We start from the raw sequence: 72,089 nt of genomic DNA, 5'->3' as shown, positions 1-72,089 counted from the left end.
TGGATATACCAATATGGTTTAAGTTTATGTCTTCCCCAAGGCAATGAGCCTCTGCAGATGTGGGAACCAACTTCCTACAGTGTTTAAAACACAAATCATTAACTTGTTACCAGTCTACATTGGAAGTCAGAATACAAAACAGTTTAAATATGTTAACTCAGATGCAGTCAAGCTTTTTTTTATGTTCATTCGAACTACTGAGAAGTCAGTACAAAATCCACAAACTTCTTATGCCTTGGAGGGTTGCTTTGTTCTCTTAAGAATACACCACTATGTCTGAATATATTCTACAGATATTTCTAGGACTCAACAATTTGATAGACACACTCATAGTGAGAAAAAATACACACAAATTCAATCTAAAAAGCAAGGAATGAGGAATATTATTGATAGAACCTGATGTATGATTTCATCGTTCAACTAATTACTCTTTGATTTTAAACATTGTGCTAAACATTTCTAATGCTCTACCGAGGTTGAAGTGATTCAGCTCATTCAATCTAAATTCATTCATGTAACAATTATTTGTTAAATGTCTGCTGTTTTTATCAGTGTAAAAATCAAAACCCTACTGTATTCTATTTGGTGAAAAAAAATAGAAAAAAAAAATTTAAAACTATAAAGACTTTTATGGTGATAAACAGAAGAAGAATCAATAAAACTCAAGGAAAGAGAACAGAGAGAAGTGCTGCCACTCTAAGTTGGGTAATGAAGCAGGCCTCAATGTGATGGTGGGATTTGGGAACAGATCTTAACAAGAAATAACCCAAAGGGAAAAGTGAAGAACATCATACCAGGTGGAAGAGACAGCAAGGGGAACATTCCTGAGATTCAACATCAGCATGTCACTTACTTGCTATGTAGCTTCTTTAATTACTGAAGACCAGAATTCTCATGACTAGGATAGCATTGGGCAGTTGTGGTAATTAAGTGAGCAACTTAACTTTGCTCTGAACCTCAAAAATAATAACAAAAAATAATAACAACCCATTGTATTTCAGTATTTCTCATAATCCAGTGATGCCTCATAATTATTAATCCTCTCCATCTTCTCCTGAGATATTATGATTAAGCAGCCTCAACCCACCTAGCTGTAGCCTAAGGAAATGGAAGCAGGAGACATATGCCCTAAATTCCAGGATTTCTACCCATGGAGATAATAATAAATGCACACAGCCTCAATGCACATATAATCAGGAGGAGAAACCAGAATATCAAGAAGTTGTTTGAAGTAGTATTTACAGGTAAGTCTTCCAACTATGCCTGAGGACAACTGCAATGTTTAATGCTCTTTCATTTGGTAGAGTTGGGTTTATATTTGACAACAAATTTCATTCACACTTTTGTACTTGACCTTCATGTTATAGTACGTGTACAGATTTTTGTGTAGTCACTATAATTTTGAAGAGCTGCCAGAGAATTTTTCCTCTCTTCACAGAAATTTCTTGTTGTCTGTTTTCTTATCATACAATAAGTGAAGGCATTGATTTCTCATTCTCAGACTAATGAGGAGGTCTCACAAAATCAATGTCCATATTATCAATTGGAGCTTGGTGGTCAGATATAGATCCATAGTCTTTGCAGACATTGTTCATTTATGAAGAAAAAAATGAAAGTATTCAAGTTAATAGTACAAATACCAACCCACCTTTCAAGGGTATTGACTTACTATTGATTTGGGAGGGAAGGATTATTACTGAAAGAACATCAGACACTTTCTTCTTTACTTGAAATCTAGCACCTAAAATTCCATGTTTGAACTACAGCTTACTACCAGTATGTACTTCCTTTGTACGGAAGGTGAAACACACTCATCTTCAAAGAGAGAACAGACATTTGAGGTCCTCAGAGCACTTAAGGACAAGGGGAAGAACATGAAAGTCTTGAAAAGACTGGGAAATAACAGAAAAATAAGCTAGGATTAGGTTACTACTTGCTTTCTGACAATAAACTAACATAAGTAAAAACTGAAAAGTATTTCAGATTTATAGAGGACATACATAAACTGTGAAATGCCCTAAAATCAATTCTCTTCATAAGAATTGAAAGACATATATTTCTATATGGACTTTTATGAGACCTAGAGCCTTGCTATACTTATGACTTAATGCTCAATATTTTATCTAAAATGTGAATAACACTTTTGTTGACATCCCAAAATGAAGGTATATCTTTCTGGGAATGTTGAAGCTGGACAAGAATTTTATGACAAGAAGTGGAGCGTTGGTCAGTGGTAGAGAACTTGCCGAGCATGTGTGAGGCCTTTAGTTTAATCCCCTGCATCACCAATAACAATAACAACAACAACAACAATAAAATGTGAGTATTCTAACGGAAGATTAGGCAGTTTTCTGCCATAGCTTAGATCTTGGTCAATGAGTACATTTTTTTTCTACTCATTTTTTTTGGTACTGGGATTGAACCCAGGGATAAGCAACCACTGAGCCACATCCACAGCCCTTTTTAAAAACATTTTATTTACAGACAAGTTCTCATTAAGTTGCTTAGCACCTCGCCATTGCTGAGGCTGGCTTTGAACTTGCAATCCTCCTCTTGACAGACATTTCTTCTTTCCATGTGTAGTCATCTTGACAAACAGAATAATGTTAATTATCCTCTGCCCCATTACTGTACTATAGGGGAAGTATAAAATTGTCCTATGAGAAGATTTGGGAAGAATAAACTCTATGCTGCTCCTGAGCTCCTTACTTTTTAGGAGAAGCAATTCTTCTGCAGGGAGAAGAATTCAGTATTTCACTGGGGCAGACTCTTCCTTTTAGTCATGAGTGTGTTTTGGCCCCCATCTGTCACACATTTTTAAATTCCTCACACTGTTTGGAAGCCTTAGGGGAAGATAGTCGCTATTTATAGGGACTTTCCAGAGGCTTCAACCATCCTAGTGTTGTATCTATGAATAACTAAGTGTTATCATTAACCAGAAAAGAAGGTGTTTTGAGAAGGGAGACATTTACAAATATGGAAGAAATACTGTCTTAATGCTACACTCCCAGGCATGACCCACTGACTTACATAGTGATAATAATAATGATCTGACATTAACTTAAGGCTTACTGCATGCTAAGAATTATTTAAAACACTCATTTAGTTCCTACAATAACCTCCTTATAGATAATGAAACTGAAACACAGAGAAGGTGAGTGACCTATAGAGCATAAAAGAGTCAAAAGGATACATGAAAAAATGCTCAGCATCTCTAGCAGTCAGAGAAATGCAAATCAAAACCACCCTAAGATATCATCTCACTCCAGTAAGATTGGCAGCCATTATGAAGTCAAACAACAAGTGCTGGCGAGGATGTGGAGAAAAGGGTACTCTTGCACATTGCTGGTGGGACTGCAAATTGGTGCGGCCAATTTGGAAAGCAGTATGGAGATTCCTGGGAAATCTGGGAATGGAACCACCATTTGACCCAGCTATTGCCCTTCTAGGACTATTCCCTGAAGACCTTAAAAGAGCGTACTATAGGGATACTGCTACATCGATGTTCATAGCAGCACAATTCACAATAGCTAGACTGTGGAACCAACTTAGATGCCCTTCAATAGATGAATGGATAAAAAAAATGTGGCATTTATACACAATGGAGTATTATTCAGCACTAAAAAATGACAAAATCATGGAATTTGCAGGGAAATGGATGGCATTAGAGCAGATTATGCTAAGTGAAGCTAGCCAATCCCTAAAAAACAAATGCCAAATGTCTCCTTTGATATAAGGAGAGCAACTAAAAACAGAGCAAGGAGGAAGAGCATGAGAAAAAGATTAACATTAAACAGGGACGAGAGGTGGGAGGGAAAGGGAGAGAGAAGGGAAATTGCATGGAAATGGAAGGAGACCCTCATTGTTATACAAAATTACATATAAGAGGATGTGAGGGGAAAGGGAAAAAAAATCAAGGGAGAGAAATGTATTATAGTAGATGGGGTAGAGAGAGAAGATGGGAGGGGAGGGGAGGGGGGATAGTAGAGGATAGGAAAGATAGCAGAATACAACAGTCACGAGTATGGCAATATGTAAAAACGTGGATGTGTAACTGATGTGATTCTGCAATCTGTATACAGGGTAAAAATGGGAGTTCATAACCCACTTGAATCAAATGTATGAAATATGATATGTCAAGAGCTTTGTAATGTTTTGAACAACCAATAAAGTAAATAAATAAATGAATAAATAAAAAGAGTCAAAAGGAGATCATGATGCCCTGTTACGATTTGAATGGGACCCCTCCAAAGTTGCCAACGTGATCATAGTAAGAGGTAGGGCCTCTCAGAGGTGATGAGGTCATGAGGGCTCCTCCTTCATGAATGGGGTTAGGTGCCCTTATAAAAGTGCTTGACTAAGGAAATTTTCCCATTGTCTCTGCCTTCCACCAAGTGAGAACACAGCAAGAGGGTCCTCAACAGATGCTCTCGCAACTTGATCTTGAACTCTTTATCCTTTCTTGCTGTGAGAAATGCATTTCTGTCCTTTATAAACTACTGAGTCTGCGGTATTTTGTCATAGCAGCCCAGACTAAGATAGAAATCAGTGTCGGAGAAGCATAGCATTGCTACAACACACACATAAAACTGTGTCTTTGGAACTGGGTAATAGGTAGAGGCTGCAACACCTTGAAGTGAATGCTGGAATAAGCCTGTCCTCTCGGAACAGACCATGAAGGGTGATTCTCATGAGGGTTCAGAAGAGAAAAGCTGTAGACAAAGCCTCATTCTTATTAGAGATTTCTTAAATGCCCGTGAACAGAATGTTAGTAGAAATATGAACCATAAAGGCCATTCTGATGCGTTCTCAAATAGAAATGGGGAACAAGGAACTGGAAGCCAAAGGAAAGGTCACTCTTGTTATAAAATGGCTAAGAACTTGGTGAATCATGTCCTATTTGTAAGACTTTATGGGTAAATTTTAGGTGCAAGGAACTGGGATATTTGGCAGTAAGAAAGCTTAACCATCAAAGTGTTCAGAGTGTTGCGTGTCTTCTCTTGCCTTCCTATAGCAATATAAAAAAAGAAAGAAGCAATGGTTTTAAGATGGAATTTATAACCAAAGAGAAGCAGAATGTAAACATTTGAAACAGTCTCATCCTGGTCATATAATAATACCAAACAAACAATAAAACCCAACTTGAACTCAGGAGAGAAAATCAAGGTGTGGCTAAGCAACCATTTGAGATTAGTATGGACAGAAGGGAAATCAGATATTATTTATCAAGACAGTAGGTGAATGACCCTGAAGGCATTTTGAAGGTCTTTGGGGACTGCCTCTCCCATCACAGGTCTAGAGTACTAGAGCTTTGAGGGAAGAACAGTATAAAGGAAGAGTCTCAGAGCACCTCTAGGACTTCGGGGCTCACCCAGAGGGTGCTAGCAGTAAGTTTGGGTAGTGTTCATAGTGCTGCTTCGATGTCACAAAAAAGTCTCAAGGCCCAGGCAGAGACATGCTGTAGAGTCAGAACCTCATGGAATCATTAGAGCAGGGCCACACACAAGACCTCGAACTCTAGTAGACTTGTCAACACGCACTGCCAGTCTAGGAAATCTGCAGCCTGTGATTCAATGCATGGAAGTGAAGCCTGAGCTCCTTCCAAGGACTTCACAGAAAGAGACTGCCTGAAGTCTAAAGGGCCCAATCCATGCACTAGTGTGTTTGGAAGACAGGATCCAAAGAAAATCATGTTGTTGTTTTTTTTTGAGTGGGGGTGGTACTGGGGATTGATCTCAGGGGCATTTGACCACTGGGCCACATGCCCAGCCTTATTTTGTATTTTATTAAAGACAGCGCTTCACTTTTGCTGGGGCTGGCTTTGAGTTCTCCATCCTCCTGCCTCAGCCTTTTAAGCCACTGAGATTACAGGTGTGAGCCACCACGCCTGGCAAGAAGAGCGTTCTTAAGCCTTAAGATTCAATGTTGTTATCCCTACTGACTTACAGGAAACCTGTTATTTCTTCCCTTTGTTCCTGTTACTATTTTTTGAAATGGGAATGTCTATCCAATATCTACACACACACACACACACACACACACACACACACACGCACACACACACACACATACACTTTAACATTAATTAAGTTTTTACAAGCATGAATGTAGAAGAGTCCAGGTATAATAAATATGTCTTGTCCAGATAATGTTAAATTTGAGGTCACCACCTACCAGAGAATTTATTAATTCTAGTATGCCAATATGCATGTCCAAACCATTCATCATTAATAACATGGGGAGATCAGAATGATGCAACTTCATTTGTAGGAAAAAAAAAAAGAAGAAAGCCAAAAACAGGAAAATAAGACTTGGAGTGGTGATGCATAGCTGTAATCCCAGTGGTTCCGGAAGCTGAGGCAGTATTAGAGTTCAAAGCCCTTCAGCAAAAGTGAGGCACTAAGCAACTCAGTGAGACACTGTCTCTAAATAAAATACAAAATAGGGCTGGGGATGTGGCTCAGTGGTGGAGTTCCCCTGAGTTCAATCCCCAGTACCTGCCCAGCCAAAAAAAGAAGGAAAATAATTAAGATAATTTGTCTAATTGGACACACATGACCAAATTAGGACAATTACCCTTAAATTTATCTCTAAAGGAGATTAAAATGGCGTAATGCTGTAATGTTAAGAGGTAATATATATGGGACGTCTTAGGAAGAAAGCAAAAGTACTCAGGCATCCCTATTCTCCATGTTTTCCCCTCTCTCCTATCTCATCTTTTCCACCAAAATGAGAACACAAAATAGTTCTTTTGGGATAACTACTTAAGCATCCCACAAATGCTTTAAGTTTTGGATACAAGGTGAAGGTTATATAAATAGGCCATGCTGTTTCCTAAATCTTCAGTTGCATGGGCATATTTGATGTCTGAGGAGAAATTTGCTGAATGCTGATTTCTTTGTTTGGTCAGTTTGTATATTTCTGTGAATAAAACTCAGAGAAATCATTCTCAGTCACCAAAAACAAAGTATGTCAAATCATTGGATTGAGATGCACTAAAAAAAATAATTTATGACAAATTTCTGTCATGAAGATGCATCATGAGATGAAGACTCAAGACAGAATAACATAAAGTAAAAGTGACATATTCTATCCTTTTGATAGAATTATTTACAAAATGGTATTTTATTTATTTTCTTTCTTATTTTACCTGTCTTCCTTTCTTTATTTATTTTTTCTCTTCTTTTCCTCCTGATATATAGAATTCTGAAGATAACTTAGGCCAATTAGGCATGTTAACAGTATTTTTTCACTAAAGACATTTTTTCCCCTACCTGCCTACATTTGAAATAATATGATTTACTAAAAGTACCTATTGTTGAATAAGAATAAATAACTTTGTCCCATTTTAGTCTATTTCACACCAGCTTAAGTGATGCCAATCATTTCATCAAAGAGAGTCCTTCATCCTGAGAGTTCTAAAAGCAGTGAATTAGTTCTAGTCAAACCTTAAGTATATTTCAGAACTTTTTCATAGTGGATCACTCAAGAAATATCAGAACGTGGAAAAAAATATTTTAAAATTATATAATATACAAATATTAAAAAATTAGCTTAAAACAGAATTAATGACACATTTATAGTAGATTTACATCAGCAAACACTGGTTTGGGAATTTTATTAGCTGAAAGATTTCAATTCTACTCATTTCTCTATTTTCAGTGATATTATCAAAAAATATAACAAAGTAAATGTGATTATTAATATTTACTGTTTACAATTCCAATACCAATTTTGCATCTTTTTGTTGTTGTGCTAAAGGAGACCTTAATTATCATTTAGATCAGAGTACTTAAAATTGATGTCTTTTAATATTATCAAGAAATATAGATCCTTACATAAAATAAGATAATCTTTGATACAATCTAACTTAATTATACAGTTTTTAATTTACTGTCAATTATTCTAATAATAATATTTAGGCATTACTTCCTATTTTTATCATTTTTAGTCTATGTTCTATATATACATCTTTCATATTCCTCTTATTAAATATGCCTGAAAATATGTGTTGCATGCTAAAAAAATCTTCTAATAAAAATGATTAATTTTCATAACTGTTTTTAGTGGTTATGTTCTCCTAAACTAAAATCTTCTATTTAATAAAATTCAGTCTATTTTAATGTATTCAAACTAATGTCACACACTGGAGGAAAAAATAGCTCTCACATGCCAAGGATTACAAAAATTAACTTTTTCAAAATATCCTCTTATTGGAAAACTTCTTTCATTAAAAAGTCAGTTCCAATTTCCAATTAAATCAAAAGGTATTACAAATGCCACAGAAATGACAGAGTGAACAGCCAAAATAAAACCCTCAAAGTGAAGCAGCTGAGTTAGTGAATAGTAAGAAATCCTGTATCCCCCAAATTTTTGGAACATACACACATACACACACCCCACATTCAAACAATATACCCAAGGTATTTTGGGGGAAATATTTACTAGCTACCATTTAATCAAATAAAACTATGTTGTTTGAAAGCAGTTTCACACCCAAGTTTTTCAATAGAGATTTAGATTCCAAGACTTTGAGAAACTATTTCCATTTCTAATGATGTTGTCCATAACATATCTACCATAAAGATAAACATTTTAAACAGAGACATGAGGTGGGAGGGAAAGGGAGAGAAAAGGGAAATTGCATGGAAATAGAAGGAGACCCTCATTGTTATACAAAATTACATATAAGAGGTTGTGAGGGGAATGGGAGAAAAAAAAAACAAGGAGAGAAATGAATTTCAGTAGATTGGGTAGAGAGAGAAGATGGGAGGGGAGGAGAGGGGGGATAGTAGAGGATAGGAAAGGTAGCAGAATATAACAGACACTAGTATAGCAGTATGTAAAAATGTGGATGTGTAACCAATGTGATTCTGCAATCTGTATTTGGGGTAAAAATGGGAGTTCATAACCCACTTGAATCTAATGTATGAAATATGATATGTCAAGAGCTTTGTAATGTTTTGAACAACCAATAAAAGGAAAAAAATGAAATTCCATACTTTTCCTGTTTTATATAACTACAACCAAAATTTGTAACTGAAGATTTCTTCTTTGATAAAAGATGAACTTTGTTAAGATATTTCTTTTATAATGACATTTTGTTCTGGTTTGGATATGAGATGTTCCCCAAAAGATCGTGAGACAATGCAGGAATATTCAGAAGTGAAATGATTAGATTAAGAGAGCTGTAACCTAATGAATGGGTTGAGCCATTTAATGGATAATCATTTCATGATTGAATAATTTGAAATGAGATACTGGGTGGTAAGGTGGCTGGAGGAAGTAGGTCATTAAGGGCATGCCCTTGGGGGACTACATTTTGTCCTTTGCTCCCTTTTTTGCTCTTTATGCTTTCCAGATATGCTTCCTTTGCCATGCCCTTCTACCATGATGTTTAGCCTCTTCTCTGCCCCTGAGCAATGGAATTGGCTTACTATGGACTGAGCCTCTGAAACCAAGAGCCCCAAACTAAACTTTTCTTCCTCTAAATTGTTTTCATTAGGTATTTTACAATGAAAAATGAACACACATTCCTTTGCAGGAAATTGTTTAATCACTATGTATTCGTAATGTTTTTTAATGCTTTCAGGTTGTTTGCTCTGGCTAGGCTCTGATCATAGCAGTTTTGCATCTGTTAATTCATTTAATTTTGATAACAGTTTTTCAATAGAATTTCTAATAAACTAACATCCTTTGAGATTTTAAAACAGGGTTGGCCAATCAGCAACATTCTTGATATCAGCTTCCAGGAAGTAGTTTAGCTTGGTGAAGTCCAACTGTCTAACTCCAGAGCAGATATTGTCAGATACTGCCGAATCCAGTACTGAAGGATTTATGCACAGATTACTTAATCTACCACTCAAGGCCAACCGCATTCTGTCCCCAAACTATCTTTCCAATCTTATCTCCAATTACTCTCTTTAATCAATACTTTTTATACTAGAATAAAGAGATGTGAATAAGTGCTATTCAAAAAAAGTTTGTTTATAGGCTCACATGAGCATAAAAAAGTTCCTTATAGATTGAATGTTCTGGAAAGTCCCACAGTAATAAATTGTGCCCTTCTTTATTTTAAAGAAGAAAACATTCCTCTAATTTATGCAATATCAAAAAATTTTCTCACATTTTTTCATGGAGTACCTTATGGAAATAAAGTTCTTCATGCAATACAATTTGGAAAGGGATATTCTCTTCTGTGATAGATTCTTTGCGCTAAAAGGCCTAGAAATGTTTTTCTGTCACATTTATTTGGTAAATAAATGATGGCATCCATTGTATTACTAGTAAGCACTTGAATTGCTCACTTTCTTATTTGTACATGGCTTCTCTCATAACCATATGGCAAACTCCTTGAAGTGATGAAGCATTAAATGATTTTGGAATCCTAGGGATCATTCACTCCCTTGATTTTTCAGCCAGCATCAGAGAAAGTATATATTACAGTGTTTGAAATATTATTATAATAACCACTCTCAAAGTAAACCATTTTTTAAACTAGAACCATAGAATTTTAGAATTAAAAGGTATCTGAGTTTATACTCATTACAGTGTTTATTGAAACTAACTCCCTAGGAATTTATTCTTATTTGTTCTTAATATTTAAATATTTCGATATTTCCAAGAAGAGGCAGAAAACAGTGAATTATTGTGAAGAATAAAATAAAACCTAAATTATGAAATGTGATAGGGTAGATGACTGTAACGTTAATTATAATCCATAAAATGTAAGAGACATAAACACAAATTTCTCTTTCTGACAGGGTGAAAAGAAAAATGTGATGGGTTACATAGTTCTCCTTTCCTAATAAATGAGGCACCAAATTTTGCAAATGAAGGTGAGAGTTATAAAGTTAACCAGGTGTCTCTTACGGGCCTGACCATGCAAGTCAATTTCAGTATTATTATTTCAATTCCACAAGATCCTTATGAGGTACAAATTATTGTCTTTTGTGTTTGGATTAAGGAACTTTGGTCTCAGTGAGGTTAAAAAGTTAGTATAAATTGTTTTTGTTAATAAGTCAAAACCAGCTCTTAAATGCAAGTCCATGTAATTCCAAAGCCATTTAAACTTTTAATGGAGGAAAAATATTCAGAGGAAGGAATTATAAGGTGACCCACAGACAGGGATAAATTTGTGTTTATCAAAATATGTTTAGATTTACTCCATGCTTGAATGTCAAATCCTAGTTTTATAGAAAGAAGGAAGGAAGAAAGAGTACAGGGAGGAAGTAGAGGACATGGGAAGGATGGGAGGGGAAGCGAAGAAAAAGGTGTCATTTCCTAGAAGAATCTGGGGTTGAGTTGTCAGTCATCTGCTCCTAGCATGAGAAGACTTTAATATGACTCTTGTGGAATATAAAATCATGAGCAGACTGCTTCCCAGTGGGTTTGCCAGAATAAATCATCTGCAAAATGTACCCCTAGACAAATAAATTAGTTAACCTGTTGAATAGAGTTGCTTACTGTTATCCATCTGGATAATAAATAGTGCCAAAATATGATTGTAGTTTGGGCATAATTCATATTTAGCCCTTTCTTTCCTGAGAGAAACCAGCCAGGAATTTCAGTTGATTCTCAACGTCAGTACTAAAATATATTAAAGGCCTTTATTATCAGCATAAGGATGGTGGAATGTCTATTTACAATGGTAGAAGGATAACAGTTCAGGTAATCTACAAATCCTATAAATTATTACTGCTTGTTTTAATTAGGATGTCATTTCCATTGAATTTTATTCTAAAAAAAAGGTCCATTTCCAATTTCTCTAATTCTCAAAGACATACTTTTGATAACTGTGTCCTTATATGATGCTTGTCAACTTTGAAATTTAGCAGTACCAACTGAATTTCTCTGTGACTTGATGAGATGAGGTTTCATGCTATGAAATAAGAGTTTTCTGAGGAGTTTTTCCACAATCCACAGATAAGATGCTTTGTATTTTATGCCAATATAATATAATGTAAATATATCTTTCTGATCCTGAGAACCTATCATGTTATCCTCTTAGTACCAGTATATGAAATTTTCACCACCCCACTAGCTCATAAATCCCTTTAGGTGGGAAGCCCATGTTATTCCTCTTTGTATCCCCATATGAGGTTCAATGGATATTCAAACACATTAAACACAGAGAACTTGTTGAATACACATACAAATAAATGCTACAAACTATTTTTAACAAATTCCTGATGAAGGGAATGGTGCCTATTACCTACCTGTAGCTCATAATTATAGGAGATCAAAAAGACCTCTGTCTATGGTGCAAAAGTAAAGCTTTCTCAAAAATTTTGTAGAGGTATCCTGTCAATTAATAGGCAATAATTCAGAGAAGGCATGTGAATATCTGATGTCCACACTGAGAAAGCAGAAATGGGAGAGTGGGGTGAGAAGACATAATACATATCAATATATTTAAGATTTTTCCAGCATTCATTCGTTCATGTTTTGTCCTCAACTGTTACTCCCCAAGTGAGAACAGAATAGCCCAGTAGAAGTATAACACTGTTCATTAACATGTATAAATATCAAGGAAAGAATTTGAAATATTTTACTTTAATATGGCTGAGGTGATAACAAATTTTAAAAAAAAACTGTCATAGTTTTTTTTTCATCTCTTCATACAACTATCCTCCCAACTCTTCTCCCTCCCCCACTCCCAATTTCAGCAGCCATTCGCAGTATCAAATTAGAAAATGCTAAGTGTGAAACCAGAGGGAAACCGTAAGTACTCTAATGCTTCCTACCTGCTGTACATTCCACTGCCATTGTCAATAGAGTCAAGTGGTTGACTAGCTGTGAGTGATGAATCTGGGATCAATATAATACCATATACTTCAGGGAGAGGTTGCAATTACTGACTCGGAAAGCACTCTAGCAAAATTTCAATATTAAGTCAATGCTCTAAATGCCTCTATTTTGATCCATGTTATACCAGCTAAAATGAAGAAAGATATTTTAAGCTGATTCGTAGGACAGGTTAATGTGTATGTATGGGGCTGGCTACTATAAAAGATGTAAAAACTGCGGAAGTAAAGCAGCCAGCTCTAAAACCACTTCTCAGGAAACAATATTTATAGCATGCAAATGAAATGATATAAAGCATCTTAGATTAGCAGAGTATTATTTGGTATTTTTCATTTCCATCTATCCCATGATGTGTGAAGGTATTATAATTACACCCTTTAAAATTCTACTTATCGAATAATGCAACAGAAATCATGTGCCATAACTCTAGTTGTGGAAAATAGACTCTCTCTCTAAGCAGTGTTAGGAGAAGTTATATTAATGAAGCCTGTTTTCCTCCTAAATGACCCTCTTCCAGTTCTAGGAGCCTTGAGACCAGTTAATCCTGTTAAAATAGCAATCTGATGCGGCTTTCTAGATCATGACTCCCCAACAGTCACAAATAGCACACTTCCCCTTAAACTAACAATAGAAACACTTCAAGCCTTTATATGTACTCTTATCAGAAAATTGCTGAGATATAGTTTAGAAACTTTTATTTTCATCAAAAATGTCAATTGCGTTCTAATGAATGTCATGTTCAACACTGCTCCTTCACAGATGGTTTTCCTATCATTTTAGGTGGAAAGAGAAGTGAGTTGAGTCAATGTTAATGTCATTACTGACAAAGGCAGAGTGCTACGTTTTCAGTTTCTGAGATGGAGAAATTAGCCATGATTTTCAGCTAAAAAACAAACAAACAAGCAACAACAATGACAGAACAACCCACGTTGTTTTGACTACATAATATATTAGGTGAGGGAGAAGAAGAACTAAAAGACCAACTGGTCATAAAATATCATTTTGGAAAATTCAGAGGAGTAATCCTAAACATATTTGGAATGTTCTAAAACTCAGAAAGTTATATGATTTTTATATATTTGTAATAAATTTGCAACCTTTAATTAACTTATAATTTATACTTCAGAGGAGAAACTATTCTGCTTTTATTTTATATATTATATTTTAGATAAAGCAGTACTTACACACTGTCTCTACCACTTACCGGCTGTAGTATATTTTGCAAGTTGCTGAAACTTTCTGTTGTCCTGTTTATGTACTGATAAAGTAAAATTATCCGTTCTTATTTGGGGAGATATTGTGAGTTTCCAGGCTCCAGTAAATATTATCTATAACATTACTACTAAAGAAAGAAAATCAAAGAAAAGGATGAAACACAAAATATTTCCTCCTGGAGAGTGATTATTTTTTTCAAGTTCATTTCATTAGCACCATGGCAAAGGCAAAATACAGATTATTTCATTCAAATACTGAATAATAAAAACTTGTGCTAGAAATTCCAGAAGGGGGTGGATAAGAATAGGAAAGAGAGTAGAATGAATCCAACTTGACTTTCCTATGTACCTATAAGAATACACCACACTGACTCTCTACATCATGTACATCCACAAGACTGGGATCCGAATTAGAATAATACATACTTCAAGTTTGTATAAATATGTCAAAATATACTCTACTGTTATGTATGACTAAAAAGAACAAATAAAACTTTAAAAAAATATTTATTAAATACTAAAATGTACTTAAATTATTGTCTCTTTTTAATCTAGGTTTCCCCCTGAAAATCCAAATAAGGAAATGTGAATGAGATTCTGGTGAACTGAAGCAAATCAGAAAAATAAATATTAATAAGATTGCAGGTAGATTAGTGAATATGTATACAAATGTCTCAGGGCAACACATGCTGTCAGGGAAAGGTAATTATTTGGTAATGGTAAAGTTTTGGCCACAGAAACAATTTGGGCTCAATCCAGGGAAATTCTTATATAATTCACATGCTTATTAGGATACTATTTTGTATCTGGACACAGAAAAACTGGGAGAAGGAATTCAAAAGAAGACAACCTTACTTACTGAAAATTCTTTTTCAAATAATACTCAGTCAAAAGGCAGACCAGAGCGCAGGTAGTGGAGACTATATTTTGTACAGGGATAAAGAATTAAAGGTTGATCTGTATGATCTGCAACTTCTTGGCTTTTCCCATATTGGTCTCATATGAATATGAATCATATAAATCAAGAGTTTTCAGGTTAAAAAACTAGCTTTGCAAGACACACAACAGAAAATACTTGATGTTTCATTAAGCAAAATAACTATGAATTTACAAATCAGAAAATTATTTGTCTGCTTGGTATAAAGGAAAAAAATGAAGGGAAAGTTACAAATGAAATATATTTAAATATTGGTATACAATGCTGGGTATATAACATAAATGTGATTTAAAAACAGCAATGGTTTGCAAACACTTTAGTAATAAATTGTTAACTAACTAACCGTTTCTAATACAAATTAGAAATCCATGCCAATACATGTTCCAAATGAATGAAAAGTCATCTTTTACTTAAAGGATATTTTAAGCTGTTGCTATCTTAAGGTAATAATTCTATTTGGTTCAAATATCAATTTTTAGGTTAGTGAACTTTAATTCTGCTTATAGTTTTTCCACTGGTTTCCCTCATCTACTTTATTAATTTTGTTAAGTGAGTATATAGTACAAGCTGATGCGGGAATTTAAAAAAATGGTATGGGGTAAAAATAAGAGAGTTTATAATTTGGAGATAATCCTTTTTCATATTGTTTAAAACTTGAAATGTTAATTTTCTCTGTTGTTAAATATTTACCATGTAACTGAAAATGAAATTACTGAATAGAAAATAATTAGATGTAAAGCAAACCAACTATGTACAGAGCTTAACATTAGTCATTTTGAATACATTTTAATATAGTTTTATATCATAAGATCCTTTATATATTATTTGCATTCTTATTGGGCCCTTCTTCTTTGACTCATATCACCAGAGTGTATGAAGAATATCCATACAGTATCATATTTGCAAACACTCAATTATGCTGACATGATTAATCAACTTGATTTTTTAATAATGCTAATTTCTTTAGAGTTGACATGACATCTCACAGTTATGTAAAAACATTTATAGAAGATCTGTTGCCAAAAAAAATCTACATAGTACTAATCAACATATAATAAAAATTGACCTCTTGCTTTTTACATTGCTGAGTTATATTTTCTTTCAAATAAACAGCGACTGGATGAAATTAGATTACTTGTTTGATGTTTTAGCTATAGTCTATCGTTATAATGAGTATCATCTTGCTGAATTATAAGGTTTGAAATTTCCTTTAAAAAGGGATTATATGGGGAGAGACCAAAGTATATTACTATCCTTTTATTATCAAAATAGTACAGAATGTTTAAAAACTATCAATGCCTATTTTACTAGGGTTATTATTTTAATCAGGCACCATTTAATTTATATGAATTGATTGATGCTACACTTTAGTAACAAAACTGAGCATTTGATTCCTTTAATGAGGCACATCAAAAACATTATCACAAAGTCAGGAAACTGCCAGGAGACTAACTTTGTCTTTTGTCAGTAGCAAATGAGTCATTATTTCTTTGAAAACTTCTAAACAAGATTCGGATATAAATATGCTAACAAATGCTATTATAAAAATGTGTACATTTCTTATACTGATATTTCATCCCACCAAAAAATAAGCTGAAAAATACAGAATTCACAAAACTTGAGACACATTTTATCAAATACTATTTAACCCCTAAAAATTTAACTTAAAAATATTTCCTGAGTTGTACTATGACTCTGATACTTTGCATAGTATCAGTGCATTCAAGCATTGCTTTCTGTTAAAAGCCAAAAATGTGGGAAAAAAAATCCATCTGTGCTATTGAAAACAGAAAATCAATTTATTTTTTAAAATCAGACAAGAACACAATTAAGGAGAATGTGTTATGCTCTCAAAAAGGATCATATTTTTAAAGTATAGAAATAATATAGGATTTTGTTTAAAGGAGGCAAGCAATAAGGAGCTAGTGTGCAAATGCATGTTATTGAACTTACACAATTTAATTATATAGCAAACAAAAGCATTGTACCCACGCCCCAACGGTGAAAAGGGTAAAAAGGAGCATCATAGTGTTTGTGACTGTTTTCTGGAACAAAATAACAAGCTTACAAAACCATATTAAGTAGGAAACTGAAGGTATATATATTGTGGACAAGTAAAACATGTTGGTTTTATTTCTGTGGGCATTCCAAGGAAATAGTTTTGTTTAATACTTAAAAAGAAAAGCTACTGGACCTTTTAGAATGACAACATTGTACCATTATGAAGTCACTACACAAGCAAAGTGGGAAGTTTTGGTTTTTCTTCCTTTCAAGTTCAAGACAGTAAACCATCTACCATCAAGTGTAGCAACTTAGCTAAGGGCTGAAGGAATGTTCTACGCCTCTGTACATCTTCAGTGACCACGAAACCCAGCTCCTAACTGGTGCACATAGTCACTCTGAGCTTTGGGAGGCAAAAGGAACAGGATCTTTAACCAACAGTAGTTTTTGCCTTATAATCCTCTATTTTTAGGCAGATTTATCCTAATTCTCCATGGTGGCCGATAGTCAATCTTAAGGAGCAGATGGTAAAAGCTGGCATTTTTGAACTTTCATGCGCAAAATGTTGAAATTCTTCTGAGGTTACAAATATACCAAAGGTCTGGGAAGAACCTAGCTTTTAGTCAGGCATATATTGACCAATAATAAAACACTCAAAAGAATTATAATGCAAAACTGACAGTAAATTACCTTTCTCTGTGTTAAAAGCTCATCACCTATTAATTAGATTTCCCCTTTTGCTCTTAACTACTCTTGCTTTAAGAAAAATCACAATCTGAAGAAGCGTGAATTATGTTCTATCACCTTGTAGATTCATTGGATCCTGAAACAGAGACTGCATTTTTTTTTTTTTTTCCCCAGGCAACTCTTTGCCACAGCTCAGAAGGCTGAGTTTTCTGACCCTTTACTAACTCTGGAACTTCATCTCCTGCCAATCTCCTGCTCACTAATTAAGCCCAGATACACTGACAGTTCCTTACAGCCATGCCAAGTCTTCTCCCCACTTAGAGCTTTGGCCCCTTCGCTCTCTGCCAGGAAGGTTCCCCCTCCCTCCAGACCTTCTTCAGGCTGTTTCTTCACTTTTCCGTCTGAGCTTAAATGTCAACTCCTTCGAGAGGCCTGCTCTGACCAGACATCTAAAGCCTGTTTGTTTTCTTTTAAGGCACCAGTTACTCCTTTTCGGTGAGAAAATTTTATGCTACTTGTTTTCACTACGTTTCACTAACTAGAACGTAAGTTCCATGGGGCAGGAAACCCATTTGTCTTATTCATATCTGATTGTCTTCACCCTGTGTGTTCCAGTGTCATCGAGTGTATAGGCACTTCCTGTGACACACCTGTAATTAGTAAAATGGATGTACTCCTGGGTCTCTGGAAGCTCACTATTTATTGAGACTAGGGATAGGCATGGGGCAAGTAGGAGATAGAATGTGTCATAGACAGTTACTCCATGAATACATCTTAATTAGTTGGATAAATAAACTTAAGTCAGTTTCATTAACACCATTCAATTCAGTGGCTACCAAGCCATGTTGAGAAAAATCAAATTTTCTCTGGAAAGAAAAATGGATTTTCATTTTAGAAATTTACTGATTATATATTATGCTTTATAATTTTGAGATGGATTTATAAACAAGCAGAAGGACACTACAGTCCTTATCTAAGTCAATGGTTTTTGAACTTCAGTGTGCATTGGAATTACCTGGAGGGATTGATCATACACAGGATGCTGTATCCCACCCTGGTGCTAACTCAGTTGGTCGAGGTCCATTTCTAACTCTTTCTTAGGTGCTGCTGATACTGCTCCTGCTCCATCGAGAATCACACTTTGAAAACCACTGATATAAAAAACAAATCATACATTTGGAAACATATTTCATTTTTAAAGGTATAATTTTCTATTAATGTCTATATTTTACTCCTGGCCTCCAATCTGTCCATGCTCTTTTGCAATATCATATCAATTTGAGTGTTATTAAGTATTTGAGTTACTCGACATGAGAAGTAGTAGATTTTCTTTTTTGGTAACTTCTAAAATGTCATAGCCAACTAACTGCACAGCTTAGAGAAACTGTCTAAAAAGTGAGAGATAAGATTATGTGACAGTTATTACCCTTACTGCTCAAAGTTACAGTATGGCAAATATTATACTTAGTATTTCTTGTGATTTTAATCTCATCTTGCTATTACTTTTTATTTTTGGTAACATTGTAACATTTCCCATAATGATTGATTTGTACTTAGTATTTCTTGTGATTTTAATCTCATGTTGCTATTAATTTTTATTTTTGGTAACATTGTAACATTTCCCATAATGATTGATTTTACTTTTGCGGTCTTATATTTGATTAACTTAATTTGGTGAAGGTATTTTTAATCAAGGATTTTTAAATGTTTAACACTTTTTCAACAGAATTTATTCATTAGAAGGTACATGTAAATTCATAAATGCACATTTATTTCCCTATTATTAAGTAGTTTAAAAAAACAATACAATGATTTCCACATTAAGCATACTTTCAATAATTCCTTCCCAAGAAGATATTTGAAACCGCCAAGGTAGAATACCTGTAATCCCAGTGTTTTGGGAGACTGAGAGACGAATATCATGAGTTAAAAGCCAGCCTCAGCAAAAGCAAGGTACTAAGTAACTCAGTGAGACCCTGTCTTTAAATAAAATACAAAATAAGGCTAGGGATGTGGCTCAGTGGTCTAATGCCCCTGAGTTCAATCCCTGGTACCAAAGAAAGAATTTGAAAAGTGCCATATGACTGACACTAGCTGTCAAAAAGGGACAAGGCAGAGAACAGAGTGCATTGCATTAGGATGAAAAGAAAACAAAGATGTTGCATCTAGTGTGTGCCTTCTAAAAAGAATAGGCTTCAGCTGGTGCATGTTAAGCCTTTGTCCTTTTAACAAGGGACACAGGCAGGAGAATGAAAGGAGGAGAGATTGGTTTAGACAACAAGACAGATAGAAGACCTGCAGGAGGAAGAAAGATGAGGCTGGGAAATGAATAGGTTTACTTGCAGAAAGCCATAAGTACTTAAATGTGAACGTAAAAATGTGAGAATGAATATAATAGGAAAGTGGACCTGATGGAAAGATTTAGAGTAGCCGAAAACATGTTCCGAACGGTGTTTCAAGAAGAAATTAAAAAGTAGGGATGGACTGGAGTGAAAAAATTTGAAGGAAAAAACCCCAAGAAAATGGTTACTGCAATACCAGAGATAAAGATGATTACAGCAGGAATCTAAAGAAAGTAAGTGAACAGATTTTTTTTTCATGGTAAACTGTGATCTTAACCTTTATAATCATGAAACTTGGTTTTGATGGAGAAAAAGCTCAGAACATGAGCAGCACTTGCATGACCAGGTTGTGTAAATTGCTGAATTAAAATCACAGACCTACCCAAGTTCTAAGAACATTTAACCAGTAGGTGGAAAAGATTTTTAAGGACTAGTTCCAGTTCTGAGGATCGAATGGAGTAAAACATGTAAATGTTCCAGAAGTGTGCTCTGGAAAAGTTGGCCTCTAACAACCACAAATCCATTGTCCTGCTGAAATACTGTCATTTCTAACAACATGGAGTGGAAGGAGAATCAAAAGGAATCCATAGAATGTTCCAAGGAACCAAGAGTGAAAATTAGTTTGGTGGTTGGTGTAGAAATACTGAGAAAGGAAGAATGATCTTATTCAGGAGGACTCAAAACATAGGAGAGGGAGAGAGTAAAAAGGTTTTGCAGAAACACAAAGGGTTCAGATCTTAAGGTCTTGGAAAGCCACTAGGAAGGGATTGATCTACCTGGGAGTTCTTGGGAGACATCCAGTGGGTAATGGAGTGTGGTAGATATGCAAGAAATGCTGACAAAGCAGACAGGAGATTGTTAGGTCAATGTTAGATAAGTCCTCTGCACAGATTTATAGGTGGCAGAATGTGGGTTATAAAATTCGAAGTAAGTAAGGGAAATTCTTAAAAGACAAGGAGAATGTTTTGAAGGTCAGCAAACTACAGGGTTGAATATATTAAGGTCTTAGGAAAAGTTAGGTTTGCAGAGTGGAAACTTTGTTCAGCAATTTTATCTGAACAAAGAAATGAAGTTTTCATAGATGGATAATGTCAAAGAAAAAGATTATCCCTCTGAGCACATGAAGATTTTGGAAGAGTAGTTGAGACAATGTTTTATGGCACAGATTTTCAATCTAAGAAGATTTTGTGTAACAGAGGAGACTGCATGGTATAGAGTGACTGCTCTGCATCCTCCCACCGGTCTTTGTCTTTTGCCCTTGGGTATATTAGGGAGCTACACCTTTTAAGATAGACTTGCTCCTAGGAATCTCCTCATACTATGAAATTTCTTTAGCTTACAGATAGCTGTCCAAGAACCATCCATGCCTCCTCATGCCTGGATTGTCATCCCCTGCCCAGACAGTCTAATGAAACATAAAACACATAATGGATTGATAGGTGGTCTCTGATTATGATCATTTCACTCAATGATTTTTTTTTTTTTTACTTTGTAATGGTAAAAAGGTGATATTCAATAGGAGGCATACTTTGATTTTTTGAATTTTTTTTCCCCTGGGTGATAATATGCACCATGATTGATATTCTTTTTTTCTGATGCAAGGCAGCACTGTAAGCATCAGCTCTATGTCAGCCACAGGATCAAGAGTGTAAACAACCGATACTGTACAGTCTACTGCAGAACTGAGATGTTCCATAGCTTGGTAAGTGAAGTGAATTTTTTATTTATGACATTTTCAACTTATCATGGTTTTGTCTAGGGTAAGTTAAGATATCCTGCAGGGTTGAGAATTACCAGTGTATTTCATAATAAAAGAGAAGTGAAAGAGTTAAAAAGTAAAAAAAAAAAAAAGATGTAGGCACCAATGGGAAATCTAATTTGGACTTCCCTGCTACATATTCTTGATTGTCAAGTTCATAGCCAATCATAACAGACCTAGCTCTTACCTACCTCTCACTCCAGGAGAAAAAAAGAGAGAGTTTCTCAGCCTCTCTTATAATTTAGAGTAATTCATGTGATCAAGTTCTGTCCAATGAGACAAAAGAGGAAGTGTGATGGGTCACTTCTAGAATTTTTTTTTTTCTTTTAGCCTGACCTCTGCTAACTGTTCCTCTCTATAAATACAGCTTTCTGCTTTTAAATATAATAAGGGTGTTTGAAGATGCTACAGCCATATAAGGATCATAAGGCAACAAACATAAGGACTTGTCCTAGTAATTAATGATAGAAGAGAGGAAAAATAGACTGGATTCCATGATATTTCAATACACTGAACCAAGGCTAACCACATTCCTAAAAAAAATTCTGTGAAAAAAATTAGCTCCCAGTGTTTAAGACATGATATTATTTCTGTTATTTACAATCAAAACAATCCTGATACAAATGACATAAAAGAAGTTGTAATCCAGGTACAGTAGTGGTAGAAAACTCGCCTTGGGACAAGAGGAAGTGGTGACAAGGTTAAATACTGTGGTATTAACAAGAGGTCTGAACATTAGCTACCCTGCTAATTGAAGAGATGGTTACATTCTAAGGTTCTGAATGAATTGAATACTGGGGTGATGAAATCTGTCCCTTTTTGCTTGGGTGAGGTAAATTTTATCTCTCTGTTTTCAATAAGGGACTAATCAGTTCAGTGATTATGTGAAGAAATTGATCTCTTTGCAGTTTTGGGCTTTTATTCAATACATTTTATTTTCGAAATATGCTGTAGTCACAAGTGGCTTAATGAAAGAGTGAAATTTTTAGTGATGTTGTATTCAACTAAATCGCAAAAGGACAAATAGACATATTGTAGATCATATTCTCAAATGTTATTTCCTCAACCCTACAATGACAATTTCTTGCAGAAACCAAAAACTAAGTTCTTAAATTCTGCTGCCTTTTAGCTCTTAGAAGAATGTATTTCCTGCCTATTCATGAAGATAAAATTTATAGACCATTTTAAAGGAGTGAACATTAAAAACATTAAAATATTATTCATTAACTATTCTAATATCCTGCTTGCCCCCACCCCATTAACATGCACAGCATGGGAATGGAAATCATATGATTTAGACTGGTTCTTAAATGATATATCATTTGCCAGTATTCAAAATTCACTTAAGATGATTCTTATCTTAATGTGCAAAATGCAATTTTAGTCTGTGTATTCATGTAGCATGTTAAATGCAATATAGTGAATTAAATACACTAAAGTAACTGTGATGGAAAAATACCAGGTATGTAGCTTGTCTTTAGGGCTGAAAAAAAAATAACTTCTCTCTCAGAAAGAGACTCGTGAAAAAAATTATGAATTTATAGGTGTTTTGTTTTTGTTTTTGTTTTTCCTTAAAAAACCATTTTGTTAAGCGCTCTGGCACCGTTACTTTCCATAAAGAAAGATTTCAGCTGTTCAGGTTTAAAGCAAAAAGGTGACTGTCATGACTGTCATGATGACAGCCTGGTGGCCCTGGTGTTATCAACCCAGTATCCTGGAGGGGATGTGAAGATAAACAAAATGCTTCCTTCAAATAAGGTTGAGCCTTTCAAATGTATTCTGAAGTTGCCATAGGCAAATTTCAACACTACTTCTCAGAGTTAAAAGTGAATCATAATCAAGTTATAAACATTATTTCCCTCCTAATGCAACCTTGTGGCACATTTCCTAAATAGCAAATGATAGAAATGATGAGCTCCTTAGGACAGTGCCTTGAGGGGAAAGAAAACACACCATTACTTTGTACACAAGTAAGAAACAAAATGTTGGGTTAAGCTGCACTACTTTAACTGGAGAAAACAATTTTAGTTAGAAAATAGTCTTCAATTAGTATGTTTTACATTGCTTTATTACTAGTGTTTGCCCAGATGTCTTCTACAAATTGATGTAGGGGAGGGAGAGACCCTCTCTACCTGCCCCCCCCCACTCCAGTTCTTATATGGGCTCTGTGGCTGGATCCAAAATTAATGTAAGAACTGATTATTAAGAGAAATTTACATGATTTTTTACCAATTTTACACGTTCATGGGGGATCTTAACAAAAGAGTAAAATTCAAAGAAAGACCAAAATACAATATTTTTGTAATTTAGATCAAGTATAATGAGTATTTGAAATCCTGTCAGTAGGGCAAATGGATAACTGAACCAGGGAAGTAAATGCTAAGGATGTTACTAAGAAATCTATGAAAGCGGTAGAAACTATTGGAGCAACTTTATAATTTTCAGGCCAAATAGCCCTTTTCAAAGTTAGTTTCTCAAGTCAAACTTCAGTTTGACATAATCGATATACCAATTTGGTATATTTTGAGATGGCATCTCCTTCACTCCTTCAGTGACACATATTCTTTGGCATCTCATTTTGAAGCATAGAGTATCTGAATGATTTTTCTTTGATACTTGAGTATCAAATAATTCCTCTTTTCCTGTACTAATTACCTTTGGCTCCTCAAGGTCTCTCATTGTAGTAAGCCATTGTTGTAAATTGTGGCCGCCATTAGAAGATGGCGCCGGCTTCCACTGTGGCCTGTGATAAACAAATTCCTTTGTGGAGAGTTGGCACGCTATCTCTTGCCACCCTATAAGAAAGATCCACGCGGCGGCTTAAGATTGGTACGTGGGAGGCTTTATTAGGCTGTGCTTGGGCCCTCGGGAGGAAGGAAAAGAAAGGGAGTCACTAAGAGATACTTAAATCAAGGCCTGAATAAACTGCTGAAAGAAGATTCCTGAGTTGCGTCTTCCTTGCGGGCAAGGGGTCGCGACATCTCATAAATATATGCAGTACGGTGTAAGATGTGTTTCAGAATTTATTATCCACACTCATTACTGAAGGAAAAAATGCAAAAGATTCATTTATTCATCATATATCACAAAATATGATGTTCACGATACTTTTATTTTTATTTATTGTTTACATGCATGTGTAAGACATGTTAATTTGATATTTGGATGCCAGTTTAAGTATATTGACACTTTGTTTAAAAAATAATCTTGGGAACAAGTATAAGTTTTTGAGAATAAGAGTTCAGATTGACATTTGGGGGGTTTACTTTTCAACAGAAATAAATATGGCAGTCTCTCTGTCCTCCAGTCATCCCATCACACTGGGTCACTGAAGCATGGATTGTAAATGTATGAGCACCCACTGTTCTGAGATCCCAGTTGCACCAAGTTGCAATTTTTGAGAAATGACAGCCTTGGCTTTAGAGATAAACTCCCTAGGATTTTCTTTTTAATTCTGACTTTTTAGCTCCACTCCCTTTTTTATTAACTTTCTCAAATGTTAATATATGTTATCATAGAAAAATGAAGGCTTTATTTCCTTCTACCTGATTTCTATTCACTTTTTCCCCAAATCTACACAATACATTTACTCACAATCTTAATAGAACAGACACGGGGAAGGCGCTAGAAAATTGGAAAGTGAGAGAAAAAATACTTTAGGTGTTCCAACAGTTTGACATGCAAGAATTGTTCATTAGTTAATATAGCAAACAGGAAACCCATATGCCAAAATGTAAATTCAGACCTTTACTGTTAACTAAGAAGAGTTCAAATTCCATTTTTATTGCAAAGTTAAAATTCCTACCTTTCTTAATCATCATTTTTTGCTTACATTAAGATTATCAAACAACAAAAAAATCTATTTATGCTGAGTTGTATTTTGAAAAAGATGCTATAATAAATAACAGTAAAACTACATTCAACTGTGATTCAATCTATTTCCTTCATTTTAATCTGAGAGTTATATATATTTTCCTAATATTGCTGTAGAGATTAATTTTTTATGTCATCGATTCTGAGATTTTGAGTTCTTTAACAATATAAGACCAGAGAGGGGAAGAGAAGAACACCTCTCAAGGTGGAAGGTTAGGAGGGAGGAGCTGTGAGAAGCATCAGTGGCATTGTAAATGCTGAGAGAGACGATGTGACCATTGAGGTCATAAGAATGTAATCCACACCAAAGAATCAATTACAGATTTATTATCTTGCTGGCTGTATGCTGAATCTTTAATTAAAGTCGTAATTTTCCAGGTTTAAAGTAATGTCTGGATATATAGTGCCAAATTTTGGGTTTGCATTATGGCTCCAAGTCAAAACACTGCTTGTGTTCCTGCAATAACTTAATAGGAATCAGTCACAAGAAAAGCAGAAATTGTGGTCTAGAGGAGGCTGTGAAGACAGTGAAGTATCCCCTTACCCACCTGGAAAACAATTCCTAAATCTTCTCATCAGAAAAATCTGACTTTTGTTAGTATTCCCCATCATTTCTTCAATGTCTCTTAATATCTGCATTACATGTAGTTCTTCCTTGTGTTTGACTTAACATCTTAATATAGGAATTTGAGCTGATTGCCTGATCGTCTCTTACAATTTCAGTAGGATAATATAGTCAGCATATTTTTTCTTAACACAGAGAAAGATCAAGAAGAAAAAAGAAACATGAAATAGACATAGGAAAGAATACATTTAAAATACAAAAACATGTCTTTTAAAAAGTTATTATGTAATTGTTAAAAATTCTTTTTAAACATTCCTTTTAAACATATAGTTTCCGTATACAATTAAAAGAATACTTCACCCAAGAATGGCAGTGTATTTGTTAATCCCAAAGCAGCTAGAATAATGTAACTTAGATTTGAGTTCTGCTCACATATTTTTTTGACCTGAGAAAAGTCTTTATCTTTCTAAGCCTCAGATATTTCACCTGAAAATTGGTCAAAATGTTCTTTGTCTCAAAGTAGTTCACAACTATTCATGTAAGGAATTCAGCAGGTCCTACCACATAACTTGTTAAATAATTATGTTTTTCTCTATTAAAAGCAAAGAAAAAAATATATATTATTTTCAGCTTACAAATGAATGTTTAGGTATGCTGAATTATGTTCATATAATTAATAATGTATATTTAGTATATATTACATATATTAAATATTTTAAAATATATGAATATGTTGAAATACATTAGTCAAGAATTAAGGTTCTCGTATTAAAAAGTGCCACAAAGAAAATTTTCAAGTGAACACTTTCTGGTTTGAACTTATGCTATTTTAGAACCTATCTGAGCTTGGAAGGACATGCCTGTTAAAGCTTTAGGACAAAATTTGAAGTGAAATTTATTTTTATTGCTTCTCCACTTTCTTCTTTTGAGATTCATAATGCCAACCTTCCTCAAGTCCTATTACAGAAGCCTCTTAAAGACAGTCAGCTCTGAAGTGCAAGTCAGATCATCTGACTCCTGGAACCAGCTCTGACTCAAGCTTGCATACCTGGTTAATTTGTTCAACCTTTCTATACTTCCTCATCTACAAAATCCAGTGCAGAGCAGCTGCTGCTGAGACTCTGTATTTCTATTTGACTACAGTTCTGTTCTACTGATGAGCATTTAAATTTGTAGAAGGTTTCAAATTGCACGTGAAATTTCTATTTTGACAAGAAATGAAGGAGTAACAGTTTTAACAAACTCTTAGATGTCATAACTTTGTTACCTTCAATTACTAAAACTAGGTCCATTTAAAAATCCAGCCTCAGCGTCAGTATCAATTCTGTCCCTTCCTCTAGAGTTCACAGACCCTTGACCTGAAGCTTAGTGATCTGAAGTAGAAGGGACCCTGGTGTGCCCTTTGACCCTCATTTCCACCTTTGCACTTGGAGTAAGAGAAAGTGATATTTGGTCTAGGACTGTGATCACTCCCCTCCTGTTTCTTCTCAAAGTCTGAATCATATAGTGCTGGAATATGGCAAAGAAATGGGGTGTGTTTAGGGTGGAGGATCTCAGACATCTTTCAGTGTCATTGGTGGGGAAAGGTCTTGCTCTAGCTTGGTCTGTTTTCATCTATTGCTGGTCCCCTTCTTCACATATGACAGCTTAAAGGAGTTAGACCTCCTTGTGATGACAACTAAAATATTTCCAATAATTTAAATGTGTTAAGACATAATACCTATGATTTAGGAAACCTGTAATTATTCTCACTTAAAAAATAAAGGAAGAAAACCCCCAGCATGTTTTGTTTCTGTAACAAGTACATCCAGCCCTGAAAAGTCCTGAACAACCAAACAGAAAGAAAAAGGTCCGATTTCTGATTAAGCACTTACACTGCTCTTAACATATAAATATTTTTCAATGGAACTTTCATATTCCTCCCATCTTTGCAAATAAACAACCTGATTTGGTTTGTTTGTTTTTATTTTTAAAGGGTACTGATCTTCCAGATTAAGTATCACACACTTGTGATCCCAGCTACTCAGGAGGCTGACAAAGTACACAAGTTTGAGGCTACCCTTAGTGACACAGTGAGGCTCTATCTCAAAATAAAAATAAATGAATTAATTAAATGAGCTAGGATTTGCCTTAGTGATAGAGTACCCCTGGGTTCTGGCTTAATCCCTAGTACCCCACCACCACTACCACCACCACCACCTACAATGTGTAGATAGAGTACTGATCAGATGAATAAGATCAGATGGCATAATACGGTGATTTATATATGGGTGATTTATATTTATATATTCCTGAAGCACCAGTAAACACTCAAATTAGTTTCAGAGTATTAAAATAATGTGATAGTTGTCCCTGAATTTCCATTTTCTGAATGATGATTATTTTTTTCTGTGAGATAAATAATATGGGTTTGTTTTTGAAGTAGCTTTTTAAAAAGTTTTAAAGCTTTAATTTTAATCTAGCCCAGAACAGCAAGATTTCTGTGTTAACATGGAAGATTTAGAACTCATAAGCGCATAAATGACAATATTGTTCCTGAGCAGTATCACTATATTTTAATTCCTTTTTTCTTAGTCTTAAGAAATAAAATACAGGGGCTGGGGTTGTGGCTCAGAGGCAGAGACTTGCCTAGCACGTGTAGGGCACTGGGTTCAATTCTTAGCACCATATATACATAAATAAAATAAAGATCCATTGACAACTAAAAAAAAAACAAAACATTTTTTTTTAAAAGAAATAAAATACAGGTTCAAGGGCATCCACATTCAAATGCCTTATGGTTAACAATATTTTAAAAAAATTTTTGTCTGGAGTCTTACTTAGAGACAGATTTAGAAGCATCACTTATGGTTAACCATTGATTCTGTTCAGCTATGCTGTTTCATAGAGCTAAATGGCCGTGGAATACCAAGAGCATATTTGGTGGTTTCTGTGGGCAAAGGCCATCAGTATCCAAAGCATTAGGCACTGGGGAAAGGAACAATGAAGCTGACAAACAGAGATTTGATATTATTAATCCTTTTTTCCTTTCCTTACTCCCCACTTTTTCACAGGTTGATCATGACCAAAGGTCTTATCCTGTTTTTTCCCCTCTCAGCAATACTGTTTTAGTCTGCTCAGATTTATATAACAAAATATCATAAAATACATAGCTTATAAAAAACAGAAATTTATTTCTCATAGTACTAAGAGGCTGGAAGATGAAGATGAAGATGAAGATACAGGCCTAGGGACAGCATGCTAACTAGATGTCACCTTCTCACCATGTCCTCTCATGGTAGAAAGGTGAGCTAGCTCTTTGGGGTCTGTTTTATAAGTGCTATAATCCCAACCAGGAGGATACCACCCTCAAGACCTGACCACCTCAGAAGTCCTCATCTCCTAATCCTTTTACCTTGGAGGTTAGGATTTCAACATACAAATTTGGGGGTTCACAAACATTTTGGAACTTACATTAGGAGATTTGGGACTTTGATTCTGTGTTCTATGTGCTATGGTCCATAGCACATAGGATCAAAGTCCCAAATCTCCTAATGTAAGTTCCAAAATGGATAAATTATCAAAACTATGAAAAGTAACTTTTCCACTATAGATCTAGAAAAAGAACCTTCTTCTTAATCCCAGAAAAATTCTACCAAATATTCACTGCTATAAAATAACCCCAGAGCTTGCTGTATATATTATGAAGCCATTGGGAAGGGGTGGTTACTGGTTCTTTTATAAGCATTGTCTTGTATAGATTCAGTTTTAATAAAAATGGAAGGAAACAATGAAATATTAAAGTAAGCATTATAAGATTTTTAAAAATCACATTTATATTTGTACTTGCTTTCAAACTTTTAAACAATTATCAACTAAAAATAAGCATTGAGAAACCTTTCCGCTATTTGCAGTTATAAAGCCAATTTCAAAGATTTTTCTAGGAAGAGTGCCCTCTGTTTACAGCTGAGTTGACAATCTTGTCTTATATAGACATTTAGTGGGCAAAACATTCTGCACCTTAACAAGTCCCTAATGCAAACATAAAGAAGACTGATGCCTCAGCAATAACAATAGCACACCATTATGCTCTTTTTTAACACGTTTACCGTGTATGATATTGACAGATAAGAGCTTTATGGCTTAGAGTGTGCTTCTTGGGGTTCATATTCTTCAAACTACCTGTCCCCTGGGATTTTACCACTTCTAAAAGGATATATTAGACATTGTGGTAATAAGGACAGTCTTTTGTTTACCAGCATGGTATCACAAACCTTTCAAAAACAGTATGTAATTTGCTTCTCAGTGCTATGTCAGTGTACATTGTATAGTTCAGTGTCTTGAGATGAGCAGGTGTACTCTGTCAACAATGTAACTAAAGCTGCCTAATATCTGATATGCATATGAGCTGTTAGGCTTTCCAGTACACATTGTAGACCTGTCACTCATTTTCTTTACAAACATATTTTCCGATTGTTTTGGAGGAAAAGTTTGCTATGGGGAAAGTGTTATTTTCTTCCACATCCATAAATGAGATTCTTCCTCTTAATGAATCAGATCAAAAGTGAGAATAAGTTACATGTAACCCTCATAAATGCACATAAAACCACGGATAGTCCAGAAGAACTGACCACAGTTTTTGTGGGAATAAAAGTAAGAGAAAACAGCTACACTGAAGTGAGAATTATTTTGAAATAGCATAATAAAAAGGTAGACAGACCTTCCTGCAAATGATATACAAAAACTACTACATGTCCTTGGGCAATAATACCATTTAGGAAGTAAAATTAATAATAATAATAATAATAATAATAATAATAATAATATACTACAACAAAAAGAAATAAACATAATAATATGTAAAAACATGGAAAATTGACAAGTTCCAAATAGCAAAAAAGTTAAATTAAGATCAGTAATATATTTAAGTTGGCTCTTACTGTACTTTTAAAAAGAGATGAGTTTTTAATGGTAAGAAAGTTTTAATATGATTAAGAAAGTTTTAAACCTATTTGTATGATTCCATTTTTTATACCTCCATAAACAATAATTTTCTGAAAAGTTAATGGTTGGTTTTTAATTTAATAATTATTTTTCATATATTTACAATTATAATATAACACATCTAAGACAGAATAAAAGTATCATGTACATATATATATGTATAAATATATACATACATATATATATATCAGTTTTCATAGAAATGTTCAAATTAGATTCCACAAACTTCTCTGACTATAAAGGGATAGTCTATAATTGTTTCATGCTTTCATGAGATTAATAATCCCATATTTTGTATATTTGCAGAATTACAAAAGATAATTTCATATTAACCAAACATCATCTTGCATAACTCTAATATTTGCTAGGCATACCTTTACACATACATTTGCTAGAACCTGTGCTTGCCTAAATTTCTTCCTGCAAAGTGGACACTAATTCATTCAACATTCATTCATCATTTACTTATTGAGCATGTTCTACAGTTAAAAACATGTTGATAGGTGATAAAGCTTTATGGACCTTTGTATCTAATTCATAGATATAAAAGAAGATCAAGTACAATAATACAGTGCTAGAGTCTTGCTACCAGCAGAGAGTCGATCCCTGTAGGTCACTTAGAAATGTTAGGATAGATAAAAAGATGGTGGTAAGGAAAAGGACCCTCAGCTGATTTATGAAGGAAAAGATTGATGTACAAACACAGGGAGATATTCCTTATGTAACATGGAATTCTGAGAGAGAAGAAATATTTGTTAACCTGCAAGTGTTAAAAAAAATGCAACTCTATTGTAAAAGTAATTGGAGGTCATTTGTAATAAGATCTTAATCCATTTATGATATTGGGACAGATTAGGGATGATCGTAATGGAAGACCAAGAGTTTGGTTAGGAGGATGTCAGAAAGAATTTGTATTGACTAAATTACATCAATAGATATTTAGGAGATAGAGTCAATTACAGGGATACGGTGCTTGATGTTTTATTTCTTTATTTTGTTTTTTGCAGGGGAGGAGAGAGAAAAAATTTTATCGTAAAATTAATACACTCTTATTGTAAAATAACTCAGTCAATTTAAGAGTTATAAAAAGGAAATTAAAATTGACCACAATCTGGTGTGATCAATTTTATGTACACTTTCACATTATATTTTCTTTTGAATAAATGGAATTTAGGTTGTTTTTTTTTACATACCATTATTTTAATCAGTTCAAAATAGTTGGTCTGAGTTTGACATATTGCTGTATTTTTAACTCTTTGCTTTTGAGCACAGTCTTACAACAATTCTCCTTGATTTATTTGCTTGGTTTAACTTAATATACCACAGTGCAGAGTGTGGGGTCTGGTAAACTATTTGCAACTCAGCTAAGATAAATTTTAAATCTAGTAGCAACTTAATTACTGAAGGAATGAGATAGTTTATACTATTACCAGATAAACAAAGCTGAACCAACTGGAAATTCCAGTATTTGAAAAATTTATCCCAATGTTCCAAACCTAATATATTGTATTGAGGTTTCCTAATAGCCTACGTATTAATGTTAATGAAATATGAGATTAAGATATATATTCAGGAAGAATATGCTTTTGATAATAATAAATATTAATAGGTCTGTGGCAAAAAAAAAATTGATTCACAGAACTAATCAAAATTGGATAAAATTGAACTTAAATTGGACAAAATTGGACAATATGTCATAAATGCAGAATCAATTATATAAGGTAGAAGGAGAAACCAATGAAATACTTTAGAGAGAAAGATGAAGTGAAATAGAAGCTAACATGTAGCCAGGAATGATAATGAAACAATGGAAATCACAAATATGATTTCCTGATTGTATCCAAGATAAAGTGTCTGCTAGAACATAAGATTACCATGAAAATAGATTTCCTTAATAGGCTGAGAAAAGTATTGCTTTGAGGCCATGAGTTGGGAAATGAAATGAAATAGGTTTCATCTAAGTTTGAAATTAGACCTTCTCTTCCCTTCAGACTACGGAAACTATTCAGTTCTCTTGCTGTAATTCCACATTCATGAAATAATCTTTCTGAATTAAAATTGATTTTCCTAGCAGGGAAGCAAATGTGTAATATGAATTCATTCAATCAATTAATGAATATTTTTGGACACAGAATTATTTGACAAATCATAGAGCAAGAGAAGCAGAGAGAGCACACTAGATTATATATTTGTTTTTTTAAAATGTATAATAAAAAACATGAACTGATATGAAATACAAGCATGATCCTCTGAAAAACTAGCTGTAATACAAAGAACATTTCAGGGAAAATATCCATATGTATGTGTGTGTATTTGTATTTATGTGTGTATATAAACACATATTGATCAACAAAAGGAAACAACAAAATCTTTTACTTTACAAAATTATATTGGCTTTCTATGCCTAGATGAGAATTATGTGAATTTGTACAGTCTGAGCTGACTTTTTATGGTCTGATCGATGCCAGACAAACTAGGAAATCAGAACTGATGGTGTATGGAGCAGACATTTTTTTATTCATTAATTTGACAAGATTACTTGAGTACTTTCTTTGTTTTAGGACCTCTTCTAGGTCCTTAACACAGCAGAGACTAACACAGACAAAGTCCCTGGACTTGTCTAACTTTTAGTCTACAATAATAAACAAATCTATTGAAATATATCAAATGGTAATAAAAAAATATATATATATAAAGAAAAAAAAATATATATATATATATAAAGAATAAACGAGTAAGAGCAGGCCAGGGGTGAAGGATAGATGTCTGGGATGACCTCTCTGGTTAGGTGACATGTGAGAAGACACATTAAGCAAATTAAGGAGTGAGCTCTTCAGATAGTGAAAGAAGGGAACTGAAAGCAAACAGATCTTCAAGGGCAAATAACCCTAATGCAGGAGCACATTTGGCAGCTTCTAAAAAGTGGAAAAAGAGCAGTATGTAAGTAAGATAAAGGGTGTAAAGGGTAGTGAGAAAGTAAATAAAGCCAAGTACTTTGCAGAGGATTGGAGTGAGAATTAACAGTTTCCTATTCCACTATGAGAAATGCCTTAGTTTGGATGGTAAATTATATAGTCCTATAATAGTTCATTAAAATAATTTGAGCTTTTTTTTTTGTGAGGGAAGTAAGAAGCTATTTTCTTTCTTTCTTTTAGTGTTTTTTTCTTTTAAAGATGTGCCAAATCTTAAATGTTAACAGTTTTCGTTCTGGCTGGTTGGCTGGTGGTCTAAGCAATAGTAGTAGCCAAAACGAAAAACAGAAAATGATTCAAGTAGAATACTGAAATAACTTGGATAAAAATTTTGTGGTAGGTTGGGCAAGGGTATTTTGTTGGATTTAGAGAGAACAGGGATTCTATAGTTTGAAATGAAAGCAAATACAATCTGCTGATTGATTGGATGTGGGACACTGGAGAGAGTCAGGAAGCCAGGATGACACTGAAGATTTTGGCCTCATGACCTAAATTAGATGAGCTTGTCATTTACTAGGATGGAACATTGACATGGAATCAGTTTTCTGGATAAGCAAAGTCAAGACTGGTGTAGGATGTCACAATTGAAATGTCTAATTGACATTTCAGGTCGAGTTGTGTATATGAGTTCAGAAGGAAGTGTACATTAGAGATGCAAATCTGAGAGATGGTATAAACCTATAAACCTAAATGACATCACAGAGGGGGTCATGTATGTGGTCATGGACAAGAGCTCCCAGGAAGACACTTCAATACCAAGAAGTTAGGAAGATGAGCAGAAACTAATAAAATAAATAAATAAATAAATAAAACTGAGTGTAAGTGGCCAGTGAGGGAGAAAGAAAATGAGAGCAATGGTATATACCCAAGGGACTGCTTTAGACAGGGCTAATGCATAGGATGTGATTGATCCTGAAACAACCAAGTCTCCTTGGGTCATGAGCAGAGTGATTGGGAAGAAGAAGGAATGGGAACCTACCAGAGCAGGATTTATTATTATTATTCTCCACTTAAGTGAGGAAGTAGGAGAATGTGTGCTAAAATAATGGATCCCTGCTCTTATGGATAGAATCATACTTCAAACACAGTGATAAAGGATATAGACAATAGTATGATTTGCTGAGTATAGTTGCTCAGTAAACAAGATATCTAGTTCAGGTACTTCCAAATTACATTCTACAGAAGCTTAGGCAAATATAAAAGTTCAACCCTGGAGAAGAAATTGATTAAAAACCATTCAGAATTCTGGGCCTCCCTCCAACCAGATTAACTCTAACTCTCTTTGTAAAATAATACACTGAGATCATGCAGGATTTAAATATATATATATATATTATAAAAAGTAAAGAAGACAAAAATAGAAAACTTTGAAAACCAGTGATCTGCTCTAAACCACATTTAATTAGTATAACCTTGCTTGAGATTATATTGCTAAAACATGTCAAAGTCAAGATTTAAACATAAAAATGCCTACTCTAAAACTTGTACAATTTCATTTTTATATGTAAATTCTATACACCTAAACTCCTACAGTGACGTTGCACTATTTTTAATTGCTTATATTTCCCTTACATTACATAAATTAGTGCATCTGGCCAAAAGTTATATTTGATGAATACATTAGCAGTTTCTAAGTTTAAGGTAGGTTGTTTTTCTAAGCTAACTTTTTAAATGACTTTTTTTCTTAGAAGACTGAAAAAGAGTTTTCATTGATGCCTTAGAAATGTTTTAGGCTTTGAAAGTTTTGTGTTAATACCAGGAAATCAACCCCAAGAGTTGATGTGAAACTGAATATTGGCCTCTATTGTGTCATGAGTACTAGCAGAGTCCCTCTCAATTCCTAGGGGACATCTAACATGGAAAATACAAAAATCAAAATGAGGAGAATTTGCTCATATCTAGGCTGTGAACACCACTCTTGAGAATAGGACATTATAGTAATGAAAACATAAAAGAAGATTGCTAGGCCAGACAAAGAAACACCAGGATCCTTCTTTTTAAAATGTAAATAGTAAGTAATACAATTCTCTTTCAGGTAACCACCTTCAGCCTATCGGAGTGAAGTCTGTGAAAGGAGATAGTTGTTTAACAAGTCACTGTGGGGATATTTTAGAATTGAAACACTAACATCACAGCAACTAGATGGTGTGTATTTATATAATCACCTTGTCACATGTAAGTATATTTTTCCCAGTAGACATAGTGGGAAATATAATTCACCCTTGGTCAATTCTAATAGAAAAAGTAACTAAATAGCTTCTTGATTAAGCATTTTGGAAAAACTTCTCTTCTTGTACAGGGTCTTACAAAATAATGCCAGCATCCTGAAGACAGAATTGGGTAGAAAATGAAATAAAAGTGTAACAAAAGACCAGTGGGGAATTAGTGATAAAATCAGCAGGAAATCCATAGTGCTCCAAACAATAGTTCAACCAGCTGACTACTGATAAACAGGCAGGGAAAAGCCAAGCATAGAGATAAAAAGCAGCAGGAAAATGGGAAATACCAGCAGGAAACCATAGAGGCTGCCAGGGGGTCCATTGGAAAGTTAATTGAAGTAACAAGCTGAGAGCCCTGTAAGTCAGAGAGCAGCCTCATGGAGACAGATGGAGAACAGTAGCAAGAAGGAACCTATGTTGCAAGAACAAAAAGGAAAGCAGACCATAGAATGAATGGAGAAATCTCAATCTGCCAAATTTTGGATAATCCTTGACCATTCATGGAGAACTACAAATGTAACTCTTTGACAGTTACCAAATGATCAGAGAAAATAGCCACAAGCCGGATGTAGTGTAAAATGTGCATTTGAATTATATGGAAAAAAAAATATGCATTCTTTTCTATTCTATATTTATTTTAATGATCTATTTAAATTCACTTCCTCATTAAAAAAAACAAACATAAATCAAAACTCCAACAAATTAATTTGTGCTAGCAGAATTCAGACAAATAATTGATAATGGTACTGTAACCTATCCAGTTAATCATAAATTATGAATGCTGAAGTTTAATACTTTGAGTTTGGAAGATCTGTTTATGTTGAATGAAAAGAAAGATGATTGAATAAAAAGAAAGATTTCCTACTCATAGGATTTTGGAAGCAATAAAATGTATACATTGATGACTGTTGCTCTACAAGTTATCTATGGAACATACTTGTTAGTATAGATGAAAGGAAAGACTCCCCTTTGCCTTCTGAAAGTGTTTTGAAATGAACTGACAATTAACAGATTAATAAGAGAAAAAGGAATGCAAATTTATTTACTTATAGTTGGATATGGGAACCAGGGAGAACTGTCCATTTTTATGTGTCATAAATTTGAAGAAACTACAAAAAAAAAAAAAAAAAAAAACTATGTCAGATCACACTTTAGGAAAGAAGATTCTTATATCCTTAATTTGTTTTTCTATTCCTCTTGCAGAAGTTGTATATGTTAGGAAGAGAGATGGGCAGAAAGGAAGAAAAAAGTAGTAACATGTAAGCCCAGCTGATAGATTAAATCTTTCAATGATTGATTTTGAAAAAGAAATAATCACAAAACATGTACACTCTCAATGTAGTATATGTAGAACTGATATCTGTTACAGAGTTCTGTTATTTGCAATTTCTGACCAGCAAACTGGATACTTTCTATTGTTGACACTACTTTGAAATACGAATAAAGGGTCATGTAAAATTTTAATTTTTTGATAAAATAGAAATAATTCTACATAAATGCTCATCATTCATTATAAAAACATCCCTACCTTTTCAGGTTTTTTTAAAAATTTTTTTAGTTGTAGATGGGCACAATACCTTTATTTATTTATTTTTTATATGGTGCTGAGGATTGAACTCAGTGCTTCACAAGTGTGAGGCAAGAGCTCTACCCCTGAGCTACAACCTCAGCCCCACATTTTCAGTGTTAACTTATCAAAAATTTAACAAGTTCTCTCAAGGCATAGAATATATATATTTAGTAATAAGAGAATTAAGAGTTAATTAGACAAAGTTAATTAGACAGCAATGAATGATATTTTGAATTGAAGATAATTAAATATTTTTAAGAAGAATGTGGTAGAATCAGCAATGAGATCCTAAAAGAATATTCATTTTATTAATATGAATTATTTAGTATGACTAAAATACTATGAAAAGTTTAAATACCAAGTAATATAATGTTAATTTCACAAAAATCTAATAAATACATCATTCTTCATTCTACTGATTTGTTTTCAAATACTAAAAGACTGTTAACTGATATCAATATATAAGACCTGTAAAAATAATTTAATAAAAAATTAACAGTGTAAGAAAGGTGATCTCTTTTCTCAAAGAATAAACTAAATTCCAAAAGCATGTAAATTTTTGACTATTTTGGCTCATATATCAGGAAAAAATTATATAATAAATATAGAAGCCAATTTTTAATCTCTATATTTTTATATTTTTTTTAAAGAAAGAGTGAGAGAGAGTGAGAAAGAGGGAGAGAGAGAGAGAATTTTAATATTTATTTTTTAGTATTTGGCGGACACAACATCTTTGTCTGTATGTGGTGCTGAGGATCGAACCCGGGCCACACGCATGCTAGGCGAGCGCGCTAACGCTTGAGCCACATCCCCATCCAATCTCTATATTTTTAAAAACTATGAAAGTAAAATACAAAAGTGTGCATCAAAGATTTAAAAAAAAGATCCACTATGTATCATCTTATTAAGTTTTTCTCATAACTTGATTCCAACATCAGTTTCTGCTGTAGTAATGATGCATTTTTAGATTATCGTGTATTGAACATTTATTATTTGTCAAGAACTGTGCTTTTCTACCTATATATGTAATTGCATTTACACCATTGCAGGTTCCCATACACTCACTTTATAAATGAGGAAGATTGTTGAGATTGGAGAAGAGACATGAGTCCACCAGTGAATCACATAGGCTAGGTCAAAACAAATAGATGTTTTTTATCAATATCGGAGAAACTGTAAGTATGACTTTCATAATGTGATCTAAGCAGCTATTTTCAAATGAAACTAAAATTAAGCTGCACATGGGAAATAATCTTTCAAAGTACTTCTCAAAAAATCCTAAAGAAGTCTCCTTATATGTAAATTATATGTAAATGCGCCTGATATTTGGAGAAAGTTTAAGTATATATTATATCTTCAGGTTTATTCATAGAATCTCTTATTTATTTTAGGAAACACCAATAATTTAACCCAACAAATTAGAAGAGAAAGGGGGGAAGAATAAAACATATCTGGTCATTGTTAGCCATATGAAATTATGTGGAATAGAACTGGACCTTATATCAGAAGACCTTGGTTGGAATTAGCCCTTTACTTGTTAAGTTTGAACAAACCACAGAAACTCCTTGAACCTCAATTTCTTTCTCTGCAAAATAGGAAAAAAACAACACTGAAGTCTCTGCCAGACAATTTTTATAAAGTTCAAAAGAGATTCTATTGGCTAAACTATTTTGTAACACTGTAAGTTAATTTCACATAAAGTTTAAAATTTGGTTATTATCAATTATTTTCCTCTATTTCTATCTACACATTTAAAATTTTCATTTGAAATATTCAGCAATATATTATAAAACATTTATTTACTGTATGCCAGCAACACAGAAAAATTTGTGGTGAATAAAAATAGCTCTTATTTTGATTTCTTATTCTATCTTAAGAAATTGAGCAGTGGACAACATTTTAGTAAATTACAAAAGCTTTTAAGCCTCTTGTGGAATGAATGCTGCTGGAAGGAAGCAGGCTTTGAATATGTACAAAAGATTCAGGGTGTTGTGTGCACTCTGCTCTCCTTACCTTAACGGCCATAAACAAAAAAGCAATAGGAAAATTTAGAATGAACATTTTTTAAATTCCTCAAATTTATATTTATGTCATGTATGAAAAGTTGAATCAATGTGTATAGCATACAAGAGATAAAGCAGACATTTCAACCAGGGCTTGGTACAAAATATATAAACATTTTTAAAACTCAAATATATTACATCATGTTTCTTAGGAAATGTTACAAATGCCTATGGATCAATGTTACTTTCTAAATTACTTGAATAGGAGTTGAATTAGCAATCTATCTCTGTAAACATATATCTCACACTAAAAATATGAATTAATTCAATATGAATTAAATAAATTTATTCAAAAGTTCTAGTTACTAAAAAGAATTATATTTTTAAATACAGTATTGATGAATACATTAAAACCAAATCTTTCACATAAAAAGGATAGGTTATAGTTGCTACATCAAATATAAGATTTGTGCCCTAAAACACAATGAAACTTAAAATGTGCATCTCATAAATAGTAAATATGTGTTTGAAAGGAGTTGCTTAGATAATATCATGAAACAAAACAAAATTTAATAAGATAATCAAAAAAGCCATTTTACTGTGATTAATCAAATGGAAATCAAGTATCATAAATTTTTAAAAATCAGTTTTTTGTATCTTATCAGGATTTTAATAATTGATGCCATTTTAGATCTATAAAAATTTGGACTTCATTTCTTTGGCAATGAAATGACATTAACTGTTAATGAATAACCAATTCAGAAACAAAGAAACAATTTTCAACTCTCACTTCATTTAAGGAGTTATTTTGGCCTGGGCATATACAAATCATTATAATATGGATTCTGTATTTGAGGATTGAAGAATACACACCTAAGACCCATACTGAAATCAGTATTCAGAAGGTAAGGAATATAAGAGAAAGAAGTAAGAAAGAAATGTTTCGTGAGTGCCAAGGAACGTGGGTGGGGAAGGCTGGGATGCTTCCCCAGAGTAGGTGGCATTTAAAAAAAAAAAAAAAAAACACTACCTCGCAGAGCATTTTAGTAGTTAGAAATGAGGGCCTTCTAGAACAGTGGTAGAACTCTAGGCATAAAAATATTCTAAGGATGGGATGAAATAGAAATCACAAATGGTTTGAGAAAATACTGATATCTGTTGCAGCCAGCAGGATGATTGACATCTCCAGATGGGTGGGTGGAGGTCAGATTGCACAGTGCCATGAGCTTACTGCATTAAGTCCAAGTCTCTGAAACTTCTCCTGAACAAGACTGGATGTGAAAAAAAGGTTTTAAACAGGGGAATGATCTGTAGATTATGTGAGGTTGACTAGAGAACAGACAGGTCAGAATCAGGGAGAGGAGGAAGGAATTTATCTCAAGTCTCAAGAGCTTTAGGCAAAATTGAAAATGCAGAGCACTCTGCTGAAAAGGCAGAAAAAAAAGAGTTAAGTGGAAAAGAAATACATGCAGCATCTTTTTTTTTTTCCTTCTATGTCTCTTTGTAACATGGTAATTTTTATCTGCTGTCCAATGTCCACTCCCTTGAGCAAAGGTAGTCCTAATCTGCACTTGGATGGGTCCAGTCCCACTGCTGACCAGTTTCCCTCACAGCAGCCTCTAGACCTGAGCTATGTCCAGCCCAGGAGAAGTCAAGCCTCCCTCCTCAAGGCCTATAGGCCCAGTCACTGCAAACAGCAATGCCAAGGGACAGAGGAGGACTGGCAAGTCTTGTCCCCGTTTAACTGCCACGAAATGCTGAAATTCTGCCAACCAAGGCCAGAGAGGTCTGTTGCCATGCCCTTTCTGAGATGCATGGAGCAAGCCTCTGTCACCGATGGTCACTCAGACTCCCAGTGGATACAGAGGCAGCATACCAAGGAACCATACTAAGGAAACAGGGAGGCAGTGGGAAGTGGACCACACGAGCTAAGGCCCCAATTCCCCAGCCTATGCTCCAATATATCTTTAGATTTCACTGAGAAAGCACAATTTCAAAAGTGACATTATTAATAAGAATTTTAATACAGTGATCTCAGGGCATTAAGCCCAAGTGCAGACCCTGACTATTTGTGAGGCCCTATGTACAGGTTGTATGCCCATGAAGCAGGTGATGCCAAACAATTCGAAGTCTAGAATGAGGTACATTTCGTGGAAATGGAAATGTGCCGAGAGAACAAATCGTGAATGTACAACTACAATATATTCGACTTGATGACTGGTTTGGTATGCAATTTGAGTACTAGAAGGTAAACAGAGATAACTAAGATTCTGGTTTGAGTTACCAGGTGAATAATGATATTATTAACCAAGAAAGAATCCAAGAGGGGATTATGTGATGTTTGCAGAGGACAGAAATTACACACTTGATTTAAAATATGTTTACTTTAAGATGACTACTGAATATGTAAGCAGTGAGGTCAAGAAGACTGGTGGATAAAATGTTTGGATCCTCATTAAAAAAGAATAGGTTGGAGAATCATTCACATGGACTGAATAGCAGAAACAGGAGTGAATAGACAGGGAAAATATAACACTTTGTTCCAGACATTTGTTCCTGGCCCAAGGTAGATCAATATACTTAGCAAAACTTAAAAACTGGTGCAACATCACCCAATTAGGCTTTAAACTCAGTCCTTAATTTCTATAATGTATTAATAATGTATTGCCTGCAAAGACGCAATATGGAGGACTTTCAACAATTGGAGAAAAACCCAGGGAAGGAGACCTCTAAGAAATGATTAGGAAGGGAGATGAAGAAACGAGAGATATTTATAGATAATAAAGCTGCCACAGATGTTTGTGTGTGGAATTAGTACTCTGTTGAAGAGACTCTTGAGTGAATTCCAGCCCTTTGCCTGCCCTTTGAGGGTACCAAGAGCAGACTTCACTGTGCAGCTCCAGACGAACCTGGCCATTCTGGTCTCCTAGATTCAGTTGTTCATTAAGCAACCTGGTTTACAGTACTTTGTTATAATAGCATGACCCAAGACAGAAGCCGAGAGATAAAGAAGTTAAACAAATTTTATATTTAACTGATTTGGGTATAGACGCCCAGTTAAGTAACCAGGGTTTATTTAGAAGTATGATTAATTTTATAGGCTTTCTTTTGTTATCTTTAACAATCTGAAAGGAAATGTGGTAATTGAAGTTATCATGTACTACATTTTTTTATCATCTAAAGGCATGTTTTCTTATCTACATAAAAACATTTTCAAATCAGTGGAGATGCCAGTAGACTGTCATAAAGATTGTCGAGTTTTTTCCACAACTTAATATATTAACTCTACTTATCTACCCACCCATATATACCCATAAATATTTTGAATGTTTTAACATTATGTTTTTAAACTAATCCATAGCAATAGGTATGTTTACTAATGATGTTAGGTACGTGGAGTTTACATATCTAAGAAACTTGTATAGGTGTGTATATCTAAGAACATAAACCCATGTATATATTTTTCTAAATATTTATTTGGGTATAAAGATTAATTTGCATATAAGTTTTACATATGTATTATTTGTGTATATGTACAAATGTGTATATGTATACATATATTTATATTAAAATGCTATAACGATATATTTATACACATAAGATGCTGTTTATTTTAAAAACTAGAGCAGGAAGACATGTCACTCTATTATATCATTATGTTCAAGTCACAGGTTAGAGATTGAGAAATGGGCTCCTTAATAAAATCAAGGCCCATCTACCGTGAGTGTTCTCCCTTTTAAACAGCAGGCATTTTTTCCATACTGTATGTGCCATATAATTACTTCACTTGAATGCAATACTTTAATGAAGACCAGTTTAATTAAATTAAATTTCTCCCTTGTGGTAACTCAATCAAAATGCATCATACCCTCATTATAATGTTATCTGTAGGAGTCCAACATTATAAGTGCTAAAAGGAGGGTTTATTTTAATGAGGGCAGCAATAATAAACTCTACTTTATCAAGTTACACAATACAATATTGTAACTGAAATTTTTATATTAAGTTCACAGCATATGCATTTTAGTTCCTAATTAGTATTGTCTGTTTATGTTGTTTCATTAGAAGTAATGCCATTCAAATAATTGTCTTTTGTTTGACTAATATTTATGACAAGCCTCTGCTTAAACTGGTGTAATTACATTTGCATAAATAATTAAAAATTTGCTTTCTAATTCAGTAGTTATCATGATCATAGTCTTGGTTTAAAGATAATTCATTCTGATTTCATAGAATCCTGATTAGACTCGATGTATTGCAATTTGAAGGAATTTCACATACCCTTTAATTGGTCAATATGGGTTCAGGAGTCCATTCAACAAACTCAGTGAATTGAAAAAGATTCTTAGCTCACCAGCTTTGAAAATGAGGGGAATTTAATCATGTAATTTATTTATTTATTGTGTTTTTGTGGTGCTAGAAGTTGAATCCAGGGCCTCACACGTGCTATGCAAATGCTCTATTATGTACTACATCCCCAGCCCTAACTAGTAACTTATAACTAATGGTGTTTTGAATAAATAAAACTGCCTATGTTTTGAGGGGATTTAAAACTACCTATAACAAAATAAATTATATGTGTTTATGTCTTTTAGGTATACCTATCTAGAAACATAAGTAAATATGTCTCCTAAGATTATATTCCTTAGGCAAATAATGCTTGAAAAATATTAAAATAGTAATTAGTTTTTGTTTTACTAAATCATGCTTCTAGACTTCAATTACAGACTGTTTTATAACCTGAGAGAGAATTCTAGAGTACTTCCATTACCAGCCTCCCTACAGAGCCCCGGTCAGGTTTATTCCCAACATTCAACTTATTCCTCTCCCTCTTGATTTAGTACCACCTAAAAGTCTCCAGATTCCGTCAACCCCTTGCTCTTATCTCTACTACTAGTTTCATAATTCTGTATACTGGATTACTGCAAAGACTTCATGGTCTTTCTCCCTTCACATTCAGCCCTTTCCAAAACCTGTCTAGAATAACTTCTAGATCCCCCAAATCCTTCTATATCCCACTTCATGACAATTTTAGAATAAGCAGCAGAGACCCTACCTTGGACCCTGCCCTTTAGAGAGCTTTGTCTTTTCCTTTCACCTTAAAGTTTCTTGTAATGCAAGGAACGTATAGGGCTTTTGGGTTGTGACCATCCAGAGCCTACCACACATTCATGTCAAGACCATAATCTCCCATAACGGAGGTAGCATCTAAGGTTTGCTTGAAGCCCTTTTTAGTTCTGAGAGAATATTGCTGCTGCATCTACTCCTAGGACTGAGGAGTGGCCAATGGGCATTGTTTGGGAGCGGAAGGATGAAATTTGTCATATGGGCTTGAATAAAGTTGTTGGGACTGCAGTGAGAAGCAGATAGATGAAGAAAGCAAGACCTCCTTACATTGCTATGGTGTACTATGGATCTCTGAGGGGTCTGATTAATGAGTTTGATACTGATCATTGAGGTTATTATAAAAACATGTATTTTTAAGAAAACATATTCTATTTAACTGTTTATTAAAGGTCTCATATCCCATTCATTAGCAGTTATATAGGGCACAGTAAATGTTTGGGGTACCTGCCTACTACATGTCTCCTAGCATTCTGGAATTTCTTTCTTTATTTTGGCAGGGGTCTCTATAAAATTTTCCCTGATTTCATTCTCAGGAAGATTTTCTGCTTTCTACTTTGTGTATTCACTATTCCTGACTTCATTTTAGAAAGTGTTGAAGGTATTTATAAGATTGCTAGGTTCTAATCCAGAGTTTTTATTTACTAGTTTGATATTGGCAAATGTTGCTTTATTTACAAATGTGCTTCTTTCATAAAAGAATCTAGTTTAATTAGGTAATAATCTTGGTTAATGTCTCTAAGTGGTTCTTATCAACTGGGTACTATTTTAAATGACTTTCATTATTAATTCATTTATCCTAACTAATATCTTGGGACTTGGGTATCATTGAGTCATTTTCCTGTAGAAAATTAGGCCAGTGAGAAAAAGAAACTTGTCCAGGATTACTAAAATTGATACAATTTTGGCTAACATTTTTTGAAAAACAATACAGGCAAATTTTAATTTGAATCTTTTAAAAAAATTTTTAATTAACAAACTCATTTTTTTCTTTATAGTAGCTCTTATAAATGATTAAAGAAAAATTCTTTAGAATATTACAATTTGGGGAAACTTCAAAATATAACCATTAAAAAATTAGCCATTCCTTTTTGTTAAATTTAGATACCATGTTTATTAACTTTTTTTTTTCTTTTTTTTTTTTTTTTGGTGGTGCTGGGGATTGAACCCAGGACCTTGTGCATTCTTGGCAAGCACTCTTTCAAGTGAGCTATATCCACAGCCCCCATGTTTACTAATTTTAAGATTAGTTTTAAAATGTTTGTGGAATGTTTTCAAAGGACACAAATTTTATGGATGAGATGTCATTAATATAGTGGAAAATAATCACCTCATTGAGATTTGGATTTTTGGTTTGGAATCCCAATACTTTTCACTTCAATAATAGAATTATAAAACCAATAAATTCCATGACAATATTAAAAAAGAGTCAATGTAAACCAGCATTGTGAACATGCTTGGAAGTAAAAATAGCTTTCTTTTTGCATTGCCTAAATAGAGAATATCCTAGAATATCCTATAGTGAACTGTGCTAGCTGAGAGCATTTTGCCAATAATTACCTAGGAAGTCAGAGAAATAATAAAGCCTGTAAAAGTCCATCAAACCAAAAAAGGCTAAAAATTGAATAGAAACAGCATAAATAGGAAGGCAAATATGATACTTTTATGATATCTTCTTTTGTTTGTAGGATATAATATTTTTTACAATGAAGTGTTTTCATCAATATCAATATAGTTGTGCTGACTATTAATTTCTTTCATACATATAGAAATAATATACACATGACTTTTCTCCAATCCTAAAAATGTACAAGCTTTGTAAAGTATATCAGAATATGTTCAGAACCACTATTAATGAATAATTTATCAAATACAGTATTAAAGACCATTCAAAATTGAACTTTGAGAGGCCAACACTCACAATTTTCTTGTCTACTTGTTTCTCTAATATTTGAAATTTCCTCCATTGTTTTAGATACATTCCTGATTAATGAATTCTCTCCCAATTGCACTAAACTGAATAAGTTCTCCTGTGTTATCTAGTGTTCCTCACCTTTTATGATTCCATTCTTTTTATTTTCAATTGGGTCTTTATGAGCTACTATTTTCCCTATACCAAAGAAGGGTCCAGCAACAATATTTCATCAAATAAAGGATGTTATGCATTTCTGCACTGTGAAAAATATCCTTTAAAATCAAAAGGTAAATATAACAGTATTTTTTTTCCTCTCTTGACCATAAAGTTTTGGGTATTAGCACATTTCCTTTCTTGAGAGAAAACAAAACATGTTTTTCTTGGGGACCATGTTCATATAATTTACTATACTGTTCAATACAATAGCCAATAGCCAAGTGTGACTATTAAATGTAAATCAACTAAAATTAAGGAAAGTACTGATTTATCATCATGTTACCACTAGCTATACTTCAGGTACTCAAGACCTATATGTAGCTAGTAAATCCTATAGTGAATTATATAGTTGTAAAATATTTACATAGTTGTATAAAGTTCTATTGCCAATCTAGAACTTCTGCTAGAAGAAGCTATTATATCAAATATTAATCAAAAGACACCATGTAAAGAGAAGTCTTGGCACATAAGTTGTCAGATTCTATCTTCATATTTCAATTACTTTAAAAAATTTAGTTTTATGGGGCCTAGTTATCCAGATTAGAAATTTGAACTACATGATCCCTTTCAACTCCAGTATTCATACTTTAAATATTAATTGAATTTCATAGTCCTGTCACTGCTTGTGCTAATGTTTGAAAAGGAACTCTGAAATTAATAAGGCATTGTTTTTTTCTGTTCAAAAATAAGTAAAAGTTTAGTGAGTTATGTAAACATAACCAGCTGAAATGAGAAATATTTCCCTGATATTATAATAAATTTTCAAAGGAAGTTAATATCAATTCTTTAGAGCTATATGTTGAGGGCTTTTTGGAAGACCTTATGGCATCTGAGACTTGAAAGTTAGGATTTTAATAATGAAAATGAAAGAAGTCTATGCTGAAAAAACACAAAACAAAAGGAAGAGTGATGGGGAAAAGTATAAGATGTGATGAGAAATAGGTGGTAGAAATTGGTATGTTATGTCAGAAATGTGTGGGCAGGTAGATCAGAGTCAATCATAAGAGGATATTGAATTCCTTGATCAGGTATTTGGAATTATGCCTTAGGCAGTGGAAAAATTTGTCTGTACACTAAAGATGACATTATTTACAGTTAGAATGATAGGTAAGAAGGGGAGATGATTATTAGCAAAGAACTATTAGATGGCATTGTAACCAGGGCCTAAAATGAAGTTCTCTCAGTAAACATGGATGGTGAGGTATAGTGTATAGGTCTATTTCTGGAAAAGTGACGACACTGGCAAATAACTGTGAATATAAACAAAGAAAAATGTCCTACGAAAAGATTCAAGTCTCCTTATCAAGTAAAATGAGAATGAGATGTGTTTTGATTCTGAAGAAATGACATGTTCATTGTCATATATGACTTTGCTGGTATTATATGACATTACATATGCTAGAACAGACTAGCAACAATAGGAACAGGATTATTTTTCCTAATGACTTTAGTTCCACCCCGTTAATTGACTTCCCACTCTGTTTAGTCCTTTCCTTGTCTCCTGAATCACAAGAGATGAACACTGGAAATTTCTTAACCTCAGAGAACATCATTGTTGGAGATAAACATAAGAACAGACCAGTTTAATATTTTCTATTAAGACAAAGCCATGCCCGGCGTTCTCTATAAGGGCACTGATGGAAAACATCTAATCTACACTAGAGCTTAATGATTTCTTTCCTAGACAAGGCATGACTTAATTCTGCTAAACAGCTCTTGATAAATAACTAAGAAAATAATCCAGTAACAAATAAATGAACAAGAAAGAAAAACGAAGGAAGGAAGGAAGGAAGGAAGGAAGGAAGGAAGGAAGGAAGGAAGGAAAAGGAAAGAAAATAATCAGCATGAGAACAAATGCATAGAGTGGATGGTGGTAAATAAAAGAGGCTCAGGAGGGAGTCATGACTGGAGTCACATTTAGAAGCTCAGACTAGTTTGTAGAACACAGAAAAAAAATTTAACCATTTATCATGATAAGATTGGTTTAAAATAGATTGTTCTAGCTGCCGTGTGTGAAGAATGGAAAGAGACTGTGGATGATAGGGATGGAGGTGGGTGGTGTGTCTTCATGAAAGAAGGGCATGAAGTTTGGCAAGTAGGGAGTAGAATATTCTGGAATGAATTGTGTTCTCACAAAATTCATATATTGAAATCCTAATCCCCACAGTGACTGTATATAGAGTTGGGATTTAAATGAAATCATAAAGGCTAAATGAGTTCATAAGGGTGGGGCCTTACTCCCATAGACTGGTATCCTGATAAGAATGGAAAAGATAACTGAGATAACAGGGACATCTGTTAGGAACAGAAGGCAAGTACAGAGGGGAAAAAAAGGCCATTTGAGAACACAGTGAGAAAGTGGCTGTCTGCAAGGTACAAAGATGCCTCACCAGAAAGCAACCCTGCCAACACCTTCAAGATAGAATCCAAATCTCCAGAATATGAGAAAATTAATTTCTACTGTTTAGGCCACCCAGTCTGTGGCTCTTACTGCAGCTTGAGTCTGTTGTGACAGCCTTAGCAGACTCATACCCTTACCTAACATAGTGTTGAGTTTCCTTAAGATTTAATGCTGGTCTTTAGTGTATTACAGTATCGAAATCTTCATTAGTACCAAAGCTTTAATATGAGTTTGAACAATGTAATTATTTTATTGAATGTTACAAGTAAGTGCATGACAGGTCTGAATAATGGGAGGAGGAAGTCATTTGCTTACCTTGCACAAATTTCCTACAGTCTCAAAATCTTATCTAATTGATCTTGACTATGAACAGTTTCTACTTAATCTTTTGGCCAGTTCTTTTCCTTTTTTTTTTTTTTTTTTTGTACTATTTCCATATAATTTACTTCTTGCCACCTCAGTCTATAGATTATATGTCCATCATGGACAATGGAGCAGTCACTCAAATATCCATAACCTAGTTGTCATGACTTAGACCTCTTAGTCCAACTTGGGACATACTCAGCACAATGCATCACAAAAAGCATTAATTACACATGGTATTTTTACCAACATTTTCCTAGGATCAGAGGGAAGACATTTCACTTATCCACAAAGCATAAATTTAATCAAATTATCCCATAAGAAATCTCCAAATTCCCCATATATTTCATCTCCTTGGCTGGTTGCAACATTTCTCAACTCTCTGATTTACACAACATCAAAAAAAAAATCATTTCTATTACTGAAACTATTCAGTGTCTGCCTTTAGCCAGGACACACCCTCAGTAAAAACACTAGTTTACAAAGTACTGCCCCAAATCATCTGGTATTCTTCCAGTTATGTCTTAAAGAATTGCCTCCATGAGATAGGTTCCTCCTTGGGGAGGTTCTGCATCTAAGAACATAAAAATCTCCCTACATTGTAATAGAGATAAATTCTGTCTTATTCAAATATCAGACAATTTAGTATTTGCCAAGCTGACATTCTGCCTGACAGAAATATTTTCCCAAAGAAACATATTCCTGTTTTGAACAACCAGACATATAAATCCTCTTTTGAGCAATAAAAATGATACAGTTTCTTCAACAGGAATATGTATAGAAAGAAATGTATATGCATAGAAAAAGAGTTAGAAATAGAGATGGAGATGGATAATATAATTGCCAGCTTTGCTCTCAAGTTGCTTGCAAGCTCCTCAGTTATGCATACTCTGAGTCAAACTTGTGGCTTCCTATGTTTCATCATGTCATTTCTCTCTGGGAGAGGGGAATTAACTTACACTTTAAAAAAAATCTCTATCTTCATTCTTTTTTTTTTCAGTTCTTTCATAATATACTTCATTCACTTGAAATCATTTCTTCAGACTATTTCAACCAATAACAATCTTCAGGCACAGAGAATATGCTGTTTGTGTATGACTTCCAATCTATTGTAACTGATTTTAACTATAGATGTTTAAATGTTTTCCTTAACAGCACACTTAATTTTTAATTATAATCTAAATAAATACTTATTTTTACATTAATTCTGTAAATTTATTTATATTTTATATCTAGATAATACTTTCAAATTTTAAAATAAATTCTGAAAATTAAAAGTCAATATAATGTAATAATGAGAGTACTGAGTAATAAAAATAGAAGTAAAACACAATCTCAAAGTTCAGCAGTTTGGTGTCCTTATTTAGAATCTCTAGAACCCATTTTTCAGCACAGAATTGCCCATTTTTACTAATAGATTACTGAAACTTTTCATTTGGAAATTTTTCTGAATTTATGATGCAATTTAATTTAACTAATTTACTTATCTATTTTGGTACCAGGCATTGAATGCAGGGGCACTCAACCACTAAGCCACATCCCAAGCCCTTTTTATATTTGTATTTGGAGACAGGGTCTTGCTAAGTTGTTTATGGCAAGAGTTATTTATAGCTAAATAGTTTTGTATAGTTAAGTTTTTTATGGCTAAATCATTGAGGCTGTCTTTGAACTCATGATCCTCCTATCTCAACCTCCTGAGCCACTGGGGATTCCAGGCATGTGCCCCTGTGCCCATTTTATGATGCATTTTTTTAAATGTGTTTGTTCCAAAGTTTATGCATTCAGACATGCATGAAACCAATAGATATCAATGATGCAAGACCACAAAGTTCAGCTGGGTTCTTTAAAGTAAAAAAAAAAAAAAAATGAATAATATATGGCCTCAAATCCCCAGGACCTTCCATGTTAGTGAAAGTAAGCTGTACTCATTTGCATTCATCACTCACTAAACTGGGTTGGAAGAAAAGGGGAAGAAGGAGATCAGAGAAAAGTACAAATAATGCTGAAGCAAACTACAGGTTAGTATTCTATTTTTATGTGTTTTAATGTTTGTGATATTTTGCAGCAAGTATGTGTTAGTAGAACCTTGAGTTGCAATTCTGGGCTTAAAACTTTACCAGATTAGTAAGAAACACTTGACTTCAGGGATTTGTTTTTAAATCAGGATCAGTAAATTAAGGTTATCCAATTTTCAAATAAGTTAAACTATAACCAGATAAATAGGGTATCCAAGATTGATGTGATTAATCACATACAGAATCAATACTGGAGGATTGCCCACTTTGCATATATAAAAAAGCACAACCAGCTAGGTTTGTGTGGAAACAGAAAGTATGTGGGAATGATCTGATATGAATAACCTAAGGGTTCATTGATTATAAAACCCGAGCTTCTGTAACTCTGTGATATATACTGTAAGGAAAGTTTTGTTAGAAAAATTCATGTTGGATAATATTTATTGTATATTAACTAATTTGTTAGCATTGAATAATCCTGTAATATTCATTAGTAATTTGAAAAGTCCACCTCTGGTCAGTTCTTCATACATTGATCAAAGCCAGTGGCATGATTGTGATGTGGTTCTTGGTAGGTCTTAGGCCCTCAAAGATTTGAAAAATTATACCAGAGTCTCAGAATTTGCTCCTTTTTCCTTGCAGGGCCCACTCCTGAAGCAGCTGATGGATATTTTTTTACATGGCCTTGCTTCTAATTCCCACTGGAGAAAAGAAGGCAAGCCTTAAGTTATAGCTAGAAAAAATAGACAAGGCCTCTGGACAGCTTGTGTTTCAACTGGAGCTTCTTCGCCAGTGTTTATTTTCTCAGTTTCTCTCCATCCCCAGGAGATTTTTATTATTAATGCCCATCAACTCTGCCAAATGCTAGAATACCAAGGGAGATGGGCCAGACCCAAATCCCTGCTGTGTTTTAATCACATTAATATGCAAATTTCCTAATTTACCCTGGGTATCTACAGTCTGTAAACCTATAATATTTGACAATATGGAGTTGTTGGGCAAACAAAAATAAATGACCAGACAACACACAACAAACCTTAAAAATAATCTATTAAGGCATTTAGGGATCTCTTACATCAGATGTTTCACTCCAGGAAGGGAAAGCATTGGATTATGGGGACTTTCTGTTTCAGAATTAGGTGAACAAGGTGAGGTGATCAGGGACTATGATGTATAATGGTATTGTAGGACAGAGTGGGATCTCTCTACAGACCACCACCTTCCTCTCAGGGATTTCAGCCTATAGGGATTAGTCTTGACTTCTCATAGAGATAAAAGAATATGATATCTTACCAGGGATCTGGAAGGCATTCTTGGAGAAGATCTACACTGACATGAATCATTGGATTTCAGAGGTCAGACAGTGAAGAGAGAAAATTCCAGGAGAAAAGGCTCAAGTGTTCAGATCATTAGAAGTTGTTTAAAAGAGTAAGGAAATCAGTTCAACATAATTTCTAGCTGTCTTTTAAAGTCAGGCAACAGTTTTAGGCTTCATTTATGTAGTTTTGTATTTTCAGCAGATGGGATTAAAGAATTCAAGAAAATATTTTTTTGTAAAACAATGCCCCCAAAATTGTACTGGAAATGGAACGCTAATGACTTTTGACATATTTGATGGAAACACTAGATAATCCATAAGAACAGTATGCATTAAAATATGTGAATTAAACATGATTATTTTAATTAATCTCTAAAAATGACACCTCTGCATATACAGAGTTCTTTGAAATTAAATCATATCTAAAAAACAAATCAATTTTCTGACAGGAAAGTCAATAAACTCAGTTATTTGAAGACTTATGTATATGAAAGCTGAGATAAATAGGTATAGTTAATTCAAAGTGACCATTGTAGTTAACTTTATAGACTTTTTGGAGCAATATTTCATTTGAAATTAATGATGTTAAAAGGTCACCTAGCTTTATCTCAGAGGGGGAAAAAGTCTATAAATATTAAAACTTTATTGAAGAAAAAAATGAAATTGTAAACATACTATTCTAATACTGAGAAAAAAAGGTAATATAGTAGATGTTCTTTTTTGAACAACAACCACAAAAGTATATGTTAATAACATGTGAAAACCACTTAGAGACCTATTAACAAAAAAGCAATAAAAAGTACAGTGATCCTTTGGTACCCACAGGGGATTGGTTCCAGGACCACTCACAGATACCAAAATTCACAGATGTCCACCCCCTTGTATAAAATGCCATAGTATTTTGATATAATGTGCATATATTGTTTCATTTACTTTAAATCATGTCTAGATTACTTGAAATACCAAATACAATGTAAATATTATGTAAATAGTAAGTCAGATTTTTAGGGGACACTGACACAAAAAATAATTTATGTTCGATACAGACAAGTTTTTAAAAATACCTTTGATTCATAGTTGAATTTGCAGATTAGGAATTTATGAACATGGATGATGCACTGCACTTATAGCAGAAATATTAATATAATATTATTAGTATTAACACTAACAGTATGTATGGTATTTATTATAGTAAATATTTTTCTAATATCTCATCTTTTTAAGTATAGTTTCTTTCTTTTTTTTTAAACTCCTATTATGTAAATTACAACATTGCTAGTCTCTTATCCTCCAGGACTTTCTATCATTTAGACTATGAGTAGACAGCCCATGAAGTCAAATGTGCCTTCACAGATATAAAGTGTGTTGTACCACAGTCTAGTTGTTTTGGTCTCAGGAGCTACATTCTTGTCACATACATATGGCTGCTTGGGAGCTACTATGGCAGAGCTGAGTAGGGGCAATAGAAACCAGAGGCCCCAGAGCCTTCAGTGTTGCAATTGGCCAACTCTTTTAGAGAACAAGCTGCTTGACTCCTGACCTAGGATTTAAAATTTTCTTGTTTATATAGTCATTTTTTTTTGCAACTCTAACTCTCTCTTTTAATGAAGCTACAAAAGTTAGGGATTCTCACTATTCTCACTTTTTTCTTATTTTCAGATTTGTTTTCTTAATATCATTACATAACCATTATCATGATAACTTTATTGTTACATTGTGTAATGTTCCTGCTATCTGATAGTCACCTAGGCTTCTTTGAATTTTAGAATATACTACTTTACTGTAGAAATATGTTTGCCATATATATAATATATACAAATATGTATTATATATATATATATCTCCAAGCCCCTTGACTTACTTTTAAAAATCATTTTGTTTTAAAATTTTTCAGTGACCCAATTCTCATATATTTAAGTTTTTGATAAAAGGTTATATTCATTTTATTCAATAGAGTTAACAAGTGTGGAAGCACAATGTCAAAATAAATGTATTGGAGGAATATTTTGTTATCATTAGATTTCTTAGGAAATGATTACATTTGCATTGAAACCTCTTATCAGAGGCTTCTCAGAACTTTTTAAGAACACAAAACTCCTTAGCGAGAATCCAAAGCCACTTATTTCATGTTAAATCCCACTCCAGTTTCTCACAGAAGAGAAGTGTAAGAGGGTTACTATGTATTCATAAATACCATTCATATCCAGAAGAATAAGCAATCTTAATAATTAAGAGTATGCAGTTAAAACAAAATTCTTGCTATTGTAACTTGAAACAGTGATTAATGAAAACCATTGCCATCACTAGGTTTCTTAATCAAATGGTACAAAATCCAGAGGATTCTTAGAAAATACATATTTGATTTTCTGGTTAAAAATAAGTCAAGTAGAGAGAACATTAATTACTAAGAACTTAATAAGATGATATTGAGTATAATCATACTGCTCTGTGGATGAAACCCCCATCTCTTTCTACAGAGTTTTCATGTGATAAACTGAAAATTTATTAAGAGGAGGCAGAAAATGCTTCAGTTATGTTCACTGTCACAGGTCTTATTTCATAAAAAAATATTTAGCAAATAACAGTTGACCAATAAATATTTATTAAGTTTAAAAGGGAGTGGATGAATACGCAGACGCATGAGTAGTAGATGGATGTTTTAGTGAAACGAATTTTCTTATTTTATCATATATTTAACATGGTTTTCTTTGATAAAGAAACATTTATGGTCGCAGCATGGATTCCTGTAACTAGATGGAATATTAAAATGCCAAAATGAAGGAAAAATTGAAAATTGAACTGGAGCCTTAGTTTTATACTATTTCTATTAGAACTCAAGATTTTCTTTCATTTCTCATTTATTTTGTATTGTTGTAACATTTTAATTATAATGTTTAACCTGTGATACTGATAGACTGTTCTGAAAATTAGAAATAAGCTTTTATAGTTCATAAAGAAGTATCATTGCCCTGGATCGATTTTGACAGATTTACAATCATTCCATGTTATTTTTAACTTGCTAATAATCTGTAGTGTTAGTTAAGAGCAGAGAAGGAGCAGTCATGTTACTGGGTTGTTTCTTTAAGGTGTCAATTGCTAGTATATGACCTCAGCAATGTGTTGAGATGTCAATTTCCACATTACTTAAAAGAGGAATATTTCTTTGTGGAGTGGTTATATGTTCTAAGTTAGAAGAATGGAAGGAAGGAAGGGGAAAAGAGAAAAAAGGAGAAGAAGAAAGAACATAAAGGAAATTAAAATAGGAAAGTCGTATCTAAATTGGAAAGGTCATATTAAAGAAAAAGAAGAAGAAAGAGAAGGAAAAGAAGAAACTGAAAATTGCAGGCATTCCTATACTTAACCATTTCACTTAGCAAATGGGGCAACTGTCTTGGATTATTATGACAAATCAACTTCCACTACTAAAATTACATGTTGGGATTTATTGAGTTTAATATCTGGGTTTGGGGATTGAATGATCTGCTGAGTATTCCATTTCAAGACCAAAGGGTAAGGCAGGCAGTATACATTATATATCCTAAAGTGCCAAGTATGCTTACACAAAATATTATGATTCTATGCGATTAAGTAGTGAGAATTTTAAAGTAAAATATGAATTATGCTAAGTAAAATATGAATTATGCTAAGCAAAATTGATTTTAAATATAGAAAAAGCTGGTTCTTAGCCAGATGCCCCTGAATATGAGGAAGGGCAGAAAGAAAATTCTTGAGCTAATTAAAGAGATGCTCAATAACAAGATGTACTTTTGAGATATAAATATGCTAGAGGTGAAAAGGGATCGATATTAATTGTAAAGGAGCAATGAAAAAAAGCACAAAAAAAACCCTGAAAATGGAAATCCAGAGGAGTGGCATGACCTAACATGAGTTACATAAAACTGAAGTGAATGCAACAGAAGAAAAAGTTCAAGGAAGCCACAATTAAAGATGAAAGGTAAATTGCTTAGAATATGAAGACAAATAATTAGGTCCCTGACAGAGATAATGCTTCTATAATGAGCCCTTTGAGAAATTTATAGGAAACAGTGAAAACAGATATGGAAATTTCACTAATTGAATTACTATTCCATTTTAGCTTTGACTTCCGTGGGAAAAGTGATTGTCACATAAATTGTATGATGGAATTACAAATACATTTTTAAAAAGTGAATGTTAGAACACTGCCTTGGATATGCCAGAAGAATAATTACATTTATCTACAATTAATGAAATATTTTAAACAATGCATTTAATTTGCTTTCAATGTATAGGAATATTAAAGGGAAGATTGAAATCTCTAATTTTTTGATCCTAATAGAATAATCTCAAGTGTCTAAATATTAATTTAAAATAAGGCATTTAGCCATGACTGAGTAACTGGTACAAAATGAACACTCCTGCCAAAACCAATTAGAAAACTATAGAGAACATGCAGCACAGGACTGTGATCCTAGAAGGAACGGAACAATATCATGAAGCCCACTACTGCTGAACCTTTTTGCCTGAATACCCCTTCTAGGTCTTTGTTTCAGGCAGGTGAGCCCAAGAAAAGCACAAAAGTCTCAGTGAATTGAAGATGAAGAGGTCAAATTGGGGCTTCTGTGATTGGGGGTAACTTGTGGAGCACAATGCTAGAACAAAGTGAGTTCTGTGAAGAAGCACCTTCAGAATTCCACATAAGGGCCACCCCTGCTTAGGACATTTCTCTGCCAGATGCAAGGCTTACCTTGTGCAGACTCAGACTGCTAGAGGCCTGGGGAAAACCAGCTACTTGGAACCAGCTACTGAGTAAGATTGAAGCAACCTGTGGAATTGGACAAGGTGCACTTGGAGTGCTGAACATTGCAAAACTAGTTAATGGCAGAGAAAAACATAGCATTGAAGCTCTTTCCAGAAGACTCCCCATCACCTATATAGAAAAGTATGGAATCTGATGGTAATAACACTGTCTGCTGCTATCCCTTCTGTTTGCTTCATTTTCTTTTCCCTTCCTTAGTTTCTTCTATTCCTCTTCCCAGATCCCCACTGCAGCCCTGTTCTCACTTCTTCCTTCTCCCCTGTTGGTCCAGAAGTGAGACCTATAAACAAGAGGTCAAGGGAGTAGGTTCTGAAAGAGTCCTTAAAGGGGATGCTAGTTCTTCTAGCCCCAGGGCTCTGGTTACTGAAGAGGTTTTCCCTCCAGTAGTGACTAAAATTGAGGTAGTTAGAGCCTATTAAACTAAAAAGGACTTCAAGGGGCAAATACATCCTAACTACCATCTTAAAGTTGCTCACTCTCCAATATTCAGGGACACACAGTATGCTTGTGATACATGCCTCATTTTCATTTCAATTGCATATTAATTTACCCATTTACATTTTTAAAGTTTATTTCCAAAAGTCACTCCTTCTTCCTGTATGTCTTAGGAATTTTAGTATTGCCCATTATTATAATTTTCATTTTGTTTCCACTTTTAATTTTTTCAGTCTCCCCTTTTCTTCTTGTAAATGTATTTTAATTTGAATATAAATAGCATGTATTTTAGTCTGCCCTTAATATATAGCCAAAGGTTAAAAAAATTAATTCCAAGAGACAGTGAAGTACAAATGGTGTATTAGATACTGCTTATTCTGATTATCAGCTTATATAAATAAATGCAATAAGGAATGACTAAAGAAAAATTAGATGTGTCTGCTGCTATAGTAATATACAATTATTGTATTTCAGGAAAATATGCAGATAGTCCAATTAAATGGCTCCAAATGTTCATGCCTCCCTTTATAACATGTCACATTACCCTAGTAAATTTTATTATAAAATAAAAATATTTTTATTAGTCTCTTCTTGTTAGTTTCAGTACGTTAAAAAGATTTGAGCACTTTTACTTTCCTTATATTTAACTTTGAATGCAGAAAATTTTGTTGGTTCACTTAAGCTGTTTTTTTTAAAGCTGGCATTATCTAGTTTTTGCTAGACAACATTTGAGCAGGTTTTCTTGTTTACTCTTATAAGCAAAATAACATTGAGGACTGTGCTTCAAAAATGGCATGTGGCAATGTTTGTCAGCTAGCTTATATTACATTTTCATTATTCCACAAAGAGTTTTAGAGTTTAAAAGAAGATAATGATATGTATTTTCCTTCTTTTCTTTTTAATCTTATATCTGAGATTATTAGGCCTCAAGAAAGTAATTTTTAGGTTTTTCTTTGGCACAAAATACTATGAAATAAAATACAATAGTAACTTTAGACAAGTGTATACAAACATTCCAATTGAAACATGCATTAAAAAAAACCTTTTTTTTTTTAAAGGCAACTAAAACAAATCTGCATGTACATTTAGGAAGCCTTCAGATTATTTATTTATTGTCAGCATTAGACACTGGAAATTTTGATTAGAGCTGACCTAAATTCCTATCCTTAGATGACTTGCTAAGATCAGTCCTATAAAAAGTTCACGGCCTGATATTCAGCTTTTGCTGTCTTACTTTAGTTCTCAACACTTCCAACAAAAAAATTAGTACAGTTTTATAGATTGACTATAGAAATTGCCCAAAATATTCATGCTTCCTTGTCTAGCCTTTGGGATATGTATTCTCCCACGTTGACCCCCTGGTTTGGCTAGGTCAGCAACACTTAAACTTGTAAGAAAAAATAAATTATTATTTGAAGCCTGAAGCACTGGTGGGTTGTACAACAGTCCTCATCAGTTCTAGCCTTATTGGTTTAGAGACAAAGGACTCAGAAAAGTCGGTAACATGAGTCAACTGGGTTTTCTCAACAAACTGCACCTGTGTCCTTTCTAAATTCTGCTTCCTTAGTCCAGCAGAGTGAATCCTAAACATTGTGATATGAATCTTATTATAGTTAAATAGTAATCTGAAATTCCTTATTTAGTACATTCAGAATTGAATTTTTTTCACTAAGAGTCTTCGCTTGCTGTGATGAGCAGCTTCTGGTCCAGCTGGGAGAAGAGAACACCAAAGATAACCCTTTTTGTCTTTTCAGGAAACCAATGAACTCTTTCCAGAAACCAGTGATTTTACCTGGATTCCACCATGCCAGTTCCCTGTATGAGACTCATCTATAACACTTTTCAGGGACATGTTCAACTCATGAGCTATACTTAATCCAGCTATGCTAACTCAAATCAGTGAGTCTAAGTATTTTACAAATACCAATGACATTGGGAAATACACAGATGAAACTTTAGGAAAATGGAAAAAAAAAAAAAAAACTTCAGAAAAGCTCCTACTAAAGAGATCATTCACGAAAGTGAACTGAGTTTACAGGATGGTTTTTTACACAAAGCCTGGCAAGCTTTTCTAAAGAGGCCGTGTCTTTTCTGGTCAAAATGACTATGTATCATATAACCTATACCCCTCTAAATTTTTGCCAAATGTTTTAAAAACCCAAAGAACCATAAATGAAAACTTTATAAAGAAGTCTTGTAAGCAAAAATTTTAACTAATTGAATGCACTGGCATAAAATGCTCACAATTATGAAAATTGTGACAATAACCTTAATGTCTAGGAATAAGCATCTATTGTCTAAATTATTATAAAAGGTGATTTTTTTGAAGAAACAGAAAATGACTGATAACTAGACACAGAAACAGGGACTCAAAATTCCAATTGGATGTAATTCTATACTATGAATAATATATGCTTCTTTTCAAAATTTTTGGTTAATTGCTTGGTACTGCAATTAAATGTCAGTGGAACTAAATGACATATATTTTTGCACACCAATCATAATATATTCCTTTTCCCATGCATGGTTAAAAAAATCCAATATCCTACATCCAACAGTTTACTAATAAACACCCAATTATTTCTCAATTTAGCTAAAGAGTGGAGCAATTACATTATTCCATAATCTCATATAATTTTGAAATAACAGAATTGCCCATTTAACTGATAATTGTTTTTATCCACTCACTTCTACACAGTACCATATTTTTGCAAAAATCTACAATTGCACTTTTATTGCAGTAGCACAATAGGGTTCTAATATTCTACTAAAATCAAGTCATATAATGTTACAGAGGGAAAAAAAAAACCTCACATTTTTAGCTGTGATATTACATGTGGTACACATTTTCCTTCTTGTTATATAGTTCAGATAGAATAATTACAACTACCATCAGGCCACTTGCTTTGTAAGGGGAAACGCCAAAGTAAGCATGCTGCTTATTTGGCCATGATCCAACACTGGTTAGTGGAACTGGTTGTGCAGATTCTACTTATAGTAAGTGTCATTCTGAGTATACAACTCATCTTATTAAGAAAGATATCACCTAACCATATGTATTAATTGCATTTTCTGAAATATCAAACTACTTTATCAAACTACTGGACTTCCAAATAAAGCATACCTTTGAAGATGTGTATTCTAAAATGTATATAGAGTGAAATTTATCTAACACAATTATAAATTTATGATTATAGTCTATATCATTAGTCAATTTTGAGTGTTTTTTTTTCAAAGTAAGTGCTCTGAAATTAGTTGAGCTTATCCTCATAACCATCCTATGTAGAAAATGTATTATTCCTATTTTATAGATAAGAAAACCAAGACTGTGAAGTATAAATTAACTTGGTAAGGTTATTTAGTTAGAAATGGTAGAGCCAAGATTTGAATTCAGGCACTCTGGCTCCATACAGCCATTACAGCATAATGTAAAATGTACTGAACTTGGAATCCCTAAACATAGGTTGTAAATTAGGAAATTGACAATAACTATTACATGACTGTGGGCAAAGCACCTAATACTTATAAGCCCCAGTTTCCACAACTATATAATGAAGATGCTGGGTTATGTAAGTATTTATACTAGTACTAGAACAGATAAGAGATGATTTGTATGACTTTGTAAATGTCCACTTGTATTAATTCCCTTTCAAGAGAATGTCTTATATTTGGAATAAGGCCCATGGGTTTTATTCCCAGTTTTAGAAAATATAGTACATATTTTGAATCTAATAAATTTAAGTAGCATATTCTACCCTTGACTATGTAGAGATATAACATACTGCCTGAATCCTGACTATATTTATATATATAGTCCATGTGATCACGCTTTATCTTGAGGTGGGCTCTTCAAGCTGCCTGAATTGACTACTAGTGCTGAAACAGATGTCACCCAAAGTTAGACTTGATCAGTGTATTTCCTGCCTATCTTAAACCATCAGTGCAGAAACAGATGAGTAGAAAGGTAAAGAACATGCTTTCCCTTTCTGCCCCTGTCTCAAAATATGCTCAGTATTGAAACAAGTTGTAGTCATTTTCACAGTCAGTGGAGGAGGCATGCACATCTTAAAGGAGCGCAAGAGGAAAATCAATCATTTGGAGGTTTGAATTTCTAGAGTCACAAAAGTAAAATGGACTTTGGGGTTAAAATACAAGAGAGGAGGAACAAAACCAAAGGCCTAACAGTGTTTGTAAAAGAGGCAGATTTTTAAATTCAGAAACCTACATCTCCAGAAAAGAATCCTGACCACTGATTTTGTGAATCCACATATTTGACTTAATGTGAAAATTCCTTTCAATGTTATCATTTAATCCTATCCTTCCAACCAAACAGATCATGGTTGTATCCAGCTGTCCGACATCACTGAATCAGGTTATATAAATCATTCCAAAATTGGTAAAGACATTGTCAGATAATTTGATACATCTTTAATTATATCCATGTCTGTAGCTCTTCATCTTAGAAATTTCTTTGCTCAGTTTTGTTTGCTTGACTGGATCCCCTGGGCACTGAGCCCAGACTGGTTTAATTTATGTTTATGACTAAGTACAGAGTTCCCAAGCTGCATTTTCAGTCAACACACTATGAATTGTAGTCATTATAATCTGCAAACAGATGTGAAATATTTGTACATAGGTCTCAGGTTTGGTCATTTTAATCCATATCTGATTAATATTCTGTTTTGGGGACATTAAAACTTGTAATTATTTTCAGAAAATTACCAAATAAAAATGTCTGCTTCTTATTCAACTTCACAGTCTCCTATGAAAAACTTTTTTTTTTTTTTTGGAGATGAAAGGAGACTTTATTATTTTTAGTACTATTTACTTACTTGAGTCTTAGAAAGTTGGATTTGACTATGAATTTTTTTGCACCAAACATTATTAAAATTTGATTCAACATTTCAGCAGCAAAGTTATTACAAGTTTTTGGATATATAATTATCCAGTAATAAAACATACTCCTTATAATTTTGATAAACAACACTCTACTAAGTAGATTAGCTCTTGATGTCATATAGAGAAAATTCATATATAATCATTATTTTATCGTTTGTGTCACAAAAATCTGTATTTAAAATCTTTTTAAAAGAAAGAAGTATCATTGTTATTTCTAAGCAAAAGCATTTTTATTATAAGCATTCAAACTATTATTAAGGCTTCATAAAATAAATCTTTTTACCTCCACAAATTATATAGTATAACCATTTGTGAACTTTCGGATCTATACTTGAATACGGCAACATACATTACATAAGACACATTGACAATGAGGTATTTTACAAGTTTAAACCAACTTTTAATATGTCCAGTATGTAAACAAATCTGGTACACAGAAATTATGAGCACATTCTATTTCCACATTTCAAAGATATCATCCATGAGTTAGAATAAGTGGGGTTACATGCTGCAAATTTAAGATACAGCAATTAATTGTCTAAAAAAAAATGGACAAGAAAGAGAAGGAGAATTAAAATGAAGGAGGAGGAGAGATAAATGAAGTTTTAATTTTACTTAAGAATTCTATTTTTCCTACTTAGCAAACTTTGTCCTATTCCAGATATGATAAAACATAAAAATAAAATTGATTGGCTTGAGTTGTGCCCTAATATTCAACTCTATTTGTTATATTCCATAGAACCTAAGAACTAATAACATGCCTAAATGAGCAGCCGCATTCCTTTCCCTGCTTATCATATTGATCAATTGTCCTTGAAATTATTAGTAAAGCTGGATAATGGGTGATATCTGATTTGTGTGAGTCTGATTTGACAAGCTGATCTTTTGTTTTAATTCACACAGTCATCCACTGAAACTTACTTCGTGGCTTATGTGGTAAAGCTTATTTTTACTTTCAGTAGCACTTCTTTGGATGGCATCTGACAAAAAGGACTGAAAAATTGAAGAAAAAAATGTGACTTGGCATTAAAGCCAGATGTTTTATGCTTCAGGTACTTATAACCTTAAGAATATACTTTTTCAAAAAACAGAAATGATTTGAAAGGCCAAATCCAACTGATTCCCGGGTTACTTATCAGTTGCCAAGTTAAAAAAAAAAAAATAATGGAAAGAGAACCGAAGTAGATTGAGAGCTGATTCATCTGTGCTGGGGGTGGTTGAGGGGAGAATGAGAAGATTCAAAATCAGAGGCAATCCAGCTCATCATGCCGAATATTGTACTTCAATCACTTTTCAGGCCCATAGTAATGCTCTTTTTAATCAAAGTAAGACTTCTGTGTTTTCAGGCCAATTCTTGAGAAAAGAACACATGCGTTTAAATTGCCATTGTACATAACATTTGGATTCCAGATATAAAAGCTTCTCATTGTGAATCTTCATAGACTTTTGATGAATATCCCATTAGGATAATGATTCAGTCAGCTGCAATATTGTTTATAATTTTAAAGCTTTTTAGGCAGCAATGAAAGGGCAATAATTTTGTTTCATTTAAAAGAGAATAGTTCTGAAACAACTGAAGGATATTCAAGACAGAGACAGTCCTATTTTTCTTTTCCATGTGTATTTTATTACACAAATTAGGTTTTATTAGTCTATTTTACCAAATAGTTTCTTTAAAACAACTTATATTAATGTAGAAGATCTCTTTGCCTCCTGTTCTCACTTAACATATTTATACACATCCACTGTCTCCCCTCATTTTTGCCGTGACGCAAGTGGCAAGACACGACACAGACAATGCAATGTTCCTTTATACTAAAACCATGACCTGGATGAGTTAGCAAGTTCTTCCAAACACCCCACCCCCCAACTCTTTCCATTGGTACAATGTTAGGGACAATTATGAAAAAGAGAATTTCCTAAGTCTTCTAAGTTTATTAATGTTAATAAAATTTATGCAAAAGTTAACATGCCTGATTTTCTCTGAAGTCTCACTAGCACTGTTGTTTCATAGCAGTAGATAGGTAGCAACTAACTCAATTTTGAGATAAATGAGAAGTAAACACATTGTTTACTGAAAAAGAAGGGATAGACGAGACAAAGTTGGTTTTTTTAAAATATCAAGGCTGACTAATTTTGCAGCATAGAAGTAAGAGGCAAAAGGACTAGAAAAAAAGCTCAAATCTCTTCTGAAAAATCAACATCACATCCATTAAACATACAGCAAAGAGCGCTCTTTAAACATAAAAATGTTGTCCAGCCAAACTGAGAAGTGGCCACAACCTGAACAATTTAGGGATCATGCAATATCTAAAGAAACTGTATATAATTTTTGTAATGAAAACACACTTTTATAAAATAGGTGTTTGCAATGTCACTAATTGATTTGATAATGAATAATACCAAAAAGCTTTAAGACATTTTTATACTTTAAAAAAAATTCTTAAACCGATGAACTAAGACGTGTAAAGCTACATCATAATTATCCACATACCTTGAGGAATCTAGCATAGTTGTGTGCTACATTCACTTGAACTTCTCTTCAGGATGGAAGAACGTATTCCCCCTGCTGTGAGGTGGGAGGTTGTTGGCCAGCCAGCTCTTTCCTAAAATTACCCTCAGTTGGAAAGAGCTGCCTCTCTCTAGGTCATTATTTCTTTTCCAAGAGCAACCTGCATCCACTGACTCATCAATGAGAAGTACAGAAGTTTGATATCAGCCCCCAATTTGGGACAACTTTGAAGGGGCATCTCTACTTCAGGATGCCCCTTCAAAGGATCAGCAGAGGCTTTGTTTTAACCCAGTCACAGCCTAGATTATCCCTCTGTCCAATCCTGCTTTCTTTTTTTGCTTCGCAGAAGTTACTACTGGCCACCTATCCTTCTTCCATGCCAATCTAACACAGTCTGCTTTCAACAAGGGAGCCTGAGCAGCAACATCTGACCACAGTCATGTTAAACAACAGGTGTTTAAGATTTTGATAGTTTGCCTTCTACTTGAGAGATATCCAAATAATTGTAGAGGGATCTTGAGTGGGATCCATAATTTAAAGAGAGAAGGTCTGCAACATTTTCTAAGGCAACTTTCTATAAAGACATTTTCAGAACTACAGGCATGAAGGGGTAAAATCTGAACTACTTCCAGATGGCTGGCAGTTAAAAATAGCATGATTACTATCTTGGTGCTTTGCCAAATTTCATCTTCTTTAAACTATAAAGGAAAACTTCAAGGAGATGTGGAGATAAGTTAGAAATATGATTATTTTTGGTAGAGACTGGCTAAAAGCAATCATTTCTCAGCAGTCTGATGAAAATATTCCTCAACTATCATAATGAATATACTGCTTACATTATCTGAGCACATAAAAATATTAAGCACATTAGGAGGTGTTATGTAATCAAAACTAACTAGGAAACAAACTACATAAACGATCATTTTCTTAAAAACTCTGGCAAATTAAACTTACCAGGAAGACATCAAAATCTCATAAATTTAAAGACTTCACAAGCTTTGTGAACTCTTTGGGTCATGGTCAATAGCAAGTGGCCTCAGGGGAACTGATCCTAATGATGACTGGTATTGAGAAACCACTTAAAATAAAATGTGATGTTCACCTTGCAGTTATTCACTTGCTAGATTTATAAGAGTTTCTGAAAATACTCTATTCATATATTCATTCATTCCATAGCATGTGGTTAGGAGTATTATGGTGTTGTAGAGGACATAAACTAAATATAAGACAGGCTCAGTCTTCAAAGAGCATTTATTTGCATAATGAGAAATATGGTAATCATAATAACAACCTCAATAACTATTATAACTACCATTTACTAAATGCCACTATTTGCCAGGCACTGGGCTATGTGATTTATGTATATTACTTTTAATTCACAGCAGCCATAAGAAGTGGATGCTATTTATCCCACTGAATAAATGATGAACTATAGGAAGGAAAGCAGGTATGTTTCTCCCCTCTTTCTGAATCAGTAGGAACACTGAGATTTAAAAATAAATACTTGGGGCCCGAAATTCTAATTCTATTTTGCTACCTTTACAAATAGATTCATGAAATGTTTAAATAGTAAAGAGAAGACATTAACAACTACATGCCAGCATGAGTAAATGACTGATGAAGATGATGACCACTCAAGAAGTTAAGACAGAACTCAGGGAGTGACTGAGCAAAGGTTCTTTTTTCCTTTTTCTTTCTTTTTTTCTCAGAAGGTTACTTGAATTAATATTTGAGAGAGTACTAAAATATAAATAATTACATTGGGTCTTTGGCTATGAAGAACTAAAGCAACAATGAGGCACTTGGCTTAAGACTTCAAGAAAATAAAATGTTTAAACATATAGTAAAATATAGCTTTACTTATTCTAAAAAAAAAATAGGTTTGTCCTTAAAAGATGAGCCTGTGTATGTATATATGGAATTTTCCAGAAGTTTGGTTGCATAAGATCAGGATTTTAGATTGGATATTGAGCAAAAGGGAAGTGGAGACTGTGCTGGAATTGCTAGCTGTGCTTTGAGCTTGAAGGGTCCAAACAGAAATATAGGCATCCTGAAGCACTGTGTTACATCCTCATAAATCATGTTATTCATAATGAATAATCCATACTTTGTGAAATATATTACCCTTGAAATGCTGGGTTCTGATAAGCTATCCAGGGGAAAAGGCAGAAAAATTAAAGGTGAGTACATAAATAAAGAGAAACCTGAAGATGCTTTTAGTTCAACCTAGTAAGGCTATCTTTCCTTATCTTCACATCACATATTTAATTTAGGTCTAGAGGAAAATGGGGCTTGCACTGAGTGTGGTACAGCTAGTTGTAAAGAGATTGCCCCCTGAGGAGAAAGAGATAACTCTTTTAACATGGCAGAAGTCAAATAAGATGGCAGTACTGAAACAGAGGCACCTGTAAAGGAATGTACGCAGGTGCAGTCTTATTTGGGGGGAGAGTACGGGGGATTAAACTCAGGGGCACTCAACCACTGAGCCACATCCCCAGCCTTATTTTGTATTCTATTTACAGACAGAGTCTCTCACTGAGTTGCTTAGCACCTCGCTTTTGCTGAGGGTGTCTTTGAACCCGCAATTCTCCTGTCTCGGCCTCCTAAACCACTGGGATTACAGACATGTACCATGACGCCCGACATAGGTGCAATCTTATTTTTAAATGTGTTCTTAAACTATGCAATAATTAAGAGTTTAATCGTTGCATACAAATTACAATGTGCTTAATATTGTGACATAGTCGCAGTCATTACATTTTGGAATATACTCTCACATATCAAAGGATTACAATTTTTTTCATTAAAACTTTAAAACATCCAATTATTAGACTACCATATAAAATTCCTGAAACAAGTGACAGTTCCCAAGTAACTTGTTAGAAGTGACCTTATCAGATTTTCCTAAACTGGGAAAAAAAGGGTGGCAAAGTTACTAAAGAATTGCAAAATAATATAAGCTTTTCTATTTTTCAGCAATATCTAAATCACCTAATATGCCTAATATTTAACTAAGTTAAATATTCTACATAGTCACAGTTGTTAAATACTATAAATAGATCTGGGCGCAATGGTACACACTTATAATTCCAGCAACTTGGGAGGCTGGTGCTGAAGAATTAGAAATTTGAGGCCAGCCTAGGCAATTTGGCCAAATTCTGCCTCCAAAAAAAGGGTGTGACTCACCTAGGGTGTGCACCTGGGTTCAATTCCTAGTACCAAAAAAGAAAAGAAAAACAAAAGAGAAAAATCTTGTAAGTAGCTTCTATAATCTCATCAACTATAAATTGGTTTGTAAAGATCATCAGTATTTATAAGGCTGACAATCATCAGTATTTATAAGGCTGTGCTTTATATAGGGAAACCACCAAACACCATTATGGAGAATGTGTAGGACTGGGAATCTTGGCTTCTTCCTTACCACTCTGCAAAATCCCATTATTCCATATGGTTTAATGACAAGTAAAGGCTTATAACTAGAGAAACATAAACAAGATGCTTTCTTAACATATCTTGTAGGACTAGTATTTCCATCTGTGTTATTGTTAGTCTATAAATATTCCAGAAAAAAGTGTGCAAAATATGGAAATGAGATGGGACATAACCTTGCTTAATTGATGCCATTCTAATTATGTAATTGAGGAAAAGAAAATTTGGGTATCAAGTACATACTTCTAAACTATGAAATCAACATTTTTTTCTCATCTGTTAATAACTAATATAACTGAATATATTAACAACTACATACTTAGTTAAATTATATTATACAAGCTAAATTTATAGTCCTATTTTTATTTGCATCCAAATATAATATTGTAACCCACAAAACACAGCTAGAAGCAGTTTTTGCTTACTTCACTATAAATAATAATAAACCACAAATGTTTTCTTGAGAAATTCCATAAATGTTGCTATTAATCACAGAAAATTTTATTCATTTTAAATTTGCTTAATGAAGCCCTGGAAGAGGGTAATAATTTCAGACCTGATGATAATTTCTGACATTTGCATTCTCTGAAATAATGACACTGAAGTGTTTATTCTAAATAATACCAATTTTTTAAATAGACAGGTTGGTTAAAAAACACAGCAGATATTTACAGTGTAATATAATTTTTTAAAAGTTCTTTTCACTTGCTAGCCAGTCACTCCAAGGAGACAGGAGTGAAACAATTTAGTGAGTTCCCTTTATGATATTTTACTGTGTATTTTATTTTCTCTCAAATACCAATGAGAGATTTGATACTGGATATTCTTGGTAATAAAGAAATGTTTATTTAACGTTGGCCTTTATAACTTTGTGCCTGCTTCATTTAAACCTCAAACTTAATGGATTAAGAACAAAAGCCAGTTTCTCTCCCAATCATGCTCATCTTTTTTTTTGGTCATTTTTCCATCAGTAGCATCACAGCATCAAGTTCTCCAAAACTGAGTCATTAGAATCATCTTTATTTCTTCCTTTTCTGTGCCCTGTGTATCCTTCTGTCCCCAGAGTCATTGTGTCTCATCTTCCTTTCCAGTTCTCTCAGCAATTTAGTCAATGAATTCAGTCCTTGCCAACCTATGGGAAGCTCTACATACCACCATATTTTTCTCCTTCATTGAATTAAGATTACAGCACATCTACAAAATGATGATTTCCATTGACGGAACTAGAGTCTAGCACTAAGTAGCTGTGTGAACTTGAGGCAATAGTATAATGTGTCCAAGGCACAATTTACCCCTCAGGAAAACAGGACAATGGGAGTTCTGATCATCCTGTGTTTGTGAATAAAATATGTTAACCTTCAGAAAGCAAGATAGGACAGTGTCTGTCATGTGCTAAACACTATAATGTACTTCCCTTCCTCTTCCCTTCCCCTTAAACAGCATCATCTTCTTGCACTGGGTGCTTTCTTCCTTACATGAGGTTGTTGATGTTCAAGTTTTAGCATGCCAAGAGGATTTTCACACATAAAAAGGATTTGCCTCTATATCCCAATCATCTAGCATCATATCCTTCAAAGGGAGGATCTCAATCCTTGGTTGTCAAATGCATTAATGACAGTACACTTTACTGACAATTACATCTTTACATGATTCTCTCTATGAAATGAAAATCTCTATGCCTTTTTCATGTTCACAGCTATTCAATGAGAATACACACCAAGAACAAGATTTATTTTTTTTAAATGAAAACTGCTATCCATTAAAATACTGAGTTAGCTCGAAACAAAAGATGCTAGGTAGTAGCTTGATAAGTCAGTGTTTTTAAAAAAATCTTATGTACTGGACATGGTGGCTTGGAGGTTGAGGCAGGAGGATTGTGAGTTCAAAGCCAGCCTCAGCAACTTAGTCAGACTCTGTCTCAAAATAAAGGGCTGGGGAGGTGTGTCAGTGATTAAGTACCCTAGATTCAATCCCCAGGACCAAAAAACATATATGTATGTATGCGATACATATAAATACATATTTTCATTTACATTTAATGTATATATAAATTATGAACTGATATCTATATATGCCCATGGGTACAGTTTCATTCTATATGCTATGTCTCTCTAGATGGAAATGCTAGTTAAAGATCATATCTCCCTGTTTGCAGGCACAGTGACCATCAAGGGATTCAGACAAAAATGTTCTGTTGTTTTTCCAACACAGGCTGACCCTCACAAGCACTACACATACACACACACACACACACACACACACTCAAACACACACACACTCACTCAGATACCTACTTTGAATGCAAAAGGAAACTCAGAAAAGGAAAGAAAGATAAGAAATACAAGTAGTATAGGGGTTAGGTGGTTATTATTTACTGGAGAGGAGTAGCTTCATTAATACCCTTCTGGTCAAATAAAAAATGATATCAGGATTTCTCACTATCGTTTATGTTTCATGTTACTAGTTGTTTACACTGAATCTTGATCATTTAATGATCTTGAAGATCAGTTACATTTTGATAAGAGTGATCTCAGAATGCAGCAACCACATATTTTCTATGATCTGGTTTATAAAACATTCGTATTTATGGTGATAGTAACCAGGAAATTGTCAGTATTTGATTACATACATATTAAAAGAAAATAAATCATTATCTCCTTCAGCTTATTTTTATCTATTGCAGATATAAAATAAGATGAAAAACTAGGGTACCACGGATGTTTATATTAGGG

The sequence above is a fragment of the Callospermophilus lateralis genome, chromosome 4 (genome assembly GCF_048772815.1).
Source record: "Callospermophilus lateralis isolate mCalLat2 chromosome 4, mCalLat2.hap1, whole genome shotgun sequence".
Classification (NCBI taxonomy): domain Eukaryota; kingdom Metazoa; phylum Chordata; class Mammalia; order Rodentia; family Sciuridae; genus Callospermophilus; species Callospermophilus lateralis.
Note: the sequence above shows the minus strand (reverse complement) of the source record.